The following is a 72,089-nucleotide window of genomic DNA, read 5'->3' as shown; positions in this document are numbered from 1 at the left end:
ACTAGCGGTGTTCCGCAAGGATCTGTTTTGGGACCATTGCAGTTTGTCATTTTTATAAATGAGCTGGAGGAGGGGCTAGAAGGTTGGGTGAGCAAGTTTGCGGATGATACGAAAGTCCGTGGAGTTGTTAACAGTGAGGAAGGATGTGTCAGGTTACAGCGGGATATAGCTAAGCTACAGAGGTGGGCAGAAAGGAGGCAAATGGAGTTCAATGTAGCTCAGTGTGAGGTGATTCACTTTGGTAAGAGTAACAAAAAGATGAGGTACTGGGCTAATGGTCGGATACTTAGTAGTGTGGATGAGCAGAGAGATCTTGGTGTCCATGCACACAGATCTCTGAAAGTTGCCACCCAGGTAAATAGTGTGGTGAAGACGACATATGGTGTACTGGCATTTATTGGTGGAGGAATTGAGTTCCGGAGTTCTATGGTCATGTTGCAGTTGAGTCAGACTCTGGTGCGGCTGCATCTGGAGTATTGTGTGCAGTTTTGGTCGACATACTATAGGAAGGATGTGGAGGCACTGGAACGGGTGCAGAGGAGGTTTACCAGGATGTTGCCTGGTATGGTAGGAAGATTGTATGAGGAAAGGTTGAGGCACTTGGGGCTGTTCTCATTGGAGAAAAGAAGGTTTAGGGGTGACATGATAGAGGTGTACAAGATGATTAGGGCTTTAGATAGGGTTGACCATGAGAACCTTTTTTCCATGTATGGAGTCAGCTATTACGAGGGGGCATAGCTTAAATTAAGGGGTGGTAGGTATAGGACACATGTTCAGGGTAGATTCTTTACTCAGCGAGTCCTGACTTCAAGGAATTCCCTGCCAGTAGCAGTGGTGGACTCTCCCTCTTTATAGGCATTTAAACGGGCATTGGATAGGCATATGGAGGATAGTGGGCTAGTGTAGGTCAGGTGGGCTTGGATCGGCGCAACATCGAGGGCCAAAGGGTGTGTACTGCGCTGTATTCTTCTATGTTCTATGGGCCACTGGGGCAATCTGGGCGGAAGTGAGCGGTGATGCTGGGGGAGATAGAGGAGTAGTGAGAGTTGGTGGGGGTTGCGTGGGGGAATGCACATGACATTGGAGAAGTGTGCAGGAGATTACGATTTGGAGGGACAGTGTACAGGGGAGTGAGCTTGATGGTGTAGTTGTGCGAGTGCGTGTGTTTTTTGGTGTACGACAATGCAGGGAGTGAGTGTAACGGTGAGATTGGTGACTTGTTAGTAAAAGTCACGGTTGGACAGTGTCCAGGGAGTGAAATTGACGATAGGGTTGGTGTGTGGTGAATGAATGAGATAGTGGTGGGGTGTGTAGGGAGTGAGAGCGACCGTGGTTCAGTGTGTGGGGCAAGAGATTGTGACGGTCGGAGAGTGTGCGGGGGAGTGAGAATTGTTGGGGGTGTGCATGTGGGAGTGAGCTTGATGGTGTGGTGTAAGTGATGGAGTGTATGTTATGTTGGGGAATGTTTGTGGAGTGAGCATGCTGGTGCGATTGGCGAGTGTGGGAGTGTACGCGACGGTATGTAAGAGACTGGGGGAGTAATAATCTCATAAGTGTTATTGTGTAGGGAGTGAGTCTGTTGTTGCTGAGATTACAGGGAATGAGCGTGACATTGGTTGAGTGTGCATTGCAAGTAATTGTGTCGTGGGGAGTGTGTGGAGGAATGAGCATTACAGTATGGGAGATTGTGGGGACTGAGGGTGAGGGTCATGGAGTGTGTGGAGGGAGTGAGAGTGACGTGGGGATAGTGTGCGGGGGAGTGAACATGATGGTGGGGGAGTGTGTGGATGAGTGACCACGATGGTGGGTGAGAGTATGGGGGAGTGAGAGTGACATTGAAGATGTTTGTGAGGGAGTTAGCGTGAGAGTGGGGTAAGTGAGAGTAGTTGGTGGTGTGCACAGGGAAGATACCTTCATGTTGTTGTGTGTGCGAAGGAGTGAGTGTGGTGATGGGAGTGTGCAGAGAATGAAAATGACAGTGTGGCTGGTCAGCAGGGGAGTGAATGAGATGGCTGGGGAGTGTATGCAGGAGTAAAAGTAATGATATGTTGCTGCGTGGGGGAGTGAGTGTGTTGGTGGGAGAGTGTGCTGTGAGTTGGAGTGACAGTGGTTGAGTGAGCAGGGCAAGTGACTGTATCACGGGGGAGCATCTGTCCAAGCGAGCGTGACTTTGGGGGTCAGATTGGGTGACTGAGGCTGATGGTTTGGGAGTGTGCGGGGGAGTGATCTGGACAGTGCAGGAGTCTGTTGAAGAGTGAGCGTGGCGCTGGTCAGTGCGTGGGGGAGTGAGAATGGTGGTGGGGAGTTGCAGTGAAGGGAGCGTGGTGATGGGGCAGTGTGCGGCAGAGTTAATGTGATGCTGGGTTATTGTGCACGGGGTGTGAGAGTGATGGTGGTTGAGTGTGCAGAGCAAGTGGGTGTGTCACGTGGGAGTGTTTGGGGAGTGGGCGTGACAGTGTGGAAGTGTGTACGAGAGTGAGCGTGACGGTGGGTGAGCATGTGGGAGAGTGAGTAGGATGATGTGTGAGTGTGCGGGGGAGAGAGAGTGTGAAGGTGAGCGGGTTTGCGAGGGAGTGAGTGTAACACTGGGGAGTGTGTGGGGAGTGAATGTTAGTGAGGAGTAATCGGGGAATTGATGTGATGTGTGTGAGGGAGTGAGTGCGATAGTGTGGGGTGTATTTGGGGAGTGAGAGTGACTTTAGTTGAGTGTGCAGGGCGTGTGATTGTGTGGCAGGAGGAGTGTGTGTCTGAGAGAGCTTGATGGTGGGGACAGTGTCAGTGACTGATAGTGACGGTGGGGATTGATGTGGGAGTGTGGGAGTGTGTTGGTGGAGGAGTTTGCTCGGTAGTGAGTGTGCAACTGGGAGAGTGTGTATGGAGATTCAAGAATGCCAGTGGGGGAGGCTGTGGGAGCATGAGCATGACATTGGGGAGTGGACAGGGGAGTGAAATCTGGTGGGGGAGTGTGTGGGACATTGAGCGTAATGGTGTGGGAGTGTACAGGTGAGTGAGAGTGATGGTGGGGGTGTGCTGCGGTCAGTGACCATGATGGTGGCAGAGTGTGCGTGGGAGTGTGCTTGACAGTGGTGGAATGTGTGAGGGAGTGACATTGACAGTGGTGGCCTTTGTGGCGGCGGAAGGAAGACGTAAGCCGAGTGTGCGAGAGACTGAGCATGCAGTGGAGTGTGCATGATGGTGCGGGTATGTGTGATGGATTTAGCATGACAGTGGAGGGGTTTGCACATGAGTGAGTGTGAGGTTGGAGTGGTGTTCAATCGATTAAGTCTGACGGTGTGGAATGTGTGGGGGAGTGAGCGTGACAGCAGTGGAGTATGTGTTGGCATAAGACTGACAGAGGGAGACTGTGATGGGAGTGTGGGGGAATTGTCAAGGGATTGAAATTCACGATCGTTCACAGTGTGGAGGAGTGAGTGTGACAGTGGGTGACTGAGCAGCAGAGTGAGAGTGATGGTGGGTGATTGCGCTGATAGCGCGAGTGACGATGGATGAGTGTGTTGGGTACGTTAGTGCATCACAGGGCAGTGTGTGGTGAACTCAGAGTGATGGTAGGGGAGTGTCCATGTTGTGAGCTTAAAAGTGAAGGAATTCCTGGGAGGGTAATAGTGACGGTTAGTTAGTGTAAGGGGCCATGAGTGTGAAGTGGGGATTTTTGTGCGGGAGTGATAGTGACAGTGGGGTGGTTAGTCGGGTAGCGAACGTGATGGTGGGGTATTGTGCGGGGTTGAGAGTTGGCGGGGGAATTTGTGGGGTTGTGAGCATGATGCTGGGGTATAGTGTTGTGGAGTGATAGTGGGTGAGAAAGTATGAGGGAGAAGGAGTTTTAAGATGGGGTGTATGGGAGGGACTGACAGTCATGGCGGGGTACTGAGTGTGATGATGGGGATCACATTGGGCATTTAGTGTGACATTGATGTGTTGTGAGAGTGAGTGAACAGGAGGGTAGGGGACAGTGTGAGAGTTTCTGAGATAGAGGGGTGTTCGCAGGGCAGTAAGTGTGATCGTGTGTGTGAGTATGGGGACTCAGTGTAACAGTGGGGTCTTGTGCAGGGGAATGAGCGTGATGGTGGCGGAATGTGTGGTGGAATGATTGTGAGGAGAGGTCGTGAGTATGAGAGTAGGTGAGTATGCAGAGGAGTGAGAGTGATGTTGGTGGAGTGTGCGGCACAGTAAGCATTAGGTTGGGTGTGTGTGTGTGGTGGAGTCACTGTGGTTCTGGGCGAGTGTGTGAGGGAGTGAGTATTAGGGGGATTTGTGTTGGGGAATGAGCCTGATGGTGTTGGAGTGAGCGTGACAGTGGTGGATTATCTAGAGGAGAGAGTGTGACAGTAGGGGTGTGTACGTGGGTGCAAGAGTTTTGGTGGGGATCGTGCTTGGGAGTGAGTGTGATGAAGGGATACTCTGTATGGGAGTGAGCATGACGGTGGGGCAGTGTTCAGGGGAGTGAGTGTGATGGTTGTGTGGTATGCTGGGGAATTTAAGTGAGGGTGTGGGACGGTGTGGCGGAGTGAGTGTGTCAGTGGGGGAGAGTTGAAGGCATTGAGTTTGATTTTGGAATGATGCACAGGCGAGCGAGCATGATCGAAAAGGGATTGTGGGGGAGTGAGTGTTGCAGTTTAACAGTATACGGAAAATGAGAGTGATGGTGGAGGAGTGATTGGTAGAGCGAGAGTAACAGTTGGGTACTGGATGTAGAAGTAAATGCAATTGTAGGAGAGAGGGGGGAATGTGCGTTATGGTGGGTTAGTGTGCGGGTAAATGAATGTGATGGTGGGATAACGAGTAGGTTACTAAGCATTACGCTTGTGTGTGCAGGGCAGTGTGCGTGACCGTATGCACTGTGCATTGCCATTAGTATGATGCTGGGAGAGTGTGCGAGAGAGTGAGCGGGATGGTGGGTAATTGATTGAGCGAGCGAGTGTGGCAGTGGTGGCACATGCAGGGGAGTAAGCTTGATGGTGGGAGAATATGCGTGGGTGTGAATATGTGGTGGACGGTGTGGGGATTGAGAATGATGGTGGGACAATGTGCTGGAGAATGAGAGTGACTGGTGGAGTGTGCAGATGAGTGACAATGACGGTGGAGGACTGTACTGGAGGAGAGAAAGTGACAGAGGGGGTGTGCGCATAGGAGTGAGAGAGGCAATAGGGTCGGTGTGTGGGGGCGTGATTGAGACGGTGTGGACATTGTGGGCAGTGAGCGTGAAGGTGTGTTGATGTTTGGGGCATTGAGTGTCAGAGTGGGAGAGTGTGTGCACGTGTGAGAGAGACAAAAGTGTCAGTGAGTGTGTGAGTGAGCATGATGGTTTTGTTGGTGAGTGGGGTTGTGAGCATGACGGTGGTGGATTATGTGTGGCAGTGTGTGTGATGGTCAAGGAGTTGATGGAGATGTGATTGTGATGGTGGGGGAACGTGTGGCGTGTGAGCATGCTAGTGGGACCGAATGTGGGGTATGAACATGACATGCGGCGGTGGGCAGGGGTGTGAGTGTGACAGTAGGATGTGTTCAGGTCAGTGAGTGTGGCATTGGGAATAATGCTGGGCTGTTGGGGTGATGTTGGGGCAGTGTGCACGGGTGTGCATGAGACTGTGGGCGTGTATGGAGGGGAGTGAAGGTGATGGTGGTGGTAAATGCAGTAGATGGAGTGTGGCAGTGTGGGAGTGAGTGTGACAGTGGTGGACAGTAACAGTGGAAGAGTGTGCTGCTGAGTGAGAGTGACATTTAGGGAGTGCGTTGAGAGTGTAATTGATGACAGGGGTGTGCTTGGAGGAGTGAGCATTGTGGTGTGATTGGTGTGTGGGGGAGTGAATGTGATGGTGGCAGAGTGTATGTGGGAGTGAGACAGCTGGGGTTGGTGTCTCAGGAAGAGAGCGGGACAGAGGGCGAGTCTGTAGGGGAGTGTATGTGACGGTGAGTATGTGCGGGAGGAGTGATAGTAATGGTGGGATTAGTGTGTGTCAGTGAATGTGATGGTGAGGGATTATGTTGGCAGTGTGTATGACGGTCGGGGAGTTTTTGTGGTTTTGAGCGTTGGAGTGGGGGAGCGTTTGTGGGTGTGAGTGTGCCAGTGGGACAGTGTGTGGGGGAATGAACGTGACATGGGGCAGTATGCAGGGGTGTGAGCTCGACAGTGGGGTGTGTGCAGGTCAATCGGTGTGACAGTGGGGAGAGTGCAGGGATGTTGGTGGGATGATGGGTGTGTGATCCATGTGACTGTGGACGAGTGTGCAGGGGAGTGAGCATGACGGTGGGGTGATTGTGATGAAGTGAGCGTGACAGATGGGGAGTATGCATGGGAGCAAGTTTGATAGTGGGGGATTGCGTATCGTTTGAGAATGACGGTGGGAGAGTGTTCTGTGGAGTGAGGGTGACGTTTGGGGAGTGTGTTGGGGAGTGTAATTGATTGTGGGCGTGTGCATGGAGGATGGGGAGAGATGGTGTGATTGATGTGTGTGTGGGAGTGAGCATGATGATGGGGTAGTGTGTGTTGGAGTGAACATGAGAGCTAGTGTTGGTGTGTCGGGGAGTCAGCGTGACAGTGGACATGTGTATGGGGGAGTGCAATTGATAACAGGTATATGCACGGAGGGGTGATAGTGATGGTAGGATTGACGTGCGTGGGAATGGGCGTGACATAGTGGTAGTGTGTGATCTTGCGAGAGCAATGAAAGGATTGGTATGTGGGGTGTGACTGTGATGATGGAGTAGTATGAGTCGATTGAGCATAATGGTGGAGGAGTGCGTGGGGGTGTGAGAAAGATATTAGAATAGTGTTCTTGGCAGTGAGCGTGATGGTGGGAGAGTGTGCACTGTGTGAGAATGATTTTGGGAGAGTGTGCTGGGAAGTGAAAATGACGGCAAGGGACTGTGAGGAGGAGTGAGAGTGGCGATGTGTTACATGTATGGGGAAGTGAGCGTGTTGGTGAAGGAGTGTGTGTGGGAGTGTGCGTGATGGTGGGGTTGGTGTGTGGGGTTTTGAGTGTCACGATGGCGGACTGAGCAGGGAGACAGGGTAACCGTGGGGAAGATTTCGAGGTTGAGTGTGATCGTGGGCGAGTATGGTGGGTTTGTGCCTACCAGTGGGTGAATCTGCGGGTAAGTGAGTGTGACGATGTGTTAGTGAGATTTGCTGGGGAAAAGTGTCGGGGAGTGACCGTGACGGTGTGCGGAGGAGTGAGCTTGATGGTGTGTGTGTGCGAGGGCGTGAATGCGATGTTGGGAGAGAGTCTGGTGTGATGCTGGGGAATTGTGGAGGCGATTTAGTGTGACAGTGAAGTGTTGTTTTGGTGAGTGAGCTTGCTCGTAGGGAGAGTGTGAGAGTTTACGAGATGGTGGATTAATGCATGTGAAGTCAGTGTGACAGTACTGGAGAGTGCGAAGAGTTAGCGTGACGGTGGTGTAGCGTGCAGTGGAGTGATGCTGGTGGTGGTGTAGTGAGCACGAGAGTAAGGCAGTGTGTGGGCGAGTGACTGCGATGGTGACAGTGGTGTGTTGTCCGGATTAGTGAGCATGACAATGGAGAGAGTGTGGGAGTATGTGAGACAGTGGGGTAGAGCATGGTTAAATGAGTGTGACAGTGAGGGAGAGTGAGGTGAGTTGGCATTACTATGGGTAGAGTGCATTGGAGTGAGCTGATTGCGGGGTAGTGAGCGTGAGAAAGTGTGGGAGGGAGTGAGCATGATGGTAGGGGTGTATGTGCAATGTGAACATTATGGTGGAGGTGTGTGGGGGGAATGGGTGTGATTGGGGAGAGTGTGTGAAGGAGTGAGCATTAGGGTGCGGGAGTCTTCGGGAGCCCGAGCCTGGTGTTGGGAGAGTGAGTGTGGCAGTGAGGATGTATCTGAATGAGAGAGTGTGAAGATCTTGAAGTGAACAGGGAGCGAGAGTGACAGTGGTGGAGTGTGCGGGGGTTTGAGAGTGACTGTGGCGGACTGTGTAGGGGAGTGAGCATAATGGTGAAGGGAACTGTATGCGTGTGTGTGTTTGTCGGTGTGGGAGTGTGCAGGGGAGTGAGGGTGACCGTGGAGGAATATGCAGGGCAGAGAGTGTGACTTTGGAGTGGTGTGCTGTGGAGTGAGCGTGAAGGTGGGGAAGTGTGCGTTGGAGTGCGTGCAATGGTAGGGGTGTGAGTGGGGTAAGTGTGACAGAAGAGAAATGTACTCGGCGGTGAGAGTGATGGCGCAGAACGATTGGCAGTGTGAGGGTGACAGTGAGGTAGTGGACGCAGGAATGAGCGTGATGGAATGGGAGTGAGTAGGGGAGTGAGGATGATGTTGAGGGAGTGTGTGGCACGGTGAATGCGATGATCGGGTAATGAGTGAGTAGTGAGCATGACAGTGGGGTGTGTATAGGAGTGTCAGCGTGTTAGTGCGGTCTGCGCAGGGCAGTGAGTGTGACGGTGTGGTAATGAGTGACAGTGGGGTGTGTGCAAGTGAGTGAACATGATGGTGGGGGAGTGTGCACGGCAGTGCATCTGATGGTGGGGGAATGTGGTGGTGGGGGAATGTGAAGTGGAGGGAGTGTTACAGTGGGGTGTATGCAGGGCAGAGAGTCTGACGGTGGGAAGTGTGTGGGGATATTAGTTTGATGGTCCAGAATGTGCAGGTGTGTGCACGTGACTGTGTCCGAGTCTGCGGTGGAGTGAGAGTGATGATCGGGTTGGTGGATAGGAAAGTCAGCCTGACTGTGCGGCAGTGTGGGGGGCAGTGAGCATGGTGGGGGAGTGTGTGGTGGAGCAAGCCTGTTTTCGTAGGGGAGTGTGCATGACGGTATGAGATTATGTGGTGCAGAGACATTGACGGTAGTGTTGGTGCGTGGGCGGGTGAGTGTGACAGTTGGTAAATCTGCAGGGGAGTGAACGTGATGGTGGAAGATTTTGTGGGAGGGAGCCTGACGTTTGCGAATTGAGCGGGGGAGTTTGCGTGATGATGGGGATCGTGTGGCGAAGTGAACGGAATGGTGGGGAAAATGTGTGTGTGGTTTACCGTTACAGTGGAGGAGTGTCCAGTAGGGGAGTTAATGCTAGTCTTTCAGGGTGACTGTGATGTGTCAGTGTTACAGTGATAGAGTGTGAATGGGAGGACGTAGGTTGATGGAGAGAGGAGGAGGGGGCAACATGATGGTGAAGGACGAAGTGTGAGGGTGACAAGGTGATGGTAACAGAATGAATATGAGGTGGTCAGGGTGACGGTTACGAGGTGAGTTGGAAGGGGTCATGGTGACAGTGATCATGTGACAGTGATGTGTGAGGGTGATTGTGATGGAGAGAGCGTGAGGGCTTCAGGATGACAGTGACGTAGGGAGTGAGAGGGGTCACGGTGACGGTTACAGAGTGAGTGTGAAGGCGCTGGTGTGACAGTGACACAATGATCGTAGGGGGTCATTCGTGACAGTGATCGTGAAAGTGATGGGGAAGGATGATGGTGACAGAGAGAGTGTGAGTGTGTCAGGGTGAAGGAGTGAGTGTGAGGGAATCAGTGTGACTTTGACGGGTTCAGTGTGATGGTGACTAAGTGTGTGACGGGTCAGGGTGACAGTGATGGACCGAGTGAGAGGACGTCAAGGTAACGGTGACAGAGAGCGTGATGAGATCAGAGTGACAATGACGCAGTGATTGTGATAGTTTTCCCTGCACCATTACGTCAAACAGGGTATCAGCTAACTGAACCTTAACTCCTTCATCTTTGTCTTTAGTTTGTGCTTCATGCTGTGACTTATGACAGTGGGATCTGGTTACTGGACAGTCGGGAAAATACTAGGATAATTCTGTTTTATCTCCTCAGTTTCTTGGTCTTCCTTGGGCGTCTCCACAACAAGGGTGTCGCTCCAAACATGGACCCTGCTAAATCATTGCCGAGAACAAACTGGATTCCTAGAATTGACACTCTGTCAGTCACTCCCACGGTTACTTTCACAGACTTGAGTAAGCACTCCAACCTAATCTAATGAAGAGAAAATCTAAATTTCTTTCCATCTATCCCACAAATTACGACAGTCTTGGGTAACAGCTCAGAAAGACTGCAAATTTGCTAATTTTTTTACTATTAGAAACTGGTTAGATCCTGGATCTCTCAAAATCATAACTTCTTCTCCTTCTCCCCCTATAGTTTTTGAGTCAATTTTACTCACAGAGGTGAATTCTTTATCGAGATCAGGTATGAACTCCGTTCCCAGCCTCTGCCTAGGCTGTGCACTGTCGTGCAGCTCCTTAGCTCTTGTTGGGATCTCCTTTCATACATCTACGAATGCCACTGGCTAAGTTTCTTTTACAACATCTTCTCCCATAATGTCTTTCTTAACAAACTGCACTGTGACCTTACGTATCCCACCTTATGGCAGTGATACAACATTTCCCAGTGCCTTTTTAAAACCACCAGCACTATAATTTTCTGTGTCCCACTCTATTACAGTGAAAGCACCTGAGGCCTTACACCTCCATTACATCCTCTTGGGCATCGTCTTTAACCTGTGGTAAACTCTTATTCTCTACTGTTTCTTTCATTGTGTAGCATCTCCACTTCTCCCAAATTCGATCCTTGACAGGACGAGATTCTGGCTGGAAGCGTGTCGTATACAGCAACATGTTTTCACCTGCTAATTCTCCTGCCCTAAATTTCTGATCTTTCTGTTCCTCTACGTGAATTCATCTCATCCCTGGAAGTGAGTTTTTCAACTCCTTCAGCAGAATAATCTCCATTAGAGCCGCATAGGTCATATCTATCCTTAAAGCAAGCATCCATCTGTCAAAATGCCTATGTTTAATTATTTCAAACTCAACATAAGTCTGACCCGATTTCTTCTTTATGTTTCTGTACTGCTGACGATATGATTCGGGTACCAATCCGTGAGCAATTAAAATAGCTTGTTTGATTCTTCAGAATCCTTGACCCCTCATCTGACAGCGGAGAAAATACCTCACTCGCTCTGCATACCAGTTTAATGCGAACGAGCATTACCCATAAATCATTGGACCACTCCAAATACCTAGCCAATTTTACAAATGTGATTAAGAAGGCTTCAACATCTTTCTCGTTAAAATGTTGCTGAGTTTTGACATAGTTTTTATATCATACTACCTTCCCTTTTAATCTTGATCCTTTTAATGTGACTTTGCTGATTAAATCGCAACTTCTCAAGTTGAAATTCTCTCTCTTTTTGGTCAGCTAAGAAATTTCTCCTTCTCTCTTTTTTCCTCGCTCTCTCTTCTGTCTCGCTTTCTGTTTCTTCCCTCTCTCTTTCTTTCTCCCTTTGTTTATCTTTAAGCTGCATTTTCCTCAATTGTAATTTAAGTTTTTTTCTCACTCTACTGCACTTGTCTGTGTTTCTGACACACCTTAGTGTTTGAGAAATTCCCAGACAGTTTCAGCTTTACTTTTGTCCTCAGTGAAATCCAAATGTAAATTGTTTGCTAATTCAAAAAGTTTGGCCTTTATCTTTCTTTCTAAAATTTCGTGGCAAATTTGAGAATTATCTTCAAAGTCCTCGTAACATTTCTAACAGCCATTTCTCTCGCTTTTATTTTACGCTACCACATGCCATCGACATTAGCAAGTTGTCTCACTGACTTTTTATTTTAAGATCTCGGACACGAACGTGAAAATGTTTAAATATGCTGTGTTTTTTTTGCATACATCAAATCTGCCCAAATCTCAGACTGGATCTGTCTAAACCTGTTAAGATCGTGGACGAAAGCCCCCAAACTGTTACGACACAGAGTTAACCCCTCTCCTAATTTAAACCAGTCCACACAGAAAAGGTTCACCTCATGCCGTAATCTGTTAAATTTCAACAGGCAAAGATCCATTTGCAGAGGTCACTATTTAAAGTAAAATTAACAATTTTATTCGTTAGTTTTAACAGAGAATAATAAAACAAACAACAATTTTGTTAAACATGTCTTTTACCTACCACTCTACAATATTGGTCAGATAAAACAAAAAAAAATAAGGTTTACAAAAAATATAATCATATTTCAAAACCAGTCAGCTTTTTTTGATTCTCCTTTGCAGACTTCCCTCTGTTGCATTTTCTCTCGTATGTTTTGATGTTCTGCTGTGCAAAACTCTTATAGACAGGTACCTTTCAGGAAGCTCGTCAGCTCGCAGTCTATCTTTGTTGATATCCTTGGAAGTTCTCGCTCTAAATGTTCAAAATGTCCGGTTTTATACCTCGAAACATCGGATCACTTAATTGATTTTGATGTCATCAAGTATTTCAAACAAATTTGATTTAGTGTGTTGGGCCAAAACTTAAACTGACTGGCCGAATTTGAATTGGTTTTTGTTTCGTGGCACCTCAGCTATTAGTGTCACAGTCAAATGTTACATTTTAACTTCTTTCAGAACACTTTGTGCCAGCTTCCAGTCTATCTTAAATGTGCCATATATCTCTATACCTTCATAACAACATCTTTTATCTGCCCTGCGTAGTTTTACATACATTTGATCAACTTAGTAATTTCACATAATAGTCTTTCCTGTTCTAAAAAGACCCATTTTCTCTCATCCTTCTTTTACTTCAATCCTTGTTTGCAGTTATCATTTCAATTACTTGCAATGTTACTGGTATTCTTCGACGAAGTATTACATTGTGTGTGCATATATGTGTGCGTGTGTTTGTGTGTGTCGGTGTATATGCATGTGTGTGTGTGTTTTGTGAATAATTCTCTGTAATTGGTATGAAAAGAATGAATGTGGTGTTATCACATTCCCGTATGAAGGAGTAAATGTACAACGTTTCCAAACTTTCTGATATCAAACATATGTAAAAACCTCCTTTATTCATGGATTGGGAAAGTGAACCAATGACGTTCATATCCCGAACAACAAAAATGTAATGAACCTTTACTGGGATCATTGGACGACCAAATATTTAGTTTTCGTTTGAGAGTTTAAATTCAGCTTTATTTGCAATTCTATTTTGCATACGTTTTTATGAATAAACAAGCATCATTGGTGACACAACCAGAAGTTGCTGAAAATGCTCAGTCGTTCTGTCAGTATCTTTAGCGAAAAAGCAAACTGAACAGAGTGTAGCGGATTGGGTCTGGGTTGTTTATGTTTTGCCAATAGTGTTCAGCGATGTGCCAATTCGGAGCATTAGTCAGGGGTAAATGTGGAGTAACAGGGTAGGGGAATGGTTCCGAATGGTTTACTCTTCAAAGGGTCAGCATGGACATTCTGTGTGAAATGGCCTGTTTCCCCACCGTAAGGATTCGATGATTCTATGATTTCTTCATATAAAGGGTGGTCGGTACCTGGATCAAGAATGTCTTCGAGCACACTCAGGTCATACAGAAGTGAGAGGGTGAACAGACAGAGGTCGTGGTTCACATTGATACCAATGATATCGGAAAGAAGAGTAAAAGGTTTAAAGGTTGTTCGGGGAGTTAGGAGTGAGTTTAAAAGTACGACCCCCAAGGTTGTAATCTTGGGATTAGGCCCAGGGCATCTGGAAGTGAGATAAGAAAGAGGAAGAGAGTCGAGTTGAATATGTGGCAAAAAGCTACATTCGGACGATGGTTTCTGATTTTTGGATGATTCAGATCGCGTCCATGTCAGGTGGGACTGTACAAAAAGAAAAGTGTCCACTTTAACTGGAGGGGCCTCAACATCCTGGAAGGGACGTGTGATCGTGCAGATTTAAGATAATGATACAGGAGGCTGGGAACCAAAGCAGCAGGTCAGAAACTGAGCAGAAAGTAAAGGTTTGTCAAATAAACATGCAGAGCCATTTTAATGACCATGCTGAGAGAAGGAATCATACAAATTTTACAAATGTGAGTTGAAAGTTGGAGTATATGATAGGCTCACTATTATCGGGGATCAATAAAAAAGGATGGAGAGGCTGTGAACACAAGTATTAAAAGAGCAAGTTAAATCAGTAGAACTTAAGCAAACAACGTTTTAACTAAATGTGTGCAGTATTTGGTATAAAATGAATGAGCTGATAGCGCAAACAGAGAAAAACAATTATTGCATTGTGGGCATGACTGAAATGTGGCTACATGAACGTCAGGACTGGGGTGTTAAATGTTCAAGGCTACGCAGTATTCAGACAAGAAGGAACAGCAGGTGGAGCGCCTGTATTGGTTGAGAATTATGCCAAGGCTGTGTTAAGAAATGATATTAGCACGTGGGACAAAACTGATGAATCAGTCTGGTTTGAAATAAAACACATGAAAAGAAACACATTGGTATGAGCATTTCCAGCCCACAAACCACTCCCCCACATCACAGATTACTTTCAGTGTAGGGAATATCATGAACCAGGGAATAACGATTGCTTGAGACAAGGGCACAAGAGAGATTATGGGAATTTGAGCATACGTATTGACTGAATTAATCAATTTGGCAAAGGGAGCCTCAAAGAGCGATTCGTCGAATATGTGACAGATCATTTCTTTGATTATCATGTATTGGAACAAAACTGAGAACTGGCTTTGGTATTACGTAATGAGGAAAGAGTGATAAATCATATTGTAGTACAGTATCATCTTAGAAAGATTGACCACAACATGCTGGAGTTTCACATTCAGACTGTGCCAGAAAAGACTGAGTCACATAGGTGAGATTTAGTGTTGGACAATGATAATTTTACTAGCCTGAGGAAGGGCTTGGCTTGATTGGACATGATAAAAAGATTAAAGTGCGGGACATTTGAAGAACAGTGGCAACTACTTCGGGAGATAGTCAAAAACTCTCAAATAAAGTGTAATCCTGAGTGGAAGAGGAATTGTAAAAGCGATCCATGTCTTAACAATGACGTCAACAATAACATGAAGGTTCTTGCCTGGTGGTATGATCGCTGACTTCTCATCAAGATAATGTCCTGAGGACTCAAGTTCAAATGCTGCCAAGGCAGATGGTGGAATTTAAATCCACTATGAATCTGCAATTAAGAGTCTATTGATGATAATGAATCCATTCCTCATTGTTGGCAACACCCATATGTTTCATGAATGTTCTTTAGGGATGGAAATCACCATCCTTACCTGGTCTGACCTACCTGTGACTTCCAACACATACAAATTTGATGGACGTTTAACTGCCCTCCGGGCAATTAGGGATATACTATGAGTGCCATCTCATCCTTCAATGAATTGAAAAAAAGTGCTTGACTTGTCAGCAAACGGTTATTAAAAACAAAATCAAAATGACTACGAAAGGAAATGAGTAGAAAACTTAAGAAATTATAAAAACAAAACACTTCTCCGAGTAGACGAAAAGTAACAGAATGCTGAAAGTAATTGTTGGTCTTTGAGAGGATAAACATGGCTAGGTAATAATGGGAAACTCAGAAATGGCAGAGGTAAAACCAACACTTTCTGTTTTCACAGTGCAAGATAATTTCTTCCCAAAATTTAAAACAACTGCAAAGTATCATGATGGAAGTACGATGACGAGGAAGAAGATATTAAATACATTGATGGGATTATAGGCAGGTCAGACCATCGGCCTGCAGTCTATCATAATAAATGAGGTAACAGCAGAGATAGTGGATGTGTTAGTTAGGATATTCAAAAAATCCTTGGATTCTGGAACGGTATGAATTATTGGAAAAGTAATAATGTGGTACATTTACTCAAAAGAGGAGATAGGAAAAAATCACAAACTATAGCCCAGTGCGTTTAACCTCTGTAGTGGGGAAGTTTCTTCAGTCAACCAGAAAATAGGAAATAATTGAACACCTGGAAAAACAATGATGAATTCACCATGACAGCACGGTTTCATGGTGGGGAGGTAGTGCTTGACATACCTGCTGGAGTTCTTCGTGAATGTAATCAACAAGCTGGATAATGCGGACGCAGCAAATGCTGTACATCTGAACTTCAGAATGCATTTGACAAGGTGCTGCGTAAAGGACTGATCTGACAGATTAGATCCGAGGGGTTAAGGGTTGAATATTGAATTGGATGGAGGATGGGCTGACGAACAGAAAGCAGAGCATTAAGATAAATGGTCTTTCACTGGCGAACAGAAACTAGTGAAGATTCAGCTCTCAAACGTTAATAGTTTGCAATCTTCCCAAATGACCTGGAAGGAGACAAAGAGTAGTAACTAAATTCACAGATGGTATTCAACTAGGTTTTCAAACAGGCTGTAATGAGGAGCTAAAGATTTTACAGATGAATATTGATAGGCTTAGAAATTGGGCAGATTGCTATATCTGGTAGACAGTGTTTAATGTGGATAATTGCACAGTTGAATTTCCTACCGCCACTCCATTTTCTATTTTCTTGTTTGGTCCATCTACAGGTCTTTGGATTTTATTCACCGTAAGTGGCTGGGGTAACAGGGATCGACGGGTTTGGTTGAGGGAGATGCAGTTTGCTCTGTGTGTAGGGAATATATCATCAGTGTGGAGAAAATATCACAGTCCAGACTTGTTGATTACGGCAGCAGGCCTGGCAGTCAAATAGCCTATCACTGTTCTTACCTCCTGATATTTAATTGCCTGAAGTAAACCACATCAAAATTTTGCAGTCAGGCAGACAGTCCATAATTAATATGCCCATTTCGTAATAAAGGGACAAATGACCATTTAGATCAGAAGTAAAACCTTGGCAGTTCTTTTGAGACTTAATGTTTGTGGGAGAATACAAACATTGAAAATGTTAGAAAAAGAAAATGTGGAGCGTATATAAGCCTTCAATAATGTCTAGGCATGTCAAGGGACCAGTAAAATATTGATTTGTGGATCATAGTTAGGAGAATGTGTCTGTATTTGAACACAATGGCGAGTTGTTTGGAAAAACAGTGTATTATTTCAATAAACAGACTGCAAAACTGAGGCACGAGGAACAGGGAACCTGGATCACATAACAAACAACTGCTTCAACATCACATTTTTCAGGAGGCAATATAAATATTGAAATATTTTAAAACCAAATACAGTTAGAAATAGGAAGGTTTTTCTACAGTTTACAGATTAATGGTTAGGCCACTTTCATTTTAAAAGTGTGTCTCCTTATTATTGAGCCTTCGAGTAAGGGGAAGAGCTGCTCTCTGTTCAGTCTCTGTAGACCCTCATGCTGGTAAACACCTCCATCAGGAGCACCTCTCAACGTTCTTTGTGTTAAAGTGAAATCAAGTAAATCTGAACTTTATTCAGTTTGAGTACACTCTTGTTGGTTACCTCAGAAAGGTATCACATTTATCAGTGTTAAATTTCATGAGTGATTGGTCTGTCCACCTGAACAGCCAGTTTATACGCTCCTGTTCCATCACACGTTCCTCCTCACTGTGAACCACCAGCTCATCTTTGTGTCATCCACAACATTATTTATCGTTCCCCCCCAAACTCCATCCCTCCATCCCTCCTATCTTCATCATCATCGTTTATGAAGTTCAAAATTAAGCCTTGATTTTATCCCGTTCTTCAGATTTTGTTCACAGGGAAAGCATTGAGAATTCTATTCACTTGCCTTTCCTATTTTGTTGAATTTGCAGCATGATGCAGGTGGGTTTTATTTGACGAGGGAGCCACAAATTTTATTTTGGACATGGAACTGAATTCTCCTTTTATACTATGCGCCTCTGTATATTTTATTATTAAGCTTGTACGTAATTAGCATTGAATTAGGTTTTGGTGGCTTTCACTGCAACATTTGTGTTCTACGTGGTCCTGGATAATTTTCATTGTATCTTTCCCTGCAATAGGCAGAGCTGAAGAAACTTTCCCTCTATGACAGACACAAATTCATAATTTTGTTTGAAAGAGCTGGAGTGATTAGATTCAAACAAATTCTACATATAGACTCACAGCAGGAGTTCAAATCATATGGGCAAGTCTATCTTAAATTGGAAGCACTTTATTAAAACATACGCCCAGTTTTCTCCATATTGTAAATAATATAGTTTATTAATTTAACATTATTTCTTCTATTTTGTTTTATTTACATTCAAAACCAATCAAAAAAGCAAAGCAAACTTAATTTTCATTCAAACGAATATTTTTAAAAATAACTTTTTAAGGGTGGTCTCCAAAAGAAAGGAAAAAGTCTATTTATGTTTTAAATGGTTTCTTTTATTACACTATGAACCTTTATTGTTTTGTAAAATTAATCCGTTTCTTTTTTTTAAATAATGGGTTATACCTTCCTTCTGAAAAGTCCTACACATTTTCAGCTCTGGAGAAGACTATTTTCTTCTCGGAGTTTATTAAACAGGAATATTTTAAATCATTTAATTAACTAAATGTTTGATTTTGTTTAAGTTTTCTATGTTTGATACGCATATGTAGAGATTTTTCAATTTTAATGTTATTGTCTGGAGGTAATGAAAGTTAACATAAGGTTTCATAAAAACGTCCTGCTTTCGGCATAATATTATTAAGGTCACATATAAGGGACAGAGAGGATGGCTGGAGGATTTAGAAAAAAAATGTTATTCAGCAAATCATTCATATAGATGTGTAGCTGTAGGGAAAGATAAGAAAGTAGTTCAAAATTCTCCGGTGACTCTTCCACTATTGTATCGTTCAGCTTTCAGAACAACAGAAGGGATTGTCTTTCTGAGGAAAATGGAAGAGCAATCAATTATTGGACACTTGGAATTATTCTCATATTTAGCAGCGTTTGAGAAGGTTTTGTAGAATTGTTGCTTCAGTGGACTTTTCTATCAGGGGCATCAATAGGAGATTCTGTGGCAGTGACCGTTAATGCAGGATGGAGTATTGCTTTCCCTGTGCGAGGATTAAGAACGTCTCGAAACATTTCAAGCGCGTTGTTAAAGGTGAGATTGAGTTGCCAAACATTATTGTAGATATTGGGTTGAAAGACTTTTTTTAGCGAAAGATTAATGCTGTATAGAGTGAAGTTAGGAGGTGAGGTAGAGTATTTTAAAACGAAAACCTTTAAAGCAACACATTCTGATTTACTCCCACTGCCAAACTCAGCTGGGAAGGAAGAAAGGGATAAAAGAGAAAAATCAACGGCTGAAGTTTTACTGTGTTGTTGAGGGATTTAGATTTGTGGAAATTGGAATCTATTTTAGAATAGAAATGTCCTGTTCCGAACAGATTGGTCTAATCAAAACTGTAAAGCAGCGAACATCTTAGCAGGGAGATTTGCTCATTCGATGTAGTGAGACATGATATTCATAGAGACGGCAATGGGGAAATTCCTAGTAGCTGTACAAATGGTAGGATGGTTAGAGACGTTTATAAATATGAGGAGAGCACGTCAATTAGAAAATAAAAACGAGAGAGTCAAGAGTATATTGCAATTCTGAAGCACGAAATTGCCTTTATTTCAATGTTAGGAAAGTTTGGGTGGTGAAGAATTTGTTAAATATTTTCACTAAAACATACTTCATCAATATGCGGATGATTCTAACAGAGAAGGTGCAAAGCCATGCCTTTTTTTGTGCAAGAGGCAGGGCAAGTGACTGAAGTAAACGAGGAACTATTTTGGGTATTACAATCATAACTCTATTAGTTTTGTAATGGTTATGGAAAAGAATAAAGCATTCATTATTTTTTATTTAATTGGAGTACCATAAATGTTAATGGCATGGGACAAGGACCTATCAAGTTTGATTGGAGTAGACTCTTACCTGGTAAAACGATGTCTGACAAGTGGGAGTCGTTCAACAGTCTGAAGACGGGAGTTGCGAGGCACTATGTTAGAGTGAAGGGTAATGCTGTAAGTTTAAAGAGCAATGGTTAAGTACAGTTACTGAGGTTTTATTCAAGAATCAACGAAAACCTTACTTTCGATATGGGCAATTGTATTCAATTTAATCTCTTAGTCAATATAAAGAGTATATGGCATTATTTCAAGAGAAATCAGTAAAGCAAGAATGTGATATGAGATAGAATGGGCAGATAAGGTTAAGGATAAACCAAAACCATTGTGCAACTACATTAACAACAAAAGGGTAAGGCCTATCAAAGATCATGAAGGATATCGATGTTTTGCACCCAGGAGACGAGGATTAAAATCGTCCAATTCCTCGTGTATCAGACAGCAGCAAACACACACTATTGCCTGCCCCTCACATTCATCCAGCTTTAACTCTATCTGCTATTTGTCAGTCTATTGACGCATTTCATCAAGATCTTTTTGCATTCTTAGAAACCCTTCTTCACTGTCCACTGTGCCACCAATTTTGGTGTCATCCACAAACTTACGAACCATGCCTTCGATATTCTCACACAAATCATTTACATAAATGGCAATGAAAACCCAAAACCAACCTCTGAGAAACACTGCTTGGCACTAGCATCCAATCCTAAAAGCAACTATCCACAATTACTCTCTATCTCCTGCAATTGCAACAATTGACATTGCTGGATACAAACCCAGCAGTTCAGGTAGTATCAGAGCACAGAAAAATGCAATTAACTCTTTCTGAGTCCATCATAATTTGTTCAGTTTAGGTTCATCTAAGACTTGATACTATAACCATTTGTCTCTGCCCAGATTCTGCGTCATCTGTTGCATTTGTCCATAATTTTGCATTTTTATTCGAGATTTCCACTATCTACAACATTTTGCTTTTTCTTGATTGGTCTGGATGTTGACCCCGGTTATGTTTGGGCAAAATGCTCCATTCCCGTTCCCATCACTTGTACCAGTGACACATGTATCACACTGGAGTATGTTTCTTCTTTAATGTCTGAAAATAAACGCACAGATCTCATCAAAGTTTTTTCTTCCTGTCAAGGGCCTTTAAGAGACAGCTACACTTGATGGACAAATAGGAATAATTTATTAATTATGACATTGTCTGCGCGTTTTATGTCTAAACGTGTCTCCTCAGTCTCTGAACATTTTCAATACATTTCGTTGAATAGTTTCAGCAAAGATGGTTGCCATCCTGCCCATCATCTTTGTACCAGCTCGGTATGAGCTGTATCCTCATTTTCACTCTGCTGTAACTCACAGAAACCCAACATATTTTGTTATCTGTGTCTGTTTTTATTTCAGAATATCCCGTCCAGATATCAACAATCTTAACAACCTGTATAACCTGTGATTAAACAGTCTGTATATAGGATATAATTCTGCACATGACATTTAAAATTCTCAACTTCTATTCATGTTGTTTTTCAGCATTCCATGTAACAAAGGTCATCTGTTATCTTGCTCTGGGTTGCAATTCATTCCGTTTGTCAGAAACAGTGTTGGCTGAATACTCGTGACTGGGAGATATTAATGTACTCCCCTTAGGTCTCCTCAGTCACTGGCCACAGCCCATTTTTTCTCATATCCATTATCATCTTCATTCTGTCACTGCCTCATTAATTCGTGACTGTTAATTATCAGGGTTATTGTACGTTGCTCTGTACCATGCCCGACCACTCAAAACATTCTTAAGCACGTTTCCCAGACCATAATGTTGCCATTTGTTGAAGTTAAATGTATAGTGGATATTCCCAGAGTGAGTTAACTGGTCCAACTGGTCCAATAAATAGAATTTATTTACAAAAAAAGGGAAAGAAACAGAACGAAATGAAAGTACTGTACCTGAATGATTCATCCTGTCCAATACTGACAGGTAATCTCCAATTAATAATGTTGATCCAAATTACTTACACCAATCCCAATAAACAAACCCCTAAGCACAAAGAGTAAAAATTACACAAAAAAGCTTACAGGTTACGAAGTCAGAAGACTGAAGGAGGGGGAGTGCGTCCAGTTTCAACAGTGAACCTGACTGAACTAACAATCGAACTGAACTGACCTGTGCAACTGGAGAGCTGACCACATCTCCTTGATTACACCAGCATTTTTTTAAAGGCTTGAAAGCATTCTTCCGAAGCATTATCTGTTCGGTAAAAAATGACCCCAATGAAGCATTCCAAATTGAGACATGTTGGAACATTGGGTTGGTTAGAGCCTATCTGGAAAAAAATCAAGGACAACCTAACCTGCTAAAGAGACCACCTGTGTGACAACTCCCCCAATACAAAACTGAATCTTCAATATCCAAAGATGGCTTCAGTTTTCAAAACCTCCAAAAATAGTAGTTCGTACTCTACAATGTGCATGTACATTTTTTTATTATAAACATGCAAACATGCACAACTATATCCAGATTCCGTGTGTGGTAAGTCCATCACTGAGTGCCTCCATTTGTCACTCAAGTCTCAATAATGCATTGAAAATCATGTTTTCAAGGCCTGCCACGTGCACAAATTGAATGGCTGTAACAAGAGGCTCCAGCGAAACCGTCTCGCATTTTTGTACTAAAATTTCTCAAAAAGTCTACATTGAGTTAAGATCAGTGTAAATGGTTCCTTCCGTGACGTTGCTGGTAATATAAACACTGAAATCTTGTCGTACCAAAACAAAGTTCACAGTCTCTTTCTCAACTGTTGAATATTTCTACTAATGAACATTCAACTTCTTGGAGAAATACCCTGTCTTCCCGTCATCTTCCTGCAAGAGCCCAGCACCGATATCCACATCATTCGCATTTAAATCCATCTTGAATGGTTTTGTATAATCAGTTGTGTGTCATCGTGGGTAGTTATTAACACATAATTCTAATGCTGTCAAATGCCTTCTGACAGTTCTCTGTCCACTGACATTTCTTGCCTTCCTTGAACAATTCAGTGGGTAGAGCAGTCACACCGCGAAAATGAGGCACAAACATTCGATAAAATCTACTTAGTTCCAGGAATTGCTCCCAAGGTAAATTCTCCAATTACCTTCACTTTTAAGTCTCATGGTACCGTTTATCTCTGTCCAATAGCATGGCCAAGAAAGGTCACTTTTGCTTTGGCAAATTCACTTTTCGCTAGGAGTGCCACCAAGCCTGCCTTCTGAAGTCGATCAAACAAGTCTGATAGATGCTGTAGTGTTTCTTCCATCAGTCACTAAAAATCACAAGGTCATCAATGTACACCACAGGTTGGATAATCCGGCAATTTATTGGTTAGTCCCTGAAATGTGGCTGCACATTTTTCATACCAAATGTCAGTTGCTTGTCCCACATTTTCAACGCAGTCTTCCAACCATGGAACTGGGTATACAGCAATGTGTTTAACTGTATTGACGTTACGATAGTCCACACATTATCGTTGGCTACCATTTGGCTTCGGCACCGTGACTATGGCTGAGTTCCAGTCACTGTAACGCACGTTGATTATGTCAGCTTAGAGCATGCATTGAATCTCATTCTAAACCTGTGCCAACTTTAGAGGATTATGCCTGTGAGGATGTTGTTTAATCGTAACGACGTCTCCTGTTGCTACATTATGCACAATTAGTTGAGTGCGTTCAACTTAATATCTGCAAATCTCCACATGTGATAATAAATACTCTTTCTGATCATTTCAATTTTTCTCATGAAGGAAAAAAAAAACTGTCCCAATTTTAGCCAAGTACCTCATTGTCCACTTTAATTTGAGGAATGTCTGATTCAGAATCCTCTGAACTTGGTTCCTCCTTCTGTGCCGGAATCATTAACAACTTGTCCTCTGGCTTTCCTTCCCTGTCATTGTACATTTTGAGCATATTCACATGACATACACTATGAGATTTCTTTCCTTCTGGAGTCCCGATCAAGCACTTATCCTCACTCTATAACCGTTGTATTTGATAAGGTCCACAAACCTTGCTTTAAATGGTTCACCTATAACTGGAAGTAACAGTAATACCTTATCCCCGATCACAAAATTGCAATTTTTTGATTTCCTGTCCGCTTCCTGCTTTATTGCAAGCTGCAATACTTTTAAATGCTGGCTAAACAATTCCCCAGCACTATTAATTGCTCCCTAAAATTTGAGACCTAGTCCAAATATGTGGCCTTTGAATTCTAATTTACTATTTTTTCCTTAATCAATATTAATGGTCCTCTCACTTAATGCCCCAAAAATAGTTCAAATGGATTGAGTTTGCGCTGTTAATTTGGTGCATCTCTGATCATAAAAAGCGCAAATGGAATTCCCTTATCCTTATCACCTGGGTAATCCTGATCGGAAGCCCTCAACATGGTCTTTAATGTTCTAGCGCTCCCTGCAATTCTGGATAATATGCAGTCGATTTGATTTGTTTTATTCCGAAGACATCATAGTGAATAAATTAGATGTGAAGTTTGAACCTTGACCTCACTCTATCTCTATTGGTAGTCCGTGTCTATTTTTCAAAGAATTCCTTTGCAATTCTTTTAGTTGTGATACTGCATATTGGGATGGCCGCTGGAAGTCTCGTCGATGCATCCAGTATTGTTAACAAATACTAGTGCCCACCTTTTTATTTGAGGTCGGAGACCTAGCCAATCAATTAAGCCTCTTGTAAAAGGTTCTTTTTTTGCAGGAATAGTTAAGAAAGGTGCAGGTTTTATTATCACTTGTGGGTTTTTTTCCAATTACCTGACATGTCTGATTCATCTTGCAAACTTCAACTACATCATGTTGCAGTCCAGGCCAGTAGAAATGTCTCTGTCTTTCAGCCTGTGTTTTCCTCAGTCCGAAATGACTTCTAGATAGTAGGTCATGCACCATTCACATCACCTCTTTTCGTTATCCCATTGGCAATACGATGTGATGAGCGTCTGCCCAATTATCATCTCCTTGAGTATGTCATAGTCTCCATTTCCTAATTTGACCATCATTTTTCGGGTAATAACACTCAGTGATACATTCAAAATTCCTAAAGTATATGCTTTTTGATAAAACTGCTTTATCCTTTTTTTCTTTCTGCTGTAACTGAATTAGTTTAAATGAGCTAAAATATTTGCATGATGCCCTGTTTGATCAATAGTTTTTTTTTCACAACTATCTGATGGAGCAAAGTCTCTGTAAATGGCATTCCCGATTCCTTATCTTTACATTTTTGATATCTCCTGTTTTAAGTGGTGACATTGGCGCTTCGTTGCCCACACTCAGGAAACTTCCAGGATAACACTTGTGCATTGTGTCTGTTGCATGCGTCCCCACTGGCTTTTCAATCAGAGTTGACAGCACTCGTACTGGTGATTCAGCTATATTTTTTGCAAGGATAGATTGTATTCCTGGAGCTGAGAGTTTATCCAATACTCGCAACACAATTTCTCTGCACCTTTCTGGACACTCTATCCTCACTTTGCATCATTATGCGCTTTTTGTCTCAAGGTGAATTCCCTTTAGCAGTACCTTTTCTGGAAATAGTCCTTCTGGAGTATGTATCTCCTGATCTTTAAGCATCACGGACTAAGACATTCCTGTGTCCCTTAATATTGCATCCTCTTTACATGCCCTATGTCAATAAGCTTTCCATTTGCAGGTATATTTTCTAAGCAGATCCGCCACTACCATGGGTTTGCTCATCCTCACTCTGTTCCTCACTAAGCTCACCTTCAGTCTTCATTTCCATCCTTTAAGCTGACTTTCCATTCTAAGTGTATATCTCTGAAGCACAAACCCTCTTTATTTTTCTTTCACTCCTGCTGAGGGCATTCATTGCATTTTTCTTTCCTCTGCTAAACCTATTCATTCTCTTTCTTCCTCTACTGAGTTTAGCTGTTCCTCAAACTGCTCCACTTCCGCTTTTAACTCAAGCTGCTTCATTTGCACTTGAAGTTTGCTCATCTCTGTAGGTCTTGATGGAGTTTCCAGCAAATTACAATGCTGAGCTACAGCTGCAATCATCTCATTTTTCCTCACGTTAGAAGGTAGCTTCACTACAAGCTTGTCCACTAATTCCTGCAGCTTGCACTTAAGTGCATTCTGTAAAAAAACCCAAGGTCACTTCTTCCACCTCGAAAACATCCTTGGTTCCTGCAAAAGCCATTGCTATCTGAACCTGTGTGTCTCCACTAAATCAACACGCGAATTAGGAGACACTAATACTTGCTACTCTCTGCCTAAATCCGGCAAATGGTCCCCATTCTGTTATGCAACAGTTCCGGCACCACACAACATTTTAAGCAGCTCGCCCAGACCGTAGCTTTGTTATTTTTCAAATGGTAGATTAGAGTAGATCTTCCCAGAGTGAATTAGCTGGTCAGACTGCCGAGTTTTAAACAAATAGCATTTATTTACCAAATTACCGACTGAAACCCAACAAACTAAAAATAGAATACCTGAATATCTAATCCTGTATAAACCCGAAAGGATATCCAGACTTAAGGATCCTGTTCCAAAATACTTGCAACAATCCCAATAAGCAAACCCCTTAGCACCAAGAGTAACATTGACACAAAGGCTTACAGGTTATAATGTCAGAAGGACAGAAGGAGGAGGAGAGAGTCCAGTTCCAACAGTGACACTAACTTAACTAATCCCGGAACTGAGCAAACCTGTCCAGCTAGAGAGTTGGCCAAGTCCTCTTGGTTATCCAAGTTTCTTCTTAAAAACTAGAAAGCCTTCTGGTTGAGGCATTACATGTTAGATATACACAAAATCATCCCAATGAAACTTTCAAAGTTCAGATATATTGGAATCTTGGTTCATTTAGATTCCCTGTAAAAAACCTATGGTCAACATAACATTGTAAAAGGACCAGTTTTGTCACACGCCACATATGGCTTTAGGCTGAATTCATTAAATGTAAGTCTTCCTGCTTTGAAGCCACTAAAGTGTATTCAACTGTTTGTGAGTTTACAGAAAACAAAGCTGAATCGCATTGTGTGTTGAAGAGTTCAACATTGTTTTATTAGAGCAACGAGAGAAATATCCAGACAGCTCACACTTCCTGTCTATGGTCAGGAAAAATAGGCCCAATGAGAATCTATTGGCTGGCGTCTGGTCTAGTTGAGGCGAGATCAGCACTTTAAATACATCGAGGTCGCGTATTTTGTAGGTGGATGTGTTGTGGGGGGCGGTGTGTTCAGGTGTTTACAGCGTTGCAAACGTCTACACAGCAGAATCATCTAGCCTGTGATAAGGAAACATCCATCATTCTCCCTCACAACTAACTTCACAAGAGCAATTGGCAATGGGAGATGTGACCAATAGTCAGCGATGTCTACATTCAATCAAGTCCAGTTGCTATTTGTGATCTGAAGGTACCATACTGAAAGGGGCAAACTGGATTTGTTTGGTCAGTGACTGTTTTTGACGTCTGTCTCCATTGGATCCTAATGATGTCGCTGGATGGTTTCCCTTTTCTATTAGTAAGGGGCTTCTTGCAATGATTTATCCCATTGCAGCATCAGATACATCACCTGCAACACTAACAGGAATCAGCAGTTGCAGAGGCGGGGAGAGGAGAGGTCAGAATCTGTGAGTAGACTGGAATGTTCTAAAAATGTATCAGAATCTGAGAACACTAGACTGGAATGTTTCACCAATGGTTCAGAATCTGAGAACCCTAGGATGGAATGCTGAAACAATGGACAGGAGTTTATCCTGGGGTCTTTCCTATGTTTCCTGGTATTGGAACATATTACCACTTCGGATATATGGTGTACTACTGATTATTCAGGCTGGTTACTATCCCATGCTTGCTAATGTTGGCGTTTCTGGTAAGTCTCCCAATCTCTATCTATTTATTAATCCCATAAACCATGGTGAAATTCAGTGCTATTTCTGTTCAATATATTTGGCAAAGTTGCAAACTACTGTCTTCAGTTTCAAATGCAAATCCATTCATTACCACCAATTTCAAAACCGCCCACACCCCCGCCCTCACACATATCTGAGAACAAGACTGTTTACAATCCGGAAGTACCTATTTGCCCTGAATTGATTTTTGTCTTCACATTCTCTCCATCACCAAACAGACCCACTACCAGCTCCATGGTATCCCTATTCCACAGCTTGACGTTTGTGCAGTTGCTAAATATACCATTATACATGCCTTGGAAAATTTCAGACTTCATGATTCCAGCTCTCTTCCAATCATTCTTTCCATTACAATGTTTCCATCATGACCTTATTCTAGTCTCTAAAATAAATGCATGACGGGACACTATGTCAGAATAGTAATGTCGCTGGGCGCGTCATTCAGTGGTCCAGGTTACTACACTAAAGACACTGTTTCAAATCCTATCTCAGACGATGAGAGAACTTAAACTCAAATGACAGGAACTGGAAATAAAAGCAAATGTCACTAATATAACCCCACTAGCATTTTGTCAATAAAGGTTGTGAGAAGGCTTGTAGCTCGGAAGCTCATTGTTGTGGTTGTGTTCGCCGAGCTGAGAATTTGTGCTGCAGATGTTTCGTCCCCTGTCTAGATGACATCCTTAGTGCTTGGGAGCCTCCTGTGAAACGCTTCTGAAGCCACACTACCATACATCAAGAGCATTTGCAAACATAGAGCCAGACTACTGCGACTAATAGGACTCATAACAGCATACAAACCAACAGCCACTCTCAGACAACAACTCACAAGAACGAAGGAACAGATACCCAGGATGAGCCAAACCAGCGTAGTGTACAAAGTCCCATGCAACGTCTGCACAAAACACTACATAGGACAAACAGTGAGACAGCTAACTATCCGTATCCATGAACACTAAGTAGCCACGAAATAACGCGACCAGCTATCCTTCGTAGCCACACATGCTGATGACAACTAGCATGAGTACGACTGGAACAACACTACTGTTATTGGACAAGCCAAACGGAGAACAGCCAGGGAATTCCAAGAGGCATCGCACTCATCCACAGATTCAATCAATAAGCACATCGATCTGGACCCAATATACAGACCACTGCAACGGACAGCTGGAACTGACAACCGGAAGCGGTAAAGACAAACCACTATAAATGCCGGAGGAGACTTCACAAAAGTGCTTCACAGGAGGCTCCAAAGCACTGAGGATGTCACCTAGTCAGTGGACGAAACGTCTGTAACACAAATTCCCAGCTCAGCAAACAGAACCACAACATTTTGTCAATAAGTTTATCTATTTCACTTATGTTCTTTGGTAAAGACATCTAACATTATTACCTGGTCTGTATAAAGACGATGTCAGGTCCACAGCAATGTGTTTTGCTCTGTACTGCCTTAAGGAGTGGCCTCACAGTAAAGGGCATTTAGTAAGGTCAACAAACGGTGCCCATAACAGCGATGCAGACATCTTATCTAATAACAACACATGAAGTTTGGGAATAAAAGGAATGAAGCGAGATATCAGAAGAATGAGGTAGTGCTAGAGTAGCTGAGCAGAATTGGCAGCCTCGGATCGAGATAAAATAGAATTAGCATTTCGAGTCCAATGACCATCCATCAGAACTGCACACAACTGGGAAATAGTGTGATTGATGTTGGTGACAGGGACGTCTGTTGTGAAGCGGAGAAGGAGGGAGTTGAGCAGGTATAGAAAGAGTGCGAAAGAGATAAAGAAGCAAGCCGATGGATTGTTGATGACCAGCTGGATTGGAAATAATAAACAAGATTAATCTTATTTATTTTCCTCCTGCCGCCATATTAACGAAAACTCTGTCCATGTCATGTAAACATCTTGTCACGGTTGGAAGTGAGTTATGTCCCTTTGTCTCCCTTTCCTAAGAGTAATGTTTTAAAATTCATTCATGGGACAGCATGTAATTCCCTTTCCACGTTGTCCTTGAGAAGCTGTTGGTGAGCTGCCTTCCTGACCACTGCAGTCAGTGGGCTGTAAGTACTCAATGCTTAGCTCCGTCTGGTTTACTTTCTTTGAGACTTTATAATGAGCGATTGGTCTTGGTCATTTCAAACGGCAGCGGAGAGGTAACAACATTGCTCTGGGTCTAGAGTCACATGTAAGCCCGATCATTTGAAGATGATAGATCTCATTGCTTGAAGGGCATCAGTGTGTCAGGTAGGGGTTTCTGACAATCCTTTCATTGTTTCTTAATTCATGATATTTTATTGAACTCAAATTCCAATATTTGCCGTGTTGAGATTCGAATCTGTGCTCTGGGTCATTGCCTGAGTCGCAGCATTAAAAATCCAGAGATAATACAGCTCGGCCATCGCCTCCTCAGCATCTTCAAACAACTCCAAAGGCAATAGTGGTTTTGCTGTTGGCGTGGCTGTGCTGGAAGTAAAGCGTTTCGCAAGGCAAAGAAATGATTTGGCAAAACATACCATCCTTCTCATTTTGTATATATGAGAATGTGAGATGATGTGAAGTGCTCTTTGTGAAAAGGAGCTAAATGCCCTTGGTCATGAGTCACTGACAGAATTCATACATATCAGCAAGTCATCAGCACAGTAAATTGCATACTGTCCTTCATTGAAGAATGATTCAAATGTAGGCGTGAAGACACCTCCCTGCACTTGTAGAGAGATATTGAAACTGCAAGTGATCTCCTTGCTACATTGAGATAGTGTAAAAGAGTTTAACCAGACTAATGCCTGCAGTAATAGTACCATGAGGAGAGTGTGAATGAAATGAGTGTTTAATTTGTAATGCTGCAAAAGATTAAAAAGTGATTGCAAGAAAACTTGAGTGTTTTGAACCATGACTCATTATGCCCAAAACAAAACAATAGCGTGAAGTATGACATGTGTTTACCTGCAGTACATGATTTCGTATGTGTCCAGATACATTGATAGGAAATATTTAGCAGGATATGGGCCAAGTGCAGGGAAATGTGGTTAGCATGAATGGACATTATGGTCGGCATAGAACAATTTAGGCTAATGGGACTGTCTCGCTGCTGTTAAACTCTATTACTCTCTGATAGTTTACACTCTCTGTGGAGACCCCAGGTTGGTTGCGAGAGAGCTGCAGATTCTGAATGAACTCTCCCCATCTCAACGTACAGTTGGAGGGAGACCCTGCACTGAGCAACATGTTGTTCACAAACATGTCAGCAGCTACACTCTGATAGAGTTGGCCATTCCCAAAAGTTTCTGATTTCCATGCAGAATACGAGCCTGTCTTGTCGGAGATGGCAGATGCCACCTTGCGACTTGGGACATGCTATCCGCTCCAATCCAATAGCAAACCACATTAATGTAACACGTGTGCATCATTAGCACACATTAGCACACATTAGCATGCATTAGCACCAGGAGGAACAGCTTGGGGTAGTCTGTCTGGGCAGTCTCTGCTTCATTGGTTTGTCGTGTTGCAGCATCAATGATATCCTCCTATTTCAGTGCAACAGTTTGGAGGGGCTGAATGTTCCCTTCTTTTTATGTGTCAGCGTCTTGAGAGGTTGCATGTCCTCCTACTTATCGCAGGGAAGAGGTTCGTTATTGGGTGACTCGTTGTAGCTGCTAATCAGCGTGTTGTGCTGACTCGACTCCTTATCGTCCTGTGTAATAATAGACAAACAGGAGGCTGGAAGAATACAAGAAGCCACACAGCAGCAGGACGTGGAGAAGTCCATATTTCCTGTACAACCGTTCTTCAGGATTAGGGGTAGGGGTAGGGGAAGCTGCAGATAAAGAGGGAAGGAAATGGTCTGGGGGGGGGGGGAGAGAAGTGGAAGGGGAATTGAAATGGGTGGTGTTTGGAATCTCACATCTGCCCATTGGGCCCGGCTGTGATAAATGGTAGAATGTGCCCTTTGTTTATGTAGAAAAGACCACATCGGAAGCACCTGATGCAGTACACAAGGTTGGAAGGGATGCAGGTGAATCTCTGTTTCACTTGGAAGGACTGTTTGGGCGCTGGATGGAGGTGAGTGAGACTGTGTGCTAGCAGGTGATGCATCTTTTCCGTTTGCAGGGTCAGTTGTCAGTGGGGATTGGAGGGTTTGGTGGGGAGTGTGGCACGAACCCAAGATTAGCGAAGGGAATGGTCCTCGTGGAAGATGTGCCAGGTGTTGGGATCCAAGCCAGTTTCCTGTATTTGGTGCTTCCGAATGTGGTCTTCACTACATCGGCAAATAGAGATGTAAATTAAGGGGATATTTTGCTCAGTATTTCAGCTGGGCCCATCAGGGCTGAGCTGCCCTCCCAGTCACTGCCTATTTCAATTCCTCTTCCCACGCTCTTTCCAACGGGGCCATCCTTGACTTCCTCCATTGCCACACTGAAACAAACCGCAAATTGGAAGAACAACACATCATCTTCTACCTGGGCAGCCTACAGCTCGGGGGACTCAACATTGAGTTCTCCAATTTCAAATAACCTCCTCTCGAATCGCTCAAAAACATTCCGAGCTCCTCCTCCTCCCTTCCATTCCTCTGATCAGCCCTGCTTCCATCTCCCAACTGGATTCATTCCTCCCATCGACCAACCCAGTCATAAACTCTACTTTGTTCACCTATCTCCACATTACCATCCTGTCTCCTTCTCCCCCACCCGGCCTCTTTAAATGTAGACCCCCTGAACACCCCCGAAACTCGCAGTCCTGAAGAAGGCTTTTACTCAAGTCGTTGACTTTTCAACTCCTGATGAGAAGTCTCTTTTGTTGTGTTGTTCCGGCGTCTTGACTGTCTACTTTGAATTCCAATATTTGCAGATTTTTAAAACAAATCTCTTCTTGTTTAAGAAACAACAGAGAGTGAATGTTCTGTGTCTCTTCTTATCAAATAGTTTGGATGGGCTGAATGTCTTTCAACGAAGCCAGCTTGAGATGCTGAATGAGCTCCTCTTTCTTTACTGTGGAAATGGCCAGGGTCCAGCAGTGCTGACACACGAATGTTACCTGCAATTTAATAGCATGAGCTTGAATGTTGTCCAGGTTTTGATGCTTTATGTGATCTTCACTGAAGATCTTCACTTCTGATCGAATGACGGAAGGAAAAGCATTGATGAAGCAGCTGAAGATATTTGTGCTGAGGAAGCTACCCTGGGGATCACCCACAGAGATATCCAGGGAATGAGAGGATTGATGTCAACCAGCCACATTGGGTTTCGAATGACACAACCAGTGAGGAGCTTCCAACTGATTCCTATTAAATTTAATCTCGTTCCGAGCCTTTCAAAGCTTGCTCAATCAAATATTGAAGTAATGTCAGGGCCAGTCACTCTGAAGCTGTCTTTATATCTTTTGTTCATGTCAATAGACCAAAGTATATGTGTGGGGTTCGTTCCTTCTCTCAGAGGATAGAGATTGTTGGGGCCTCTCTCTCCCAGACAGTTGCATCCCTGAAATGATTGGGAGGGGACTTTGAGAGAGTCGAGGGATACAAAGATTTGGGCATGAAAGATAAATTGCTGCCAAGAGCAGAATAGCGTTGACCTTACTGAAGGGAAGGGCAGATTTGAGCAGACAAATAGCCTCGTGTTATTCCAACCTTCCCCAGAGTCCAAACAGTTTGTGGACTCTTCCATTTCCTGTGTTACTGCCCTGAAGTAGCTGAATAATCTGATCCTGTCGCTATGTAACAGCATACGAGTGCTGCATGATCTATTCTCGGTTCAATTGTATAGGGTCGATGGGCTGATTGTCCTCCTCTTTTAACTGTATATCAGACTCCCAGGGTTGAAAAGCCTTATCTTGTCCTGGTCTAACTGAAATCCATATTGACTAAATCTACCATCCTAGCAGAAACCGAGCACTGCAGATGCTGGAGATCAGAGTCCACAAGTGTGTACTGGAATATCATGGCAGTTCAGGCAACATCCGAGGAACAGGATAATCGATGTTTTGGACATTTTTGATGAAAGGCTTATGCCCGAAATATCGATTCACTTTTTCCTGCCTGATCTGCTGTGCTTTTTCCAGCGCCACACTTTTTGACGTCTATCAACCCGACCTAGTCAACCTTACTAGTCACTTTAAGAAATTTTTCAAGCATGATCTCCCACGCACAAACATAGAAACATAGAAAAATACAGCGCAGTACAGGCCCTTTGGCCCTCGATGTTGCGCCGATCCAAGCCCACCTAACCGACACTGACCCGCTATCCTCCATATGCCTATCCAATGCCCGTTTTAATGTCCATAAAGAGGGAGAGTCCACCACTGCTACTGGCAGGGCATTCCATGAACTCACGACTCGCTGAGTAATGAATCTACCCCTATCATGTGTCCTATGCCTACCACCCCTGAATTTAAAGCTATGCCCCCTCGTAATAGATGACTCTATAAATGGAAAAACGTTCTCATGGTCAACCCTATCTAAACCCCTAATCATCTTGTACACCTCTATCAAGTCACCCCTAAACCTTCTTTACTCCAATGAAAACAGCCCCAAGTGCCTCAGCCTTTCCTCATACGATCTTCCTAACATACTAGGCAACATCCTGGTAAACGTCTTCTGCACCCGTTCCAGTGCCTCCACATCCTCAAAGCCATTCTAAATATTCTTAATCAAACCCTGTCATTACAAATTAGTGTACATCTTATCATTCAAAATTTTCTCAAGTAAGATAACTACCAGAGATGTTAAACTTATTGCTCCATAGTGTCAAGTCTTTGTTTTCAGTCATACTTAAGTAAGGGCACAACATTTGATATCCTCCAGCCTTCAAGGATCTCAACTCTGGTTAATGATGATCAAAATCGTCAGCCAGGTCCCCCGCAAATGCTTTTCTAGCCGCTTACCATATTCTTGGATATATCTGGTAAGGGACGTGAGATTTATCCATACTCATGCTTTCTACTCCGTCCAGTACCTTCTATACTTTGATATGGACTGTCCCGAAGAAATCACCAAGAACTTCGCCAAGTTCAAAAGTATTCATGTCTTTCTACATGTTTAAAACAGAGGAGAAATATTCGTTGATGATCTCGCCCATCGCTTATGGTTCCACACATACATGTCACTCTGGTCTTTGAGGGGTCCTATTTTCTAAATAGTTATTGTTTTTCCTTTAATATACTGAAAATACCATTTTGGATTCAACTTAATCTTCTCAGCCAAGGCTTTTTTCATGTCCCCGTTTCGCACTATTGATTTCCTTCTTCAGTAAATTCCTATATCCCTTATAAACCTCCAGGGATTCACTTGATCCCAGCTGCCTATAATGGAGTTGTTTTTTTCCGGTCAATGCCTAAATATCTCTGGTCATCCATGGTTCCCCATTCCTGCCAACATTCCTTTCACCCCCACAGTAACAAATAGACCTTGAACTCCAGCATCTCACCTTCAAAGGACTCCCACCTGCCAGAGGTCCCTTTGCCGACAACGAACTATTCCATCAAACCCCTGCAAACTTCTACGTAATTCCATCTAAATTCGTCTTGCTCAAATTTAGAACTTGAAGCTGTGGACCAGTTTTGTCTCTCTCAATCAATATGTGAAAATTAATAGAACGATGGCCATTGGTTCCAAAGTGCTCCCACACTGTCACCTCCATCACTTATTCTGTCTTATTTCCTAAGAGTAGGTCGAATTTTGCCCCTTAACGAGTAGGCCCAACTGCATACTGTTTGAGGGAATTTTCCTGGCGCAATTAATGGATTCCACCCTACCAAATCCCTTAACACTCTGGCAGTCCCAGTCAATGTTATAAAAATTAAAATCCCAAATATGACAATCCTTTTGCTTCTGCATGTCTGCAAGTATATTAGATAGTCTAATTCCTGTTGACGATTTCGGGGCCTATAGTACAGCCCCTATAACATCGCCATACCCTTCCTATTTATTAGTTGCATCCACAAATCCTCGCTGTTTGATCATTCAGTTATTCCATCTCTGATTACTGCTGTGACACTCCCCTTAATCAGAAATGCAACTCCCCCTTCCCTCTTTCCATCATTCCCTGTTCTGTCCAAAGCTATACCCTGGCATATTAAGTTGCTAGTCCTGTCCTTCCCTGAGCTATGTTTCTGTAATGCCTGAAATATCCCACATAGCTATCCATGCTCTGAGTTCTTCGGCCTTACATGTCAGTCCTCTTGCATTGAAATAAATGCAATTTAATAAAAATAGGCATTCTTGCTCCCTGTTCTTTTCCAGCCTGACATGTCTTTTCACTTTATTGTTTCTGATAGCTGTATCTCCTTCCAGCCTTGCACTTGCTTCCCTGCTCTTGAGGATCTCACCCTCTGCCAATCTTATTTAAACCCTCCATTGGAGCACGAGCTAACCTGCCCACCAAGATATTGGTTCCCCCCTCAGTGCATATGCCACCTGTCCCTCTTGAACAGATCAACTCTGTCACAGAAAAGAAACCAATGACCTAAAAATCTGAGTGCCTACCCCCCGCACGAATTCTTCAGTTATGTATGTATCTGCCATATTATTTTATTCTTACTTTCATGAGCTCATGAAACAGAAAGTAATCAGAAGATTACTACTTCGAGGTCTTGGTTTTTAACTTTTCTCCTCGCTCTCTGTAATCACTCTGGAGGACCTAATTGCTATATCTACGAGCATCATTTGTGATGCCAAAGTGCACAATGACTTCGGGCTGCTCACCCTTGCAGCCGCTGGGAGACTTCCTGCAACCTGGCACCTGGGACGTAGCACAACTTGCTGGATTCCCGTTTTAGGCGCCAGAATCTCCAAAGTGCCCTCCAACAATCGACTCTCCTATCTCTAAGATCCTGTTTAAATTTACCCTTTCCTGCTGTGCTCCAAAAACAGTGGTAGTGCCACCAACTTGGCTGCTGCTGCTTTCCATTGAACGGTCGTTCCCTCCAACAGTATCTGAAGTGGTATACTTATTTTCGAGGGAAATGGCCACAGTGGCTGCACTCTCTGCCTACTCCCTTTGCCATGCCAAACCTACTCATTGCCTGGAACACGATAGGAAGCAAGGACAGGCAGTTGGATTAAATTCTGTTTATTTAAATGCAACAGGGCAGACAGGTAAGACTGATAAACTCAGGGCATGGATGTTTATGTGGGACTGTGCCATTATAGTCATTACAGAAACATGGTCAGGGTGGGTCTTGGGCATGACCACCACACTGATGCAGTTATATATGAAGTTTGTCGCGTCTCGATAATCCTGAGTGTATCCAGTTCCAGCTCCCAAACCTGCTGTCCCAGGAGCTGCAACTGGGTGCAAATTCCACACGTGTAGTTAACAGAGACAGTGGAAATCTCTCTGATCTCCCACAGGAGGAACGTGCAACTGGTCGAACTGCCAACTTGACTGCTGTAATAATAAATTAAAATGACTTTATTTGAGATTGCCTGTACTTTTCTTCTGAGCTCCTGCTGTCTGAAGCCTCTCATACCAATGACGTACGACTTACTCTGCTACCAACAGCATTTCCTCAACTCCTCCACATTTACTTTTGTTTAGGGAAGAGGGAATACACTACAGTAATGCAATGTTTGTGCCTTAAACATTCCTTGACACCAAGCCCGTGGCGACCTGCTCTCCAGAGCACGTCATTACTTGTACTTGGAGGTGGTCTTGCTGAATCTTCCTCCTGCTGGTGGTGACTGAGCTGAGGCAAATATTCAGCCCAACAGCCAATCCGCGTTGTCGCAGTCCACTGGTCCTGTCGGTCTATTAGTCCTGCATTTATGAAACCCTTGCATCCGTCGATTGCATTCAAAATTGTGTTTCACTCCAAAGGGAGAGAAGTTATGTTCCAGTGAATACAGGGATGTTGGAAGAGGAATTGCATTCGACATTGGAGCAACATTCTGGCTATCTGCGCAGTGACTCTGCTTCTTTTCTGTTCATTTCCGTTATATTTATGCTGATCATGCCACACTCTACTTTCCTGCATTTTCTCTATAACCAACCATTGTTTAAAAATCAGTCTGCCTCAGCCTTCAAGTTGTTTAATGACCTAGCCTCAAAAGCCCTCAGAATTTTCTACAATTGTTTCCCTCTTACTTGGTGGTCTTTAATCCCATGCCTTATTTCTAGCACTCTGTGAGAGTTGTGCCAATAATAGCTGTTATCGTACCCCATCACGCCTTCGCTGCGGCCAGAGGCAAGGGAAAAATAAAAGTGTTAGAGCCTGTGCTCTTCTCCCTCATCTTCCACATCAGCCGAAGTTACAGTTCACCCGGATCTGGAGATTTGCCCATTCTTTAACCTGCATCAATTGCAAATTCTTCCTTTACTTCTACAGCAAATCGTTCAAGGGGCACACTGTCACTCTTCCTGAATCCAGGAACTGCTTCTTAACTGAAGACCAAAATGAAGCCCGTGTTTAACATATCATGTGGCTCAGTGAACAGGCTGTCTCCTTTATCTCCAATACCCCACCCCCCTTCTTTCTGCTGTTACCTTCTTCCTCTTAATAAACTGATCTAATGTCTTTGGATTCTTGTTAATCTTACCCACTAATATTTTATCACGATCCCCCTTCTGCTCTTCTACTGACTTTGCATGATTAGTCCGACAGTTTCTATATTCATTTAGAGCATCCATTGACTTGCTCACTTTGTACCTGTTTTAAGCTTGTCTTTTGTTTTTAATTCTGTTCTGATTTTTTTTGTTGACACCCGAGGTTCTCTGGGCTTGTTTTCCAAATTTTCATCTTTCGTGTAACACGTTGGGCGGACACTCTCATTAATTCCATTTTGATTAAGTGATTCCCCAAACCCCCGCCACGCGGTGTTCTGCTACAGTTTCACCTTGAAGGTAATGCACTCTGGCCAGATTCCATCATGTTTATTTCATAAAATCGGTCTCCCCAATCCAGAAACCTTTTATTTACCAGATAGTGCGTTTTTAAAAATCTTTTCCTTACCAAACATAAAATGTATGATGAAATGGTCACTGGCCGTTTACTGGTCTCCCAATCCTGCCTGAAATATCCTGACTTCATTCCCCTCAGTGAGGCACATCACTGCCCCACCGATTGTTGTATCTGCTCCACGATGATACAAGGAGCTTTCTGGAATAAATTTCAAGGCATCTGTCCCCTCTTAAAATGTTATCACTGCCCGATTTATTGCTTGGAAATGAAATGCCTGTGTATAATAAACCTATTATTGTTTTTACACATCTCAGTAAGTTGGTTTTATATCTGCTCCTGTACTTTCTTTTATCTGGGGGTCTATAATACGTTCCAGCAGTGCCTCTGCCATGGTTTTGATCCTGAGCTCTAACCACCAAGCCTCATTAGAAGATCTTTCCAAGGTATCGCTCCTCCTTAGTGTAGTAACTGACTCCATAACTAATAATGCAGCACCACCTCCTCTTTTACCCCTCTCCTGTCCTGCCTCTAGTTCTTGTACGACAGCACCTGACTTGTCAGCACTGACCTCCCTCAAACGCATCTCAGTAATGACAACAATGTCACATTTCCACATGTCACCTTGTTCCCTTATCACGTCTGATCGTCCGATAATATTCCCAGCATTAAGGTAAAAAACAGTCACCTTGGAATATAACACCTGGAATACTCTGTACCTGGGAGTCCTTCAGTCATTTCCTGTTCCTTATTAAGCTGCCCAATTCATGAACCAACTCTGGTATTGAATTAATATGTGTTGAAATGCAATTTCGTTTTTAATGAATGTATTAACCTAATGCAATTTTCCAGAACTGAACAGTCTGCTCCACATACAATGAGTTTCTGCTGATGAATTCCCTGCTGAGTGTGCAGACGGGACAGCCGTCAGTAATAGGGAAAATTAGGACGGCAGATGCTGGACGCCAGAGTGGAAACGTGCGGCACTGAAAACGAACAGCCAGTCAGGCAACATCTGAGGAGCAAGAGAGTCAAAGATTTGGGCATCACCCCTTCATCAGCAGCGCATTCGTGTCTTCCTATATTTTTCATTCATGGTTCACAGGATATAAGTGAAGCAGCACGGTATATAATCCTGAAATGGAAAGCAGTCAATCAGTTCGTTGGACAGGGAGTAGACAATTTCAGGTGAAGTACAGACTAATTGAAGTAGAAACATAAGAATAGATGAAACCCCTGGGCCAGAGGGGAAAAACCCTAGGTTGCTACAGGAAGAGAGGGAAGAGATTTCTACGCCTTTGGCGATGATTTTTACGTGCGTCTTTACTCTCCATTGGAGTAGTGCCAGATGATTGAGGTTGGCAAATGTTACTCCCTTGTTTGGGAAAGCGAATTAGGAGAATCCTGAGAATTACAGTTCAGTCAGTCTTACATTAGTATTGGGAAAAGTAGTGGAGAGGATTCTGAGAGACAGACTTTATGATTACTTGGAAAATCATAGCAAGATTATAAATAGTTAGCTTGGCGTTGTGAGGGGCAAGTCATGCCTCTCAAACCTTATGGAACACTTGGAGGATGGGATCAAACACATTCAAGAAGGTAGAGCAGTGGATGCGTAGTGCATGGATTTTAACAAGGCTTTTGATCACGTTCCCCATGGTAGATTCATTCAGAATGTAAGGAGGTTTGGGATACAGAGAAACTTGTCTGTCTGGATACAGAATTGAGTGGCCCATGGAGACACAAAGTGGTAGTAAATGGTAAGTGTTCAGTCTGCAGCTCGGTGAAAAGTGGTGTTCTGTCGGATTCGGTTCCGAGAACTCTGCTGTTTGTGGTTGTTATATTTGATTTGTATGAGGAAGTGGAAGGGTGGGCTATTACATTCTTCGATGGAACAAAGGTTGGTAGAATTGTGGATAGTGTGGAGGGCTGTTGGAGTTTGCACTGGGACATGGGCAGGATGATGAACTGGGCTGATAAGTGGCAGATGGATTTCAACCTGGAAAAGTGTGAAGCGATTCATTCTGGACAATCAAATGTGAATGCAGAATACAGGATAAAAGATAAGTAGTGCTCATCAGGTGCCCAACAATTCATCCTCCTGTCTAGGCACCTTCCCCTGCTACCACAGGAATGGTAGACCTGTGCCCACCACCACCCCCCGGCCCTAAAGATCCTTCCACATACTTCAAGGTTTCAATTGCAGTTCCACACATGTCAGCTACTGTATCCGTTGCTCCCAATGTGGTATTCTATACGTTAGGGAGACAGGGCTTCTACTCACAGAGCATTTCAGACATCATCTCTGGGACATCCGCATCAACCAAACACTCTGCCCCGTGGTCAAAAGCTTCAACAACTCCTCCCACTCTGCTGAGGACAGGAAGGTCCAGGGCTTCATCCATCGCCACTCACTTCCCACCTCAACTTCAACCTCTGGGCACTCCAACCCCATGGCATCAATGTGGATTTCACCAGTTTCCACATTTCCCATCCTCCCACCTTATCACAGTTCCAAACTTTCAACTTAGCACCGACCTCAGGACCTGTCCCAACCTTTTAGTCAAAGTGGGAAAGGGTTTTTTTTTTAGATTTCCTGCGGAGTGGAAGCAGGCCATTTGTCCCAACAAGTCCATCCCAAACCTTCGAAGAGTAACCCATTTCACTTTGACTAAGGCATCTATTACTATGGGCAATTTAACATGGCCAATTCACCTGTAGGAGAAAACCGGAACACCCGGAGTAAAGCCATGCAGACACATGGGAGAATGTGCAAATTCCACGTAGAGCGTCGCCTGAGGCCGGAATCGAAACTGGCCCCTGGCACTGTGAGGCAGCAGTACTTACCACTGATCAACCGTGCCCAGATATCCATCTTCCTTCCCGCCTATCCGCTCCACCCTCCCCTCCGATATATCACCATTACCCATACCTCCATCCATTTATCGCACTCTCAGTTCCCTTTCCCCAGCCCCAACCCCTCACATTTATTACTCCACCCTCATGGATCCCATTCTTATTGCTGACTGAGGGCTTTTGCACTAAAAGTTGATTTTCATGCTCCTTGGATGCTACCAGTGCTTTTCAAGCTGCAGCCTCACGACTCGAGCTTCCAGCATCTGCTGTCTTCGCTTTCGTATTGTTGACATCTCCACTCAGTGTCTGTCCAGGTTACAGATGTATGAAGTCTGGGAGGTAGGCCAGATGCCATCACTGTAAGTAATTTATGTGGTGTACTTCTGACACTCCATGTCCTCACATCTGCTCTCTCGGACAGGGTCTGACTGAAAATGAATTTGTAAAGCATGGTTGCTAGCCAGTCAATGATGTATAATTTGGACAGCATTTGTACTTACAAAGAGACCAATGGTAGCCTCGTGGCTCGTTTCTCACCGGCCCAAGGTAGATTCCAAATGTTTTCTTGTGAAATAATGCTTGAATGACTTCCCTGAATCACGTGGTCGTGCTCTGGATATCTTTAGGTGCAGGCCAGTATGTCTCTGAGTGCCACAGGCAGCTATGAGGTTCAGTAACACTCTGCCTGAATTCAGATCCTTTTGAATCTATTTTCAACGAAGCTTATGATTGCAAGGAGATGAGTTTAGTGATCCGAAAAGTAATCTGATAGTTGCTATTTTTCATGAATTGTGCAAAGATAAGATGAGAAGTATGATTATTCAACCAAACAGTAATTGCATCAGCTCTGAAAACAGTGAGGTTGATGTCATATTTATGGAACAAAAATACAAACTCCTGTCAACATTTAATTATTCAAAAATAAAGAATGTAAATTTTGTTTTATTTCGAACAAAGAATATGCTATCTGACTATAGAGGTGATTACAATTACATACTCACTGTCGGTATTCAAATAAAAACATTGTCACACCAACATTTGACATCTGACCGATTATATATTAAGATTGAGAAAATAATTGAACAATCATATGGAAAAAGCGTTCTTATATATTTAAATAACCATCAGTTTAATTTCTCACTTAAATGTACGAGGTTCAGGTATTTACCAACAATTGAGAAATTACAATAATTCAACATGCACAGTGAATGTTAACTTAAATAAATGATTTGTGATATTACAATGTAGCGAACAATAATTTGAAATTTTACTTTTTTAAAGAATGAATGGCTTTTAATGCGAAATTTGGTTAGTGATAAAAAACGAGGAACATATTTCCGTTTGAGAGAAAAGTCAAACATTTACAAAGTGTTTTGTGGCAAAGCAAAGAAATATTTTTTTAGTAATTGGGATACAAGAATTAAAATAGTTATGTGCTGACTAATAATTATACTTCATCATCAAGCTGACATTGCAATACTTGCATTTTAAATGGTTATGCTGCAGCAATGATGATCAAATATTTGTCAGCATTTAAAAACAGGAAATAAACAGATACTGACGTTGACTTGCATCTGTCCATGATAGAGTACAGAACTTTAATGGACAGAAGGAGGTTATTGGGTCACAGTGTATGCATTAGCTCTGGAAATGTCTTCCAAACTTCTCCCATTTTCCACCCAGTCTCTGTCGGTCTTCACATTCGTAACTTACAAATATATATCCAGTTCCCTTTTGAATCTTCATTCACAAGGCTCCCAGGCAGAGCAGTCTAAATTCTAACAAATCTCTCAATAAAGAAGTTTTTCCTTTTCTCACTCCGAGCTCTTGTGCTGCCAATCTTGACACTTGGACTCAGAGACGCTGTAATGCCAATGTACATAATTTTTGAGCACTGCAATAAGTTAACAGCTTTATCTTTTCTGCTTAATGAAGCGTAACCCTAATTGCTTGCATCCTACCTTTAACTAATTCGTTAATTCCAGTTGTCATTCTGATTATTTATAAGATTACTGGTATTCTTCTACAAAGTAATGTGGTGTGTGTTTGTCTGTGTTTCTGTGTGTGTATGCTCATGTGTGTCTGTGTGTGCTTTTGTGTGTATAAGTCTGCCTGTGTGTGCAGATGTGCATGAGTATGTGTGTGTATGAGGGAGAGAGACACAGAGAGGGAGATCAATCCGCTGGAATGTCTGAACTACTCCAGTCGACACGTGGAAAAGAGGTAATGATTAGGAAGGTGGCATATTTTAACATTTGGTTAAAGAACTAGTACAGGGGTGAGGGTTTCAATTTTTGCATCATTAGGTTCTATTCCAGGGCAAGTGAGAGCTTTCAAAAATGGGCAGGTTGCATCTCAACTGGAGGAGAACAAACATCCTTCTGGGGAGGATTGCTAGTGGAAATTGGGTGGATTTAAACTAATAAACCAGGAGACTGGGAACCAAAGCAGCAGGTCAGAAACTGAGCAGAAGGTAGATGTGAGTAAGACAGCAGGCATGGCCAGTCTCATTACTATGATGAAGGATGGGTCATGTAAATGCAAAATGTGATTTGTAGATTGGAATAAATGATAGGGATGAGGAGAATAATTGTAAGGGATAAACAAATAAGGTTGACCAGTGTGGGGGATGTAAGGAAGTGAAGTGTGTGAGGTCAGAAAGCTAGTGTACAAAAAGTATTAGAAGGGAAAGACAAACCAATAAAACCTATTTAAAATCTTTGTACCTAAAAGCACAAAGTATTTTGAAAAATATTGAGGAGCTGACAATAGGTACGGAGACAAATGGGTATGACCTGATTCGGATTGCTGAAACATGGTTACACGGAGATCAGTACTGGGCAATGACATGTCCAAGGGCACTCACTATTCTGGAAGGTTAGACAAGGAGGAGCAAGATGTGGAATTGACAAATTGGTTAAGTAAGCTATCAAGGCTGTATTAGGAAATGATATTGGCACGAAGGAACAACATGTAAATCAGCCCAGGCATAAACAAAACGCAAGAAAAGCAATCTCTTGGGAAGAGTAAAGTTCAGTCACTGTTCACCCAAAACATTTCTGAGTTTGGAAATAATGACGGCTGGTGACAAGGGCACAACAGTGGGACGAACATGCATATTGACTCAATTAATCAACATGGCAAATGTAGCCTCGAAGAACAATTCGTAGACTGTATGAAGGATTGTTTTTGAGAGAAACATGACATGGATTCAACGAGAGAACGGGTAACTCCGGATTTGAATTCATTTGACAATGAAGGATTGATAAATGATCTTGCAGTTAAGGATCCTCCTGGAAGCAGTGACCGCAACATTATATTGGGCGAAGGAAGGAGTTGGCTTGGGTGGACTGGCCAGGAATAAAACAAAACTATCACGGGCAGGACAGATAAAACAAAGGTAAAGACACAAGGAGGTACTAAATAACCTCTCAATTAAAGTAAATTGTTGAGAGGAAGAGGAATTGCGTAATGGAAAAACATTCCATGATTTGACACGGAAATCAATAATAGCTTGAGGGAAAAGTCTCAGTCAAATCAAATTACACAAGTTAGTCACACTCTGGAGGACTGGGCAAGGCACTGGCTTGGTGGTGTTTTCGCGGAACTGTTAATCGAGAGACCCAGCTAATGTTCTGATGACCTGGATTTGAATTCTGCCATGGTAGATGGGGGAGCTTGAATTCAAAAGTGGAATTTAGAGACTGATGGTAATCATGAATCGATTGTCAGTGAAATCTCGTCTGGTTCACTAATGTCCTTTAAGGAAGGAAACTTCCACCCTTACTATAGATTCATCCCTCTATGGCTGAAGACGTTTCTCCTTATCTCCGATGTAAAAGGTCTTCCCTTAACAAAGTTACTATTCCTTTGGGTCCTTTGCTTCCAAACAATTGAAGCATCTTTCTGACAGCTACTCTGGCCAGGCATTTAGTATTTTGTATGATTCAGTTATATCCCCTCATCCTTGGGGAAAAAAGTGAGGACTGCAGATGCTGGAGATCAGAGCTGAAAATGTGTTGCTGGAAAAGCGCAGCAGGTCAAGCAGCATTCAAGGAACATGAGAATCGACGTTTCGGGCATCAGCCCTTCTTCTATCCCCTCATCCTTCTCAACTTCCACGAGTTTAATCGCAAAGACCTCATATGTTAGGCTTTTCATTCCTGAGGTCATTCCTGGTAAGTGCCTCTGAACATGCTGCAAGGGCAGTATATCTTTTCTGAGATATGGTGCCCAAACCACCACACAATAATTCAAATATAGTCTGATTAGAGCCTTAATAGAGTCTCAGAATTACATCCATGCTTTTATATTCAAGTCCTCTCAAAATAAATGTCATCATTGTATTTGCCTTTGTGACCAGTCTTGCCACTTGAAATAATGAACTTATGATGCACAATAACAAATTACCATGGAGTTACAAAAAGTAACAATGATTAAAGCATCATGGGAAATGGATCCCGGCATTGAGTAAACTCTCTGTGTTAATCCACATGTTATGTTCCAGTTATGAGATATTTATCAGAGTTATCCAACATGGTCATTCTGTTGACAGATCCACCATGCGTTCTAAAATGAGGTGAAGACCCTGAAGAATGAGAATCACCGCCAAACCCCACTTAGCGCAGTAAATCGAGAATAACGACCAAAGCAGAAGATACCTCCAAGTCTATCGTAAGAAGGAGAAATCAGCACGTGGAGCCGGCAACGTGGGTGGTATACCATCATACAATGTTAAGTTAAAGCATAAGGTAGTTTATAGCGTGTTTCGTTACATTATAGTACAAATATTTGTTCTAATATCAATTGTGTTCAATAAACAGGTGTTGTTGCTTATGAGTCGACTCACAGTTCTTTTGATGAATATAAGATTTTAAAACACACTGTGTCGTGATATAAAAGTTTCCTTTCAATTGGTTCTCCTGCAAGTTTATCTTGAGACAATTTTGGTCGAGAACTCCCAAGTCTCTTTGCACTTCTAACTGAAGAATTTTCCCGCATTTAGAAAATAGTCCATGCCTGCATTCTTCTTACCAAAGTGCATGACCTCACAATTACCCCCATTGTACTCCATCGTACTTCTTTGCCCACCCTCCTAACGTGTCTAAACCCTTTTGCAACCTCTCCACTTCCGCAATTCTACCTGTCTCTCCACCTATCTTTATATCATCAGAAAAGTTAACCAGAATGCCCTTCGAACATTTATCTAGATCATTAATTTACAAAGTTAAAAAGTCGTGGTCCCAACACTGAGCCTTGTGGAATATCACATGTCACTGGCTACCATACTGACATGATCATTTTTATCCTCACTCGCTGTTTTCTGCCTTTTTAACCTGTGTTGTTTCTCAATTCCACCCACACAGATTCTACACCATCTCTCCGTATTTCACTGATGCCAGACCCTACATCCTTCCCTAGCTCTATACCTTCCAGCTGCTACACTTCTCCCTATATCCTGTGATTGTGTTTAAAAATATCTCACTAACCTGTTCTAACATGCACAGGCCACGCTATCTCTCGGCCATCTCTCGCCGTGCTTTCCTATACCTGTAACATCTCCAGCCTTGCTTTCCTCTCTCCGTAACATCTCCAGCCTTGCTTTATTATCTCTGAAACATCTAGAGCCTTGCTTTCCTATCTCTGTAACATCTCTAGCCTTGTTTTCCTATCTACGTAACATCTCCAGCCCTGCATTCCTATCTCTGAAACATCTGGAGCCTTGCTTTCCTATCTCTGTAACATCTCCAGCCTTGCTTTCCTGTCTCCGCAACATCACTAGCCTTGCTTTCCTATCACTGTAACATCTCCAGCCTTGCTTTCCTATCACTGTATCATCTCCAGCTTTGCTTTCCTCTCTCTGTAACATCTCCAGTCTTGCTTTCCTATCTCTGTAACATCTTCAGCTTTGCACTCCTAGACACCTCAGTGAATTAGTTATATATCTGCTCCTGTATTTACATCTTTCTGGGGCTATATAAAATATCCCCAGCAGTGTGTTCTATCATCCCTTTGATCCTAACCTTGGCCGATAAACCCTCATTTGAAGACACTTCCAAGATATTGTCACTCCTTCCTGCTGTAACTGACTTCTTAATTAATAACGCAACACCACCTCCTCTTCAATACCCTCTCCTATCCTGCCCATATTTTACAGTATAACAGAATATTGATTTTTTAGCGATGACCTCCCTCAAACACGTCTCTGTGATGGCAAAAATGTCACACCTCCACATGTCAACTCATTCCTTTACCACATCGGTCTGTCTGGTCATACTCCCAGCATTAATGTGAGCTGGAATATAACATTTGGAATACTCTGTACCTTGGAGTTCTTCAGTCATTCACTATTTCTTACCAAGTTTCTCAAACCATGAACCAAAATTGTAACTCTGGCACTGAGTGAACATTTGTTGAACTCTAATTTCTTTTTTTAAAAAAAAAAGTATTTATCAAGTGCAACTTTCCAGAACTGAGCAGTCAGCTCCACATACAATGAGTTTTTGATGGTTGATTCCCCGGTCAGTGTACAGAGGGGTCAGCCCTCAGTAATAGAGAAAGTGAGGACTGCAGTTGAAAGAGATCAGAGTCGAAAAATGTGGAACTGGAAATGCACAACAAGTCAAGCAGCATCCGAGGAGCAAGCGAGTTGATGTTTTAGGTATAATCCCTTCATCAGGAAGGCATTGGTGCATTCCTTCTTTTTTCATTCTGTGATTCAAAGGACGTTGGGAACCGTACTTACTCAGGCAGGCAGCACTGTATATAGCATTGAAATGGAAAGCAGTGAATCAGTTGGTTTGACAGGGAATAGAAAAGTTGACGGGAAGTACAGACGAATTGAAGTACAAACATAAGGATAGGTAAATGACCTGGGTCAGATAGGGTATACCCAATATTATTCCAGGAAGTGGTGGGAGAGATTGGTGTGCATTTGGCGATGACCTTTTCGTCCTCATTGCCAACTGGAGTCGTGCCAGATGATTGGAGATGGCAAATGTTATTCCCTTGTTCGGGAAAGGGAATAGGGATAACCGTGGGAATGACAGAACAGTCAGTCTTAAATCGGTGTTGGGCAAAGTATTGGAGACGATTCTGACAGGCAGGATTTACAATTACTTAGAAAACCATAGTTTGATTAGAGGTAGTCATCATGGCTTTGTCAGGAGCAGGTCATCACTCAGAAACCTTACTGAATTCTTTGAAGATGTGAAAAAATCACGTTGCTGAAGATAGACCAGTAGATGTGGTGAACAAGAATTTTAGCAAGGCGTTTGATAAGGTTCCCCATTGTAGGCGCATTCAGAAAGTAAGGAGCAATGGGAAGCAGGAAAATCTGACTGTCTGGATATGGACTTCGCTGGCCCATACAAGACAGAGGGTGGTAGCAGTTGGAAAATATTCAGCCTCGACATCAGTGACCAATGGTGTTCCACAGGGATCCGCTCTAGGACCTGAGCTATTTGTGATTTTTATAAATGACTTTGATGAGGAAGTGGAATAGCGGGTTATTACGTTTACCGATGACATGAAGGTTGGTTGAGTTGTGGATAGTGTGGAAGGTTGGTATGGGTTACAAGAGGACATTGACAGTTTGTAGATCTGGACTGATAAGTGTCAGATACAGTTCAACCTTAAAAATTGTGAAGCGATTCATTTTGGAAGGTTGCATGTGCATACACAGTACCGGGTTAAAGGCTAAATTCTTGGCTGTGTGGAGTGACGGGGAATATTGGTCTCCATGTCCACAGATGCCACAACGTTGCCACCCAAGTTTGCAGGAATGTTAAGAAAGCATATGGTGTGTTGGCTTTCATTAACGGGGGATTGAGCAGTGAGTTCAATGCTTAGCTCGATAAAGCTGTGGTTCAACCACACTTGGAATATTGTGTTCAGTTCTGGTTGTCTCATTATAGGAAACATGTGGAAGTCTCAGAGAGTGCGCAGAGCAGATCTACCAGGATGCTGCCAGGACTGGAGGCCATGTTTTAGGAAAAAAGATTGAGAGAGCTAGGGCTTTCCTCACTGGAGCGAAGAAGGATGAGCGGTGAGATGATAGAGGTGGACAAGATGTAGAGAGATATAGATAGAGTGGAAAGCCAGAGCTTTTTCCCAAGGCAAAATTGGCTGTCAACAAGAGGCATAACTTTAAGGTGATTAGAGGAAGGTTTAAAGGAGATGTCAGTGGTAGGTTCTTTATTCAGAGAGTGGTGCGTGGGCGGAATGCAGCACCAGCGGTGGTAGTAGAGTCAGATACATTAGGGATAGTTAAGAACACTCTTGGATAGGCACATGGGAGTTAGTATGTTGAAGGTTATGTAGGTTAGTCTGATCGAAGAGTCGGATAAAAGGCCAGCAAAACATTGAGGGCTGAAGGGGTTTTAGTTTGCTGTACTGTTCTGTGTTCCAAATTTCACTCAGTTTGTGGATTCTCGTCAGTTGGTGATTGTTTGAGGGAGTGAGATGTGCGAAGGAGTGAGGTGTGCGAGGGAGTGAGGTGTGTGTGGTCAGGAAGCTGGGATGGGGCGTTAGACCAAGACTTCCAGTTTTGATGTGCATTGTTACATTCATCGATGTGCCAGCACAATATGCGTGGTTACCTCGGCCAGAAAAATCCATCAAGTTCAGTCATTAAAATGATTCTTGTCTTGTCGATTGCTTCTGAATTCTTCAGAAACATTCTGTTGGGTGTCCTATGAATTAGTATCTGACAAACCACAAACATATACAATTTTATTTTGATACTGGTGAATATGAAGTTACTAGTTGATATAGTTTCAGAGGGTTCACTGTGAGACACAAGATGCTGCAATAGACTGTCAATTATGAACGTTTCACACAGTGTCTGGTCCAGGAGGCAGATGTATGGAGTCTGGAGGACATGCCAGATGTCATCACCATAAGGAACTTGTGCAGTGTGATTCTGACACACCATGTCCATACATCTGCTCCATGGACCAGTCTTTGTCTGAAGATGAATTTGTAATACTGAATTCCTGGTCAGTCATTGGTATCTAATTTAGACAGCATTTGTACCTACACTGAGGGCAGTGATAGCCTGTTGGCTTCTTTCCTCCTGCTCAAGGTGGATTCCAAATGATTCTCTGTGAGGGAATGTTTGAATGACTGCCCTGACCCAGGATGGAAATTCTCTGGACAGATTCATGAGCAGGCCAGCGTCTCACTCAGTGCTACATGCAGCTGTGAGGTCCAGTAGCACTGTACCCGAATTCACCCTTTTGGAATCCACTTTTAATGTCGATCATGATGCAAAATAATGGGTTTACTGACCTGAACAATAATCAGGGGTTTACCATGTTTGTGAATTGGGCAATATTAATGTATAAGCTGCAATTATTCATCTGAACAATAACTGTATCATCTCTGAAAACAATAAAATTAATTCTATATTGATGGAATTAAAATATAAACATTGAACAACCTTTTATGATACAAAAGTAAAGAATGCACATTTTCTTTTGTACTATTTTGGTGATCACAATTACACTTTGAATCTCATTATTCAAATTCATACACTGTCGCTCTATCATTTGCAAAATGGTTGACCGATAACTGATTGAATATTCAGACTGAGTCAATGATTGAACAATCAAACAGAATTATAACTCTTACACATTTAAATATAATCAATCGATTTAATTTCTCAACTGAAATGTGTGAGCTTTAGATATTTGCCAAAAATTCTATTAGTTTTAAAATAATGAGGGAAAAGAATAGACTAGGTCTAAAAGTTGAAATTCTAAATTGGCGAAAGGCCAATTTTGACGGTATTAGGAAAGATCTTTCCAAAGCTGATGGCGGCAAATGTTCGCAGTTAAGCGGATGGCTAGAAAATTGGAAGCCTTCAGAAATTAGATAGCCGGAGTCCAGAGACAGCGTATTCTTGTTAGGGTGAAAGGAAAGACTGGTAGGTATACAGAGTGCTGAATAACTAAAGAAATTGAGGGTCTGGTTAAGAATAAGAAGGAAGGATATGACAGGTACCGGCAGAAAAGATCGAGCGAATCCTTAGTAGAGGAGAAAGGCAGGAGGAGTATACTAAAGAGGGAAATCAGGAAGGCAAAACGGGGACATGAGTTAGCTTTGGCAAATAGATTTAAGGAGAAACAAAAAGGATTTTACAAATAAATTGAGAACAAAATGGTAAATAGAGAGAGAATAGAGTCTTCAAAGATCAGCAAGGTGCCACTGTGTGCAGCCGCAGGAGATGGGAGAGATACTAAACGAGTATTTTGTATCAGTGTTTACTCAGGAGAAAGACATGGGAGATGTAGATGTATGGCAAAATAGATGGTGACATCCTTAAAATGTCCATATTACAGAGGAAGAAGTGCTGGATGTCTTGAAATGCATAAATGTGGGAAAAAAAACCAAGGTCTGATAGATCATTTGAAACTTGAAAGGGTTCAGAAAAGATTTACATGCATGTTGTCAAGGTTGGAGGTTGAACAAGCTGGGACTGTTTTACCTGGAACGTTGGAAACTAAGGGCTGATCTTAAAGAGGTTTAGAAAATCATGAGGGGCATGGATAGTGTAAATAGGCAAGGTCTTTTCCCTGGCATGGTGGAGTCCAGAACTAGAGGACATAGGTTTCAGTTGGGAAGGGAAAAACGTAAAATAGATGTAAGAGACAACATTTTGACTCAACGGGTTGCACGTGTTTGGAATGAGATGTAAGAGGAAGTGGTGGAGATTAGTCCAATTGCAACATTTAAATGGCGTCTGGTTGTGGATAGAAACTGTTAAGAGGGATATGGGTTGAGTGCTGGCAGGTGGACCTAGATTGGGTTAGGATATCTGGTCGGCATGGACAAGTTGGACCGAAGGGTCTGTTTCCATGCTGTCCATCTCTTTGACCTTGTGACTGTAATTTAGAAATGACAATAATTTGACATGCACTATCAAATAAATAAATCGTTTATATTCTTAAAGTGTAGCATACAAATAAGTTGAAAACTTGCTATTTTTAGAATGAATGATAAAGAACAAAGAACATTCCAACACAGAAACAGACCCTTCGGCCCTCCTAGCCTGTGCTGATACAGATCCACCTATTTTCTAAACCTGCCACCCATGTTCTAAGGGTCTGTATCCCTCGACTCCCTGCCCATTCATGTTTCTGTCCAAATACATCTTACATAACGCTATTGTTCCTGCCCCTACCACCTCCACTGGCCACATGTTCCAGGCTGTCACCACCCTATGTGTAAAGAACCTCCCACACATATCTGCCCTCAACCTTTCCACTTTCACTTTAAACTCATGAGTAGTTGAGTTCCACAATCTGGGGGAAAAGCTTCTTGCTATCCACCCAGTGTATATCTGTCTTGATATTGTAGACCTCAACCTTCGTCTTTGTAATGATTTTAGTCCTAATCTACTCAAAGTTCCTTCATAATCAGCACCGTCCGTCCCAGGTAGCATCCTGGTGAACCTACTCTGTACCCTATTCAAAGCATCCACATCCTTTTGCTAATATGGTGACCAGAACTATACGCAGTATTCAAAATGCAGCCAAACCAAAGTCCTTTGCAACTGTAACATGACCTGCCAACTCTTGTATTCAATACCTGATCCAATGAAGGAAAGCATGCCGTATGTCTTATTTACCACTTTACTGACCTGCGTTGGCATCTTCAGGAAACAATGGACCCAAACACACAGGTCATGCTGTACGACAATTTTCCCCAAGACTTTTCCATTTACTGCATTGTTCACTCTTGAACTGGATCTTTCAAAATGCATCACCTGGCACCTGCACAGATTGAACTCCATCTGCCATGTCTGTGCACATCTCTCCAATCTATCTATATTTTGCGGTATTCTCTGACAGTCCCCTTCACTATCTGCTACTCCAACAATCTTGGTGCCATCTGCAAACTTGCTAATCAGGCTACCAATACCTTCTGGTCCCAGCGCAGATCGCTGTTGCACACAACTGGTCATAGGTCTCCATTTTGAGAAATTCCCTTCCACTACTATTCTCTGTCTCCTGTTGCCCAGCCAGTTCTCTATCCATCTAGATAGAACACCCTGGAGCCCATGCGACTTCAACTTCTCCATCAGCCGACCATGGGGAACCTCATAAAACACCTTCCTCAAGTCCCTCAGTATCTTCTCCAGCAGCTTCCATATCGCTGATGTCAGGCTCACTGCTCGACAGTTACCTGGATTATCCCTGCTATTCTCTTAAACAAGGGGACAATATTAGCAATTCTCCAGTCCTCTGGGACCTCACCCGTGTTCAATCATCCGGCATATGTATATATATATATATATATATATATATATATATAAATATATATATATTAAAGCCCCAGTTATTTTCATACTCACATCCCTCAGTAACCTGTTGTTGATCCCATCCGGACTTGGGGCTTATCTACCTTAATACCTTTCAGAGTCTCCAAAACTTCCTCCCTCTTTATGTCGACTTGACCCAGAGTACTCAGAGATCTATACCCAACCTCAACATCCGTCAGGTCCCTCTCCTTGGTGAATACAGATGCAAAGTACTCACTAAGAATCTCACCCTTTTCCTCTGACTCCATGCATAACTTTCTTCCTTTGTCCTTGTGTGGGCCAAACATTTCTCTCGTTACCGTCTTGCTCCTTAAATATGAAAAGAAGTCTTTGGGATTTTCCTCAAATCTGTTTGCTAAAGATATCTCATGAGAACTTTTAACCCTCTTAACTCCTCGATATTTACTGTGAAATGTAGCTAGTGAAAAGAAAATAAAAATTTGATCATGCGAGTGAGTATTCAGCTTTTCAAAGTGTTTTGTGAAAAAAAAATCCGAAAACCATCGCAGTTCAAATAAAAAGCAAGAGAAGAAACCTCTTGGGAAGCGCCACTGTCCCCACAAAGTACTACTGAGGTAGAAAAGAGTGCTGGTTTGTAACAAAGGCACGCCAGTAACTATGGGTGGTTTGAACATGCAATGTGGCTCAATTAATCAACTTGACAGTGATATCCTTGAATAAAGATTCATAGAGTGTATGAGAGATTATTTCTGAGAGCAGGACGTCATGGAAACAACCAGAGAATGGGGCGGCATGGTGGCTCAGTGGTTAGCACAACACCAGGGTCCCAGGTTCGATTCCAGCATCGGGGGACTCTCTGTGTGTAGTTTGCACATTCTTCCCCCAGTCTTCGTGGGTTTCCTCCCACAGTCCAGAGATGTGCAGGTCAGGTGAATTGGCCATGCTAAATTGCTCATCGAGTTCGGTACATGACTCAGAGGGAAATGAGACTGGGTGGCTAACTCTTTGGAGGGTCGGTGTGGACCTGTTGGGCCGAAGGGATTGTTTCCATACTTTAGGACATCTAATCGAATTTAGATTTGATATTATGCAACAAGGAAAGATTGATAGATGTTCTTTGCCTTGGAAGGAGTAACCACAACATGCTGGAGCTTCACATTCAGATTGAAAGAGTGAAGACTTAGTCATACATGAGAGTTTTAGTGCAAGGCAATAATAATTGGACTGGCCGAAGGAAGGATTTGGCTGTGGTGGTCTGGCGGGAGAAAAGAACAGTCAAAGGCAGGACAGCTGAAGAAATGTGGAAAATAATTAGGCAGATACTAATGACTGAAGACGAATTACATAACGTAGAAAATTCATCTATATCTTGATAGGGAAATCAAGGATAACGTGAAGGCAAATCCCAGTGCATATCATACTGCACACGTTAGTCACACTGTGGACGATTGGCAAGTCAGGGGCCTCGTGGTGTTATCATTGAATTCTTATGTGATAAACCCAAATAACGTTCGAGTGACCTGGGTTCAAATCCTGCCACAGCAAGTGGCAGAGCATGAATTCAAATCTGGAATTAAGAGACTGATAGTGGTTATGTTTTGATTGCCAAGAAAATACTGACCTGGTTCAGTGATGTCCTTTAGGGAAGGAAACTACCATTCTACCATAGATTCACAACTCTCAGGCTGAAGACGTTTCTCCTTATCTCTGTTCTAAAGATTTTCTCTTGACTCTCAGGCTATGTCCTTGAGTCCTTTCTCTCCTAATCGTGTAAGCATCTTTCCAAAATCTACTCTTACCAGGCAACCAGTAATCTGTATGTTTCTATTAGATCCCCCTTCATCCTTATAGACTCCAGAAGTATAGACCCAGAGACCTGATATGTTGAGCTTTTCATTCCTTGGACCATTCTTTTGAAGTTCTCTGAGCACATTCCGGGCTGTACATCCTTTCTGAGCTATCGGGCCCAAAACAGTACACAATACACCAAACGTGGCCTGACCAGAGTCTTATAGAGCCGCTGAAATCCATCCATTCAAGTCATCGCAAAAGAAATGACATCAATGTATTTGCTGTTCTGACCAGGCGGGCCACCTGAAATAATATACCTACGCTGGACAATAATAAATTTACCGTGGAGTTACAAAAATGAACAATGATTAAAGGATGCTGGGAAGTAGAACCCAGCCTTGACCAAATTCTCTGTGCTCATCCACAAGCTGCTGAATCCAAACAGGCTGCAGCTACCTAAAGATGGGTTGCAAACAATCCTAACAGCTACAGACCCTGTCATACATACCGGAAGTTGGACCTGAATGGGAGAATGAGATGTCGCCATTGGGCCATCAATGTGACAACCCCAAGTTGGATATGATTGATCAGGGTAAATGAATCCCTTCATTCCATTGGCAGATTCTCCACACCACCAAAGACGTGAAGAATAGGGAGGATAAGAATCACCATAAAACCGCTTAGAGAGTGGTAGCTCGAGAATAACCACTGAAAGAGAAGACACCTACAAGACCATCAGAAGAACAAGAAGACTTCACGTGGAATCCGGTCAACTTCTAGTCGGGTGGTATGTGATCATTCAAAGTTAAGTTAAACTATAAGAAAGATTGTAGTGTTTTTCATTACATTGTAATATATTTTATTGATCTAATATTAATTGTGTTCAATAAACAGATATAATTGTTTATAAGAGTTGACTCAGTTCTTTTGCTGAATATAAGATTTCAAACACACTGTTTGCAGACACAGCAGCTTCCTAGCTACTGACACAATCTGCGCATTTACCTTCAGACGATCCTGACTGGAACTCGCAACACTCTGCACTTCAGATTTCTGAAATTTCTCCCCAGTTAAGAAATAGTCCATGCCTCTCTTCTTCATACTAAAGTGCATCACCTCGCACTTTCCCAAGTGTACTCCATCCGCCAGTCTTTGCCCACTCTCCTACTCTGTCTAAGTCCTTCTGCAGCCTCCCTGCCATCTCAATGATACCTGTCCCTCCATCTACCTTTGCATCATCTAAAAATCTCCGTGGATTGCCCTCAGTTTCTTCATCTAGATTGCTAATGTACAAAGTAAACAGTTGAGGTTCCCTTGTGGAACGCCAGTTGTCATTGGCTACTATCCCGAGAAGGACCCTTTTATTCCTACTCCCTTCCTTCTGCCAGACAGTAAAGCTTCTGTACAATCTATTAGTTTGTGTCCGACACCATAGGCCCTTATCGTACTCAGCAGCCTCTTGTGAAGCACCTTGTCAACGTCCTTCTGAAGTCCAGACACATAGTATCCATTAGCTCTCCTTGGTCTAACCTGTTTGTTTCTTCCTCAAAGCGTTCTAACAGATTCATTAGCATGGCCTTCCCTTGATGAAACCATACTGACTTCGCCCAACTTGACCATGCAATAGCAATTATTCAGAAATCTCATCCTTCACAATGGATTACAGGAACGTACCCACGACCGGGGTTAGGCTAATCAGTTTGCAATTTTCTGTCTTTTGCATTATTCCCCTTTTAAACAGGGGGTCAGCGAGATCCAAGATGGCGGCGACCCAGTAGGTCTGAGTCTGCAGAGCATCTGCCCACTTTTACCTCACCTGCTAAATTGCTAAAATAGTTTTTGCCTAGCATCTTTGGCCATTCTACATCAAACTTTAGCATTCTGATGCTTTTTGAAACGACCAAAGTGAAGGCTCTCGCAGTTCACAACAGGCAGGGACTTCTCCCCCACAACCCCTAAGCAACAGAGACGTCTGCGTCCGCCCCGGGGGCCTGACCGGCAGGGGCCAGCCTAATCTCGGAGTTTCTTAAACTCTGAGAGACGATTGATGAGTCAATTGAAGTTACACACTTCAGGTTGGAGTTGATCTCGGTCATGCTGCCGAAACATGATGGAGAAATCGAGGAACTCGGGCAGCGTGTCAGAGTGGGGCAGAGCAATGGGCCGCGGCCTCCGAGACTACTGTTGAGTCATCCATGGGTCAGGTCTGGGCTCTGGACCACCGAAAATCGTGGTCATCGGAAAAATATTCGGTTGCTGGGCCTTCCCGAACGGGAGGAGGAAGGGCAGCTTGTTGATGTCCTGGAGCAATAGCTCTCACAGCTGCTGAAACTGGAGTCGGAGCTGGGCTGGCTGCCGGTTGAGCGGGCCCATCGGGTGCTGTGCGCCGGCTCGGGTTAGACCAGCGCACCCTCCAGGTGATAGTTAACTTCAACATTAGAGGGAAAAACAGATGCTGCTGGAGTCCACCAGAGTGTTGGGGAAAGATCCCCATGCCATAATGTACAAGGGCTTCAGGATAATGTTGTTTCTGGCTGTGGTCCGGAAGAGGATGGTATTTGATGAGGCGTAAAAGCGTCTGAGGGATTTCAATTTTCAATATTCCATGCAATATCCGGCAATGCTATGCTGCAGTCATGGAGGAACCGTATATGACTTCAGATCAACGGAAGAAGTAAAAGATTTCCTAGATGCTCTCAAAAAGACTGCAGAACTTGAACTGTATGAATAATGAATTTATTCCCCCCCACCTTCTTCTTTTTTCCTCCTCCTTTCTTGCATTTTTTCTCTTCTTTACCTTTCCGTGGTGGTGGGGGAGAGGGAGTGTTAGTTCCTTAACCTTTCTATGGACTTTTATCGTGCGGTTTATTTGAGTATTGGGGGACATTTCTGATTTTTTTATTAGTTTGATTATTACTTGCTGAGATTGTAGTTTTATATATTTTCATCTTGTCCTGTTTTGCTAAGTGTATCGAGGTGTTGGTGTGGGGGGTCGCCCATTTTTAACTTCTGTCTTATAATATGCTGGAATTTATTTACACTACTTTGTAATGCCTGGGCCGATGGCATGCCTATGGCTGGGGGAAGTTATGGTGGAATTATTGTAAGGTAATAGTGCCTCCTCTGAACAAGGGAGAAAATCTCCTTTTAAATATGTTTAGTATTAATTGTTTTAAGGGAATAGTTCTTATTTGCTTTGACTTAGATGTTTTAAAGAGTGTTTTATGTGAGAATCATGTTTAGTTTTTATTCAATGCCTTTTAGGTGGGGATCTCCCTCCTGGGGGCTCTCGGGCTTGCTTGTATTATCATGGCTAGTTATCCGTTTAGGTGGTGCACCTGGAATGTCAAGGGGGGGCCACTCATTAATCAAAAGGAAAAATATATTATCAAATATTTAAAACAAAGGGGTGGATGTAGCCCTTCTACAGGAGACACTTCACTTGATAAGGAGCATTCGAATTTGCAACAGGGTGGATTTGGCCGAGTGTTCTTTTCATCTTTCAGCACAAGAAGTAGGGGAGTTGCCAATCTTATTGGGAAGAATCTTCCCTTCCAAATGCTAAGCTAGATAAAAGATGAGTCTGGATGGTGTATATTAATTAAAGGCTGAATATATGGAGAGGAATATAGGATGTTGAATCTCTATTGCCCCCTGGTGCACTCTTTTAAATTTGCAATGAAAGCTTTCTCCAATTTGATGGCACTCGGAGTACACCACACAATTATAGGGGGAGATTTTAATTGCATCATCAACCCAGGAGTGGACAGAATACCTAAGATCTCTGCGGGCATATCTATGAGATCTAGGCAGTTGGCGGATCTGAGTCGTTAGTTGCAGCTGGTAGATGTGTGGACGTGTCTTCACCCTGAGGGTAGAGACTACTTTTTATTCTAAGCCACACAAGTGCCACACCAGAATCGATATGTGTCTGTCCCCTCGACCCTTTTGAACTCAATATTGTTTTCTAAAGTAGGTAATTTAATGATTTCCGACCATGACACTATATATAGAGGTTAATACGAGTGATGATGAGAAAGGTTCCCGACATTGGTGGATAGAACCTTTCCTATTGAAGGACAGCAAGGACATAAAATATTTCTCACAGGAATTTAAAACCTTCTGGTATATCAACTCAGGCACGACCAGTATCCCTTCGATGATGTGGGAGACTGCTAAGCCATAGGCGTGAGGCTTGGTTATTTCATATTCTGTGACCCGAAAAAGACAAAAGGGTGAACAGAGTCTGCTCGAGTCTCGCCTGAAGGAGGCTGAGACAGCATATGTGCATTACTAAACTACAGCAGATCACAGCCCTTAGCGCAACATTGAAACCCACACTTACTCAAACAGCAAAGAGGGAGATATTATTTGCGAAGCAAAGATTATTTGAATACAGTGACAAGCCTGGCAGGTATCTAGCATACCTTGCCAGAAAGAAAAAGGCTCCCCAAGCCATTATATCTATTAGAAAGAGTTTTGGTTCCCTGACTTGTGATTATAAAATGATCAATGTAGCCTTTAAAAAATTTTACTTCGAATTGTATAGGTCACAGGGCTATGAGGATAGAACGAGGAAGATAGTCTTTTGGAAAAAACATCTGGCCCACCCGGACCTAACCTCGGAGCATGTGTTGTTCGTGAATGCCCCTCTGGCAACCCAGGAAGTACAGGAGACAGTGAGGCAGCTCCAGAGTGGCAAAGCACCCTGACAAGACGGATTCCAGGCTGAGTTCTATTAAGAAAGTATTGGGGAATTGATCATACCATGAGGCGGCAGTGCTCGCCTCTGAGTTTCATGATTGGATTCCTACAATACTACACTCTGCTGGGCTCTCCACACTACAGCATCAGTGGCACAGTTTTTAGCTTTCGAAGAAAACGAATCCTTTACTGTGAATCTCTCAAATTGCATGGCCGTTTGATTTTTCAAATAATATCTTTAGATGCACAGAGCAGTTTTGCATTATACTAAGCCATGTTGTTCCTGCACATTACCAACACCACTGGGCCTTTTTTGGGACTTTTCAACACATTCTCACATAATTTTTAACCATTGCTACTCACAAAATGAGAAATAAATTCATCTCATTGCCTGATAAAACGGTTCAGTCAGAGGTGAGCATTTCCATTCTGACAAGTCCAAGTATATTTGCAACCCTCCATCTCCCAGCATTGTGTGTGGATGTGTGTGTGTTGACAGTGCTGTCAGTTTGGATGGTGCTGTGAACTGATGCCCTCCCTCTCTCCCTCCCAGATTAATTCCTCGAAGGTTATCACCCTCTGCCACTGTAACTGCAGTTGGGTGGGAAGGCCAGCTGAGGGAGAGATTGACTCATTTCCAGCACCTCAGAGACTGTCAGATCTGCGCCCGCATAGAGATACTCACAGAGTAAAATACAGACACACAGGTACAAGGTTTGGTAGGCGAGATGGACATCGGGCACTCCAGCAACTGGCTTGGCCCTTTCTGTCCTATTGCAAGATGTTGCTCCTGGAATAGGAGACGGGGATGGATGGAGTGAGGGGGGGAGTGGGTGATCCTGCTGTTAGTGCTTGTACAGGTGTTGGAGGCGGGGAGATGGTGACGTGTCCAGAGGGAGTCAGTCAACAGTGTTGTAGAGGGGAGAGAGAGGGGGAGGTGTTGCATGCAGCAGTGAGCGTGGTGGAGCATGAGATTGTTTTGGGGTAGGTGCTGCAACAAATATACAGTGAGTGTGAGGGAGCAGAGAGAATACGGTGACCATTACCCTGACAAAGCAGGGAAGGTAATTGATGCTTGTGCTATATTGCCGGACATTTCTTCAGACCACAGATACTGCCCTGAGCTCTGACCATGCTCGGTGGGTCTGGTGCTGTGGCCGTCTTTGGGAAGAGAATGATCCCCCTCTGTACTAGCCCATCCACCAGGCCCTCCGTGCCCCTGTCGACAAACTGTGGTGCAATTTCCCATTATCTGCCATGGTCAGGGTAAACTGTGCAGGGCAGCTCCAACCTGAGAAAGCTCAACCACTGGCCTTTTAAAGATGGCATCATCACGGAGTATCAGGGGCATCTGGACGATGATGAATACCTCCAGCCATGATGGGTGGGAGAATCGCGCTGGCAATGAATGAGAGAGACACCACGGAGTGTGTTGGGTGGTTACTGAAGTGAGTTTGATAAGGTAGCACCAGGAAACTAGTTTAGCCTCGTGTACACAATCCATCTGCCACACTTAATGAAAATGTCACTGAGATTAATTGTTGTTAGATTCAACCCAATGAATCGAAGACTTTGCTGACCCCAATCACAGTGAAAACGCAGCAGCTCCTTGATCAGTGCTCTCCATCACAGAGAAGGAGCGAAACGTCACCTTACCCTTGGGAAATAAGGCTGTGGGGAGCGGGTGATTGAGGTATCAGTGGGGGAGCACTTTATGGTAAGTCATCATAATTCTATTAGTTTTAAAATAGAGATTGAAAAGGATGAACCAGGTCTAAAACTTAAAGTTCTAAATTGTTGAAAACCAATTTTGATGACAATCAATAATTTTCTGAAGTCGATTCAGACAGATATTCGTAGAGAAGGCGGTCAGTTGAGAAATGGGAGGCCTTCAAAAATGAGACGTCAGGAGTACAGAGACATTATGTCCCTGTTGGGGTGAAGGGTAAGGCTGGTACGTGTAACGAATGCTAAGGATTGGAGACATTGAGTTTCTGGTCACGGATAAGAGGGAAGGATATGTCAGGGTATAGACAGCAGGAATTGGGTTTTTTTATACTTGATTCATTCAAGGGATGAGGGTGTCGCTTGCTTAGCAAACATCTATTACACATCCTTAATTGCCCAGAGGGCAGTTAACAATCAACCACATTGCTGTGGGTCTGGAGTCACTTTAAGGTAAAGATGGCAGTCTGTTTTCTTCAAGGGTGTCAGTGAACCACCAGAAAAGTCTGAAGGCCACAGGAGAATACTTAAGAGGGAAATTGGGAGTGTAAAAAGGGGACACGTGATAGCTTTTACAAATAGAGTTAAGGAGAACCCAAAGGAATTCCACAAATATGTTAAGGACAAAACAGTAACTGCGGAGAGAATAGGATATCCTTAAAGATCAGCAAGGCTGGCCATATGCAAAACCACGGGAAATGGGGGAGGTTGTGAACGAATATATTGTCTCTGTAATTACTGTACAGGAGGATAATGGAAGGTCGAGAACTTGGGAAATACGTAATGGCATCTAGGAAAGTGTTTGTATTACAGAAGAGCTGCTGGAGGAATTAAAACATGCAAAGGAAGGAACATTTTCTGACTTTTATTCGATGTACACTAGCTCTCTGTGGGAAGCTAGGGAAGGGATTGCTGGGCCTCTTGCTACCCACAATAGCCACATGTAAAGCGCCAGAAGACTGGAGGTTGGCTAACGTTGTGCCAATGCTTAAAGGATTTAAGAAGGTTAATAAGGAAAACACAGTGAGCCTGACGTCAGTGGTGGATAAATTGTTGGAGGGGATAATGAGTCAAAGGATTTTCACGCATTTTCAAAAGTAACAGCTGATTAGGGATAGTTAGCATGGCTTTGTGCAAGCAATATTATGTCTCATTGACTTGACTGAAATTTTTTGAAGAAGAGACTATAAAGATTGATTGAGATACAGTGATGTACATTGTCGATATTGACTTCAGTAAGGCGTTGAATAACATTGTGCATGGTTATCTGTTTAACAAGGTTGGTTCATATGAAATACATGGAGAAATGGCCATTTGGATACAAAACAGAAGGTGGTGGTCGAGGGTTGCAATATCCTGGCAAAGGTTTGCAATGCACGTCATGCTGTGCAGCTAGCACAGTTTATGGAGTAATCCACTAGCACGGCCTCACAGCTCTCCATCTTAGCTGTGACATTACCCCAGTTTATGGTGTCTGAGCTGGTTCTGTGAAGCAGATTCAGAATTTGAGGCAATGGACCATTCTAGCGGATCTGGCAATGTCTCTATTCAATGTTTGCTTTATTTGGATTGAACTCACCATTGCCTTATTTATTCCGTTATTCCAATCCCTATCTCCTTATCCATATTTTCAGTAAGTTATCAGTTAATAAATTGTTTTTTTTCTGTATCTTTCCCTGACCTTAGTTTTTGACTCCCTCGTGCATCGAGTACTGGCATGATGAAACTCTGAAACATTGAAGTGGCGTGTGTCAGGCTGTTGTACACTTCCTGATGTATCCAGTGTGGTGCCCCAAGGACAGGGGTATTCCTGCAGCTCTGACTGTCATGTTTGAAACTTGGTATGCTCCTACTCACGGAACGCCTCTGTTTGTCTCTCCCAGTTGATTGTGCAGACAGTAACACGAGGAAAATCCTGGAGTATAATTGTAAAGGAACAGGTATCTAACTTGTAGCTGAGGAGCTTCTGACTGACCCTTGTTATTGAAAAGGTAGTGAAGGTGTTAGGGATGAGTTGCTGGAGGTTGTGCTGTGAGGTCCTCAGACATTCAGGGAGACCTGAGGATTTGGTGACACAACTCTGGATGGAACATGGGGACTGTAGTTACTGGGTCTGTAACTTGAACAACATTTGGAGCAGAGACTGCAGAGAGGGGAAGCTCTGAACCCACGGAGGGAGTGCGTGGGGAGAAAGGGATCTGCTGTATCTGTCTGTGTTTTTGCCTGGACAAGCACACCCTCTCATTCTACCTGTTACATACACGAATGCATACTTTCCGTTTCTGCTCCACTCACACTCTCCCTCTCTCACATGCGCACACGTGCACTCCACTCCGTCACTCGCACGCATGCACACGCAGCCTCTCTCTCTCCCTCCCGCACTCACACACACACCCCTCACTTTCTTTCATGTACACAGTGTCTTTCTCTCCCCTTCACGCAGACACGCCCTCTCTCTCACACCTATGCACACACAGTTGAACAATCATGTATGCACATATACATCTGCAGGTGAATTTGCATTTGCCCATTTGCATTTGCAAATGCATTTTATTTTGTACCAAACACGTACAATTTGTAGACAGTCAGTCAGTGTGATATTTTATAAACTCCTACTTTGTAAATATAACCAGTCTGACTCCAGATGAAGACACAGAGAGCGTCCAAACAAGGCCTCACGCTCAGACTGCATTGTCTGACCGCAAGTGTTACTTCATTTATATGAAGGTATCTCCATGCAGTGACTTGAAGAAAATTCTGCGATTTGCATATTAATCAATCAAACCTGCACCTCCAGTCTAACTGATTAAGTATTTAAGGGTCATCGTAGGTGTTTACAGTTATACAGAAAAGATCAAAGGGTTGTACAACTTATGTACAACCCTTTGATATTTTCCTTATAACATCTGTGTTTAAGGTCTTCCTCTCTCTTCCACCTGATGAAGGAGCAGTGCATTTAAAACTTGCGTTTACAAATAAACTCATTGGGCTATAACCTAGTGTCGTTTGATTTTGGACCTTGTCCAACTCAGTCCAAAACCAGCGGCTCCATATTATGGTTTATACTGGTTAGCTAATCCTCTCCCCTCGCATGCAAATTGTTCCTAACCCCATGTGTTATTGATGCATATTAATCTTTTGCGAGGCACATTATGCACTGATGTCTGGAAGTCCAGACATAATATACCTATATGATTCCCATTATCCACCTTGCTTGTTACGTTTTTTTAAGAAGCTGGAAAAGCTTGCGTTGTTTACTTTGGAGTGGAGAAAACTGTGGGGGATGTGAGTCAGAAGGATAAGATTACAAAGGGCATGGGCAGGGTGGATAGACAGCAGCTGTTCTTTTTAATCAAAGGGGCAAAAACAGGGGAACACACTTTCAAAGTGAAGGGTTTGACGATTAGAGAGAATTTGAGGATTGTTTTTCACCCAGATGATGTTGGGGTCTGGTATGTACTTCCTGAGAGGGGAGTTGTTATGGTAACCAATTAACAGCTAAATAGGACTTAGGCGAGCTCATGGAGTGTCATAACATGCCGGCCTGCAGGCTTCATGTCGGAGAGTGGGTCTCGTGTAGACTATGCTGTATTTGTGACGGTACAAAGACTATGCTCCTATGACTTTATGGTGTGGACATGAATTGCTGTGTTTCTGAAGAGAATATTAGCAAGAATTAACAAGGTAAACTGTCAATGGAAAGGGTTAGAAAAAACAAGCGCAGCTTCATTACAGTCTGAACCCAGAGATGGAGAAGAGAGAACAGGGCAACCGCAGAACTATGAAGCAACTACTTCAGTTCAGTCTTCACCGAAGAAAACAAACCAAACCAATCAAATTTCCGAGCAAGATTGGACAGCCTAAGTCTCGAGAGAAAAAGTAATGAAATTAATAAATAAATGCTTTAGGAGAAATTATTGGGATTGAAAGTATGGTTGAATTTAGAATACAGATGGAAGGTGAGAAGATAAAGTCCAATACAAGGGTTCTGTGCTTACTCAAAGTAGATAATAATCGGCTGAGGGAAGATTTGGCTAAAGTTGACTGGAAGCAAATACTTTACGGTGGAACCATTGATGAACAGTGGATGGCTTTCGAAGTGCTCAGCAACATCATGTGATAGTGAAATGGAAGGACTGTAGGAAAAAGGGTAATCTTCCATGGATGTTTCAGGAAATAAGGGAGGCTATCAAAATAAATAAATGGCATAAATAATGGTAAAGTCCAGTGGGAAACTAGAAGATTGTGAAAACTTTCAAGGTCAAAAGAGAGCAACAAAAAAGCTATCAAGAAACATAAGATAGATTATGAGAGTAAACTACCTCAGAATATAAAAATTCAAACAGCTGCGGTTTGATCGCTTTTAATTTCCTTCCCTCTCACCTTAAACTTATCCTATCTGGTATTGTACACCTCCACCCTGGGAAAAAGACCTTGCCTATCTATTCTATCCATGCCACTTATGATTTTATAAACCTCTGTAAGGTCATCCCTGCCTCTCCATATATCTCAAAGCCTCCCATCTCTGTCACATCCCATTTTAAATACTTTTGTCCCCTTTCCAGGTTATAACATCATACCTATAGCAGGGCGACAAGACTTTTACTCAGTACTCCAAATGTGGCCTGAACATTCTCTTGTACAGCCACAACATGATGTCCCAATTCCTAAAGTCAATGCTCTGTCCGATGAAGGTAAGCGTGCCCAATTCCTTCTTCGCCGCCCTGTCTACCTGCGACTCCACTTTCAAGGAACTATGTACCTGCACCTTAGGTTTCCCTTTCGAATATACTCCCCAATGTCCTACCGCTAACTGTATAAAACCTGCTCTCGTTTGTCTAACAAACTGCAACACCTCACATTTGTCTGCATGAAGCTCTACCTGCCAATCCTCAGCCCTCTTTCCCAGGTGACCAAGACCTCATTGTTCTCTAAGATAACCTTCTTCACTGTCTACTATTAACACCAATTTTGGGGGCTTTCTCTACTATCCATGGTTCCTATATTCTCTTCCAAAGCATTTACAATAATAATGAACAGCAGCAGCCTGGTCCTTGTGGCATACCACTGGTCAAAGGCCTCCAATTTGAACAATAGATCTCTCCCAGCACCATCTACCTCCTACTGTCAAGTCAATTTTGTATCTAATTGGCTTGCTTTCCCTGATCCTCTGCTATGTAACCTTATTCATCAGGCTACCATAAGGAACCTTGCTGGGCCACACTAATGTCCATGTAGATAATGTTTGCTGCTTTACCTTCATCTATCTATGGGGTGCTCGTTGGCTCAATGGACGGCGGGGTCGCTCAGTGGTTAGCACTGCTGCCTCACAGCATCAGGGACCCACATTCAATTCCCACCTCGGGTAATTATCTGTGTGGATTTTGCACATTCTCCCTGTGTCTGCATGGGTTTTCTCCGGATACTCCGGTTTCCTCCCACAGTCCAAAGATGTGCAGGTTAGGTGAATTGCCCGTAGTGTTCGGTGGAGTAGTCAGGGGTAAATATAGTGGGGTTGTGTTTCTCTTTGGAAGGTCGGTGTGGATTTGTTGGGCCGAAGGGCCTATTCCCACACTGTAGGTAATCTAATCTAACTTCCCGATCACCTCTTCAAGAACTGAAATCCAGTTTTGAGACATGGATTCCCAGACACAAAGCTGTGCTGAATATCCCGAATAAGTCCTTGCCTTTCCAAATGCATGTAAATCTGCCTCTCGGAATCTCCTACAAGCACTTACCCACCCTTGATATCAAATTCACTGGTCTGGAGATTCCTGGGTTTTCCTTGCATTATTGATACACATAATGCAACGACATTAGCTGTCTTTCTGTCCTCCAGCACCTAAACACATGGCTGACAATGATACACAAAAGACAGTCAAGAGAACTACAGATTTCGTAAACCAGAAACGAAGACAGAAATGTGGTGGAAAAGGTAAGCACGTCTGTCAGCATCTGTGCAGAGAAATCAAAGTTAATCTGTTACAACACGGGGTAAAAACCCCGCCCTTCCCCAACCCCCGCGCTAATTTCAACTTGCAGCATAGAAAAGATTTAGCCCCTGCTGTAACCTGTAAAAATTCGGAAGGCCAAGAACCATCCTTAAGGTCAGTATTTAAAGTAAAAATTAACAACTTTTTAAAAGTCTTAAAGAGAATAATTAACTCACAACTATTTGCAACCTCTTTCTCTGACTATCTTTTACTTTCCCTTCTACAATACTGGTCCGATAAAAACACCCCAATTAAGGTTGACCAAAACATTCAAATTTCAGAACCAGCCAGCTGTCGAATCGCCTCTTTGTATCTTCCTCTATCCTGTTTGCTTCTCCTTCGTGTTTCTGTTTCACAGGTCATTGATAAATAAATGTACATTTAAGAGAGCTATTCCCTGGGAAGTCTGCCTATGCTGCTGGCATGGCAGTTCTCCCCCAACTTTTCAATTTTCTTTGGCTTTATACCCCAAAACAGCGGGTCAATTCATTTAAAAAAAATATTTTCAAGATACCAAATTCAAACTTGATTGCACTTTAGTTACTTGGGACATAATCTATACTGATTGATCGAATTTGATTCTATTTTTGTCTCATAGCAAACCAGGTTCTGCCAGCTTCTGTACCAAAAGTTACATTCTAAAGATTGCAGAGCTCACTGTGTTTGTAAATCCTTCAACTCCCTTAAAGGTACAGTACCCATTACACGTTCCTAGCACCTTCCCTCTCAAAAAGGAACCATCATACTGAAAAGTGGCATCATTTGTTTTTCTATTCTTTAAACACATTACCATAACATAGAGATAACTTAAACCTAAGTTCACCTTAACTTCTTCCCAAATGCCTATATTTATCATTGGATCAATATAAATCTTGTGTAAACTTTATCAGTTGAATCTGTGAGAACACATCTGTGATTACATTTTTATGACATGATATATGTACATTTTTTAGATTAAAGGTCTGTAACATATGACCCCAATATAATAGTCTTTAAAGCGTTCAAAAAATATAAGCAGATTGGGATCCGCGTACACAACCGTCTCCAACATGCTGTTTGTGAGTACACATTAAAATGTTATAAGGCTCGTACCAAACTCGATAGTTCTTTCTCAGTTATGGAATATTTTTTCTGGTGGATGTGTGAGTTTCTTTGAAAAGTAATATCCCATCTCATCGTCCTGTTCCAGTATAGCTCCAACTCCTATGTCACTAGCGTCGATGGCAACTTTGAAGGTTTTGAAGCGTTTGGTGTAGCTGAAACTGGTTTCGTGTTCACTATTTCTATTTAATGGTCGAATGCCTCCTGGTATTGTTATATCCACCAAAAATTTGTGTTCTTCTTCAGCAAGTCGGTTAATGGTGCCACTACACTACTGACGTTTGGAACAAATTTCCAATAGAGTTCCTCGGAACATTTTGTCTTTGCATTCCATGGGGTCAAGCTTCCATGACTGATATTTTGTCTCAAGAACATCACGTCTGCTTTCGCGAATTCAGTTAGTTTTATTTTATCACCAGGTTTGTTTCTTGTATTTGTTGAAAAGGCTCTGCCAACTGTACCAAGTGATCTTTCCAAATCTAACTAAAGATCACTATATCGTCCAAATGGACTGCACAGTTTAATAATCAGGTCACAATTCTGTCCATGAGTCTTTGGAATGGTTTGAGTGTGTTAGTCATTCCAAAGGGCATCACATTGAATTGATTAGTCTATTTAGCGTTAAAATTCAGAAATGTCTTTCCCATCTCTGATAAAGGTCGCTGACAGAAACTACGCATTAAGTCCAACTTGGTGATGTAACCGACTTGTCCAACTTTCTCGATATAGTCCTCCAATGTTGGTATTGGATGTACGTCTAATTTTGTAACAGTGTTCACGTTCCAATAATCCAGCCAAAATCAATTAGTCCCATCCGGTTTGGGAACTAAGATGATCAGCGAGCTCCACTCACTCTGTCTTGGTTCAATGATGACCTCATTGAGCATGACCTCCACCTCCTTCTGGACCGGTCTGACTTTGAGAGGATAAAGACGATATGGATGCTGTTTTATCGGAACAGTATTCCCAAGTCCACTTCATGTATAATAGCATTAGTCCTCCACATATTATTCTTACATATATCCTCATACTGCAGGAACAAACGTTTCAACTGCGTTCTATCCTCCTGAGACAGATAGTTTATTAACCTATCCCACTGCTCTATTTTTTAAACATATTTTGAGGCACATCAAAATTCACAACATTTGGATTTGTTTCCTTACTCTGTGGGGCAGTAACTAACACCTGTTTTTCCAATTCTTTTTCTCCTCTACTTTTCAGAGGGAGATGTACACACTCAGTTATCACCCAAAAGAGGGATCTTCGAATGTGGGAATTGGCAACAGAGGTGCGAGTTTCATTACTGCCTGTGGCCTACCTACTATTTGGCATGTATTACATGTTTGCCAAGAGTTAACCACATCTGTGTGCATTCCAGGTCAATAAAAATATTTTTGTCCCTTAGCCTGAGCCACTCGGTGACCTCCCACAGGTAGTTCATGCGCGACCCGTAACACTTCCTGTCTCTATGCCACCGGCAACATAATCTGATGCACTTCATCACATTACTCCTCTGCACTAACCTGCTTTAGTCTCCATTTCCGTCTTAGGCCGCTATATGTCTGGTAACAACCCCCAGGAACATCTCTGCCTCACTCTCAGTGTGTGCATCCACCGTGGGAGCCACTGCCTCACAGCGGCAGAGACCCGGGTTCAATTCCCGTCTGAGACGACTGATTACGTGGAGATTGTACATTCTCCCCGTGTCTGCGTGGGTTTCCTCCGGGTGCTCCGGTTTCCTCCCACACTCCAAAAATGTGCAGGTTAGCTGAATTGTCCATGCTAAATTGCCCGAAGTGTTAGGCGCAGGGTAAATGTAGGGGAATGGGTGTGGGGTGGATGCGCTTTGGCGGGTTGGTGTGGACTTTTGGGACGAAGGGCCTGTTTCCACGCTGTAAGCAATCTAAAAAATATATCTTTTATCATCTTGCCTATCTATTGCAAATCCCTTAGCCTTTCAGGACGAAACACCTCTGTCTGACCCTCTCTTTGTTCATGACTTCCCTGCACCATTACGACAAACAGAATGTCAGCTAACTGAACCTTAACTGCTTCATCGTTGTCTTTAGTTTGTGCTTCCTGCTGTGACTTATGATAGTGGAATCTGGTTACTGTAATGTCTGGGAAAATACCAATATATTTCTGTTTTAACTTCTCAGTTTCTTGGTCTTCCTTGGACTTCTCCACATCTAGGGTCATGTCTCCCAACTTGGACCCTGCTCAACCATTCTCATGAACAAACTGGCTTCCTGGACAGTCCGTCAGTCACTCTCACGGTTACTTCCCCAGATTTGAGTAGACACTCCAACCTGATCTTATGTAGAGGAAAGCTAAATTTCTGTCCAACTATCCCAGAAATTGCGACACTCTTGGGTAACAGATCAGAAAGACTGCAAAATTGCTCATCTCTTACTATTAGAAACTGGTTAGATCCTGTATCTCTCAAAATGACAACTTCTTCCCCTTCTCCCCCTATTGTTTCTGTCTCAGAGGCGAATTATTTATAGAGCTCAGATACTAACTCCATACCCAGCCCCTGACTCGGCTGTGCACTTTCCTGCAGCTTTTCGGTTCGTGTTGGGGTTTCCTTTAATACTTTCACTAATGTCACTGGCTGAACTTATTTTACCACATCTTCTCCCACAATGCCTTTCTTAATGACCAGCACTGTGACCGAACAGATCCCATCTTATGACAGTGAAAATACATCTTACCAGTGCCCTTCTGAAACCACCGGCACTGAAATTTTCTGTGTCCCACTCTATGACAGTAAAAGTACCTGATGCCTTTCACCTCCTTTCCATTCTCTTGGGCATCTTCTTTAACTTGTGGGAAACTCTTATTCTCTACTGTTTCTTTTATACTGTAGCATCCCTCCTTCTCGCAAATTCTATCTCTTACAGGACGAAATTCTGGGTGGAAGCTTGTCTTATGCAGCAACATGCATTCATCTGCTAATTCTCTTGCCCTTCTCAATTCCTGAACTTTCTGTTCCTCCACATGAATTTTTATCATCTCTGCAAGTGAGTTCTTCAACTCCTTCAGCAGAATAATCTCCATTAGAGCCTCATATTTCATATCCATCTTTAGAGCAGCATCCATCTATCAAAATGCCTATGTTTAGTTATTTCAAACTCAACATAAGTTTGACCTGGTTCGTCATTTATTTTTCTGTACTGCTGTCTGTATATTTCTGATACCAAATTGTGAGCACTACAAATAGCTTGTTTGACGTCTTCAGAATCTCTTAACTCCTCATCTGACAGTGGTAAATATATTTCACTCACC

This window comes from Chiloscyllium punctatum, chromosome 19, assembly GCF_047496795.1.
Source record: "Chiloscyllium punctatum isolate Juve2018m chromosome 19, sChiPun1.3, whole genome shotgun sequence".
Taxonomy (NCBI): Eukaryota; Metazoa; Chordata; class Chondrichthyes; order Orectolobiformes; family Hemiscylliidae; genus Chiloscyllium; species Chiloscyllium punctatum.
The sequence above is the reverse complement of the archived record's forward strand: the minus strand, read 5'-3'. Positions refer to the sequence as shown.